At 31.6% G+C, this 66,230-nt stretch overlaps 6 protein-coding genes across 12 annotated transcripts; 5 read left to right on the forward strand and 1 right to left on the reverse strand.

Moving 5' to 3' along the window:
- The first annotated feature begins 5,121 nt into the window (after window positions 1–5,121).
- On the forward strand, window positions 5,122–10,222 carry LOC100794476 (uncharacterized). The gene is made up of 2 exons (XM_003542725.5): window positions 5,122–5,712; window positions 8,771–10,222. The coding sequence occupies exons 1-2, from the start codon at window positions 5,425–5,427 to the stop codon at window positions 8,948–8,950; spliced, it is 468 nt and encodes a 155-aa protein (XP_003542773.1). The 5' UTR covers window positions 5,122–5,424; the 3' UTR covers window positions 8,951–10,222.
- Window positions 10,223–13,860: 3,638 nt separating this feature from the next.
- Window positions 13,861–14,643, reverse strand: LOC102668711 (uncharacterized). The gene has a single exon (XM_006595315.1). The coding sequence runs from the start codon at window positions 14,641–14,643 to the stop codon at window positions 13,861–13,863; it is 783 nt and encodes a 260-aa protein (XP_006595378.1).
- A 4,628-nt stretch (window positions 14,644–19,271) lies between these two features.
- On the forward strand, window positions 19,272–30,441 carry LOC100802955 (protein STRUBBELIG-RECEPTOR FAMILY 3). 6 transcript variants are annotated; one of them, XM_006594269.4, is made up of 16 exons: window positions 19,272–19,745; window positions 19,853–19,982; window positions 20,160–20,228; window positions 20,587–20,652; window positions 20,792–20,863; window positions 20,961–21,032; window positions 21,123–21,194; window positions 21,280–21,345; window positions 21,482–21,547; window positions 21,857–22,227; window positions 22,384–22,664; window positions 23,069–23,340; window positions 29,047–29,185; window positions 29,441–29,577; window positions 29,680–29,836; window positions 30,226–30,441. In XM_006594269.4, the coding sequence occupies exons 1-16, from the start codon at window positions 19,646–19,648 to the stop codon at window positions 30,286–30,288; spliced, it is 2,133 nt and encodes a 710-aa protein (XP_006594332.1). In that variant the 5' UTR covers window positions 19,272–19,645; the 3' UTR covers window positions 30,289–30,441. The 6 variants fall into 6 exon arrangements, with proteins under 6 accessions (XP_006594332.1, XP_003541551.2, XP_006594333.1 ...); XM_003541503.5 differs by having other exon boundaries at window positions 19,273–19,745; window positions 22,417–22,664; XM_006594270.4 differs by lacking the exon at window positions 20,961–21,032 and having other exon boundaries at window positions 19,273–19,745.
- A 6,043-nt stretch (window positions 30,442–36,484) lies between these two features.
- Window positions 36,485–45,785, forward strand: LOC100803487 (katanin p80 WD40 repeat-containing subunit B1 homolog KTN80.2). The gene is made up of 19 exons (XM_006594271.4): window positions 36,485–36,712; window positions 37,269–37,399; window positions 38,272–38,389; window positions 38,683–38,909; window positions 39,019–39,121; window positions 39,658–39,728; window positions 40,243–40,317; window positions 40,403–40,546; window positions 40,862–41,039; window positions 41,541–41,729; window positions 41,838–42,026; window positions 42,721–42,777; window positions 42,863–43,131; window positions 43,266–43,391; window positions 43,768–43,842; window positions 43,979–44,091; window positions 44,409–44,525; window positions 44,615–44,683; window positions 45,117–45,785. Exons 1-19 carry the CDS (start codon window positions 36,688–36,690, stop codon window positions 45,175–45,177), a joined length of 2,337 nt encoding a protein of 778 aa, XP_006594334.1. The 5' UTR covers window positions 36,485–36,687; the 3' UTR covers window positions 45,178–45,785.
- A 2,821-nt stretch (window positions 45,786–48,606) lies between these two features.
- LOC102660929 (uncharacterized protein At2g29880) lies at window positions 48,607–50,477 on the forward strand. Its single transcript, XM_006594272.4, has 2 exons — window positions 48,607–49,293; window positions 49,388–50,477. Exons 1-2 carry the CDS (start codon window positions 48,937–48,939, stop codon window positions 50,036–50,038), a joined length of 1,008 nt encoding a protein of 335 aa, XP_006594335.1. The 5' UTR covers window positions 48,607–48,936; the 3' UTR covers window positions 50,039–50,477.
- A 9,533-nt stretch (window positions 50,478–60,010) lies between these two features.
- LOC100804023 (uncharacterized) lies at window positions 60,011–64,618 on the forward strand. Of its 2 annotated transcripts, none has more exons than XM_003541505.5 (5): window positions 60,011–60,620; window positions 61,530–61,582; window positions 61,747–61,824; window positions 62,057–62,654; window positions 63,622–64,618. In XM_003541505.5, the coding sequence occupies exons 1-5, from the start codon at window positions 60,474–60,476 to the stop codon at window positions 64,270–64,272; spliced, it is 1,527 nt and encodes a 508-aa protein (XP_003541553.1). In that variant the 5' UTR covers window positions 60,011–60,473; the 3' UTR covers window positions 64,273–64,618. The 2 variants fall into 2 exon arrangements, with proteins under 2 accessions (XP_003541553.1, XP_040864141.1); XM_041008207.1 differs by lacking the exon at window positions 60,011–60,620 and adding an exon at window positions 61,288–61,407.
- The last annotated feature ends 1,612 nt before the right edge of the window (window positions 64,619–66,230 follow it).

Here is a 66,230-nt window from a genome sequence, read left to right on the forward strand (position 1 = left end):
CTTGTATAATATACACACTAAAATCTAAAAAGATGAGAATTGAGAGAGAAAAACGAATTTTTAATATTAATTTTTAAGAATAATTAAAACTGTATATACCCGATGCATGTGATTCCTAAAAATATCACTCGACCTATTTAGCTCTTAAAAATAATGTCACCAAGTATTATATATTTTTTAATTATGCATTATACTATTAGTCTTATATTATATATTAAAATATTTTTAATTAAATTTAAAATAAAATGCTTTTAAGTAGACATCATAGTTTTGTTTTATGTTGATCAGTGTAATAAATAAAATAAATAATATGATAAAAGAATTTAAGAAATAAAATGAACCTGACATTTATCAATATAATTATCTTGAAGCATATAGTTGACATTATAAAATAAATAGTATGATATTTAAATATGTAATATAATATAAAAATAATAATAAAAAGAAAAAAATTATTATATATCATTATTAATATCTGATATAATAAAAAGATGGAAAAAAGAAAGTCCGCCTTATATGTAAAAGGGTAACAATGATAAAACCCTACTTTGTGAGTTGAAGAAGAGAAATAAAAATAATAATAAATTTTACTTTAAAAGGGAGAAAAAGAAAAAATAATAAATATTTTAAGAATAAAAACATAATAAATTTGAAAATTTAGAAGTTAAAAGATAGTTTTTTAAAAATGTTACTTGAAGTAATGTTTTAAAAAATGTTACAAACTAAAAAAAAATATCCATTTATTTAAGATGTAAAAAGTAAGGTGAGAATATTAGATTAACAACTTTTTTAATGTCCTAAAATTTTGCTAACTAAAAATCGATATTTAATTGTGAGATTTTAAGTTTTATTCAAACTATTTTGATGAAATTGTGATCACAAACTGGTTAACCATTAGATCATCTTTAAATTTGGACTATAGGTTTATAACCCACGTCTTTACACTTTGATCGTTGGAATTTACAAAATAATACTTTTGGGCATCTCGCTTAGCGAGACAAGCGCGTTAAGCGCAATTACTACTAGTAGAGAAATTGCAATCAACGTGAAATGTCGTACTCAACACCAATAGTTAAATTTCGCTTAGCGAGGTCTGCAAATTATAAATACGTTTTTCAGCGTGAAAAATACGAATTTTCACTCTTGTTCTCTCCAAAGTCTCTCTCAAACCTTAACACCTTCTTCTCCACCACCCACGACCACCGGTGGCCACCAGAAGCCTATGTTGTTTGCCGCCAAACCATCGCATGGAGAGGAACATTTTAATCGGAGTGGAATCCTCAGAATTCACCTTAAGGATTCGGTAGAGAAACAAGCTCTCAATCATTTCTTTCATAGTTTCTCTAAGGTAACCTTGACTTCTATGACTTTCTCCTAGTTAGTTTGAGTTTCTCTTAGTATCTCTTGTGTTTTGAGTATCATAATAGGATATTTTTACACTTCCTTTGAAAATGAGACGTTGTAAAAGTTACATTTTTATAAAATTGATGTTGTATTAGTGACTTTTGCTGAACCTTGGTTACATTGGTGTGATTGAAATTTCAAAATAACGTCTCTTTGAGGTAGGCCCTGAAACACCTCTTAGCCCCTTTTAATTTGACAGGGATATTTGATCTCGAATGTTGATATTAACTTTGTTTTTGAAACCTATACTAAATTGCCTTCAATTTGGTATATAGAACTATGCATTTGGAACGACGAACGTGAACGTGAGAGGCCAACGAACAACGTAGAGAAGAGCTGACAGAGGGATATTCATAAGTGAGGGGAGTTTATTATAATTTTTGGCTTTGATACCATAATTGGGGTCAGGGAAGTCAGTTATGAAAATGTATGTTTATCTTTGTGCATGCTGGTTTTCAACAAAGATAATGTTTTCGACTAATGAGATGTGATACATCTGTTATTAATAAATGACATTATCGTTTTATTAGACTTATGTTGTCTAAAGATTCGGGGAGTGTGAATCTCATACATGAAATTTACATGTATGTATGTGTGGAAAGTGATTATTGGTGATGTTGTTATTGATGATAATAATTGATATGAGAGGATGTTGGTGTTTATGATAATATTGATATAAGATGATGTTATTATTGTTGATAATGTCATTGAGATGAGATGATGCTGATGTTGAGAATGACATTGAGGTGGGATGTTGTTGATGTTGATAATGTCATTGTAATGATGTATGTTGTGTATGTACATGGGGAGTGCAATGACCAAGTTGGATATCTCTAGTGGGGGAAATAAAGTGGTTAAAGAGTTTTAAGCATATTTGGAGTGAAGGAATGACTTAGAATCTTTAATGATCCACAGTTAGTGCATTAATGATGTTCATGTGTCATACTTCATACTACATGGAAATATTATAAACTTTGTCAGTAAGTACTTGTAGTTTTTCATGGGGAAAAATATTTGTACTTGGGGCATGTCACTCGGTTAGGAACTCCTTTGTGATTCAGACTGATAATCACCATGGGGGGAGAGAGTTATCTATGTATGATAGGGTGACCTCGACATTTGTTGCTTAGTTTTCCTAAGTATAAGTGTCACGTGGACACGCTCAAGCTATTTTCTGACAAATGATACCACATTGCATTTGAGAGTTGAGATCAGGTGCATGTATCATACTGAACATGATTGGTTGGAATTATGGAAAAGTTGATTAATAGTTGTTAAGTGTATGCTGAATTGATGAATAATTGTGTATGATCATGGTACTTGTTATTATTTCTCTTGCTAATTATGGTCATTTGATAATTGTTGGTTTTCTTTATAATAAACTCAGCCTTGCAATGTTGTACTGTGTGGTTGATACCTGTGATGATTGCGAACCTTCGTTCGTGGGAGCAAATGAACAACAATAGATTACATGGAGGGAGATTCTTTTTGTTGGAGCCACCAAGCCAACGTGATGACGTTGAGATTATTTTGGGAAAAGAGTTATAATTTGTTAATCAACTCCTTCGTAGTTGGTTCCGTAATTCTTTTTGATTTGGAGATGTAAATCATATATTTAAATATATATATATATATATATATATATATATATATATATATATATATATATAAACTAATTTATTTTTTGTCATGTGAATGATGTATATTGGGTTAATACACACACACACACATATATATACACACACACACACATTCAATTAAGTATTTGTGTGTTGTTTGATGATAGTGTATTGCGAAAAATTTACTCTCATTTTTCATAAACAAATTAATGGAGTTTTCATTTAAAATTGAAATTTATGTGTTTTAGAATAGTGATATCGTAGCGATGAGTCAAGTCATTAAACTTGCAGAGATCTGAAAAGGTGGAAATACTCGATATAAACTTGCAGAAGTGACAATATTAAATATAGAGATTAATTAGGTCCTTGTGTGTAATTTTTTGTAATACTAGTTAGACAAAATGACCCAATTTGAAAACAAATGCAGGTTCAAAACCCAATTGAGAAAAATAGTTTAAGTATCTAGTTAAAAAACTAATGACATTCTATTTCTAACACTTTATTTATGATTTACTAAAATTCATTGGAAATCACCAACTTTGGTGGATGCCATTTCTCACTTAATAATACTTTCTATTGATTTTGTAAAGTGAGACCCACAAAAATTGATAATTTTTAATAAATTTCATTCAACCATATGAGGAGTGTTAGAAAAAATAGTGTTAAAAAAAGTGTCAATAACACTCCTCAAAATGATCAAATGGTTTAGAGGCCTACGAAGTAATTTAACCTAAATTTTAATATATAATTTGTTTATCTTATATAATACACAAATTAAAATACTAGTTATTTTTCTTTTTTGGTATGTCATAAAGTCTCACATCACTAAGGAGTCAAAATTAATAGTAGACTATAAGCACTCACTAAGGTGCATTTTAAGAAGAAAAAAAACTATGAGACTTGGACCAATGCCAAAGCAAACAATACCTTAGATGTAATGATCTTGACAATGTAGCTGACTTGAGATTGGAACATTGACACTAGAAGAAAGGTCTAAACCAAATATGAGGGTTGTCATGACTTATAGCCCCTAAGTCTCAACAAAGGGCTACTGTTCTGAAACACCAAAGTAGTCTCATATTGCTTAGGGATTGAGGCTAAGGACAATTTATAAGCATCTTTCTCCTTTAATCCACTGATGAACCTTTTAAGGATCAAAACATGAGGCTCAAATCAACATCAAAGAGAATAATTCCTTAGATGCAATGACCCTAATGATGTAGTGAACAATACACCAGATGAGGTTACCCTAATGATGTTTGAGGTCAAAACAAAATTAAATCTCTTTAAAGGTGCGCTTGGTAGAGAGGAAGGAAATAAAAAGAGATGAATCAAATGGATAAAAGAATTAGGTAAGGAATAGGGTGAAAATAAAGATTATTTGCTTCAAGAGACATGAAAGAGAAATAGAGTGAAAATATATTTATTAATGTTTTTTTAAATTTCTTTTTATCTATACGGGTTTGAAATGTTTCATCCCTCTTTTTTGTGTCTCAATGCTAACGAACAAAAATGACAATGCTAACGCCCTTGTTGTGCATCATTGTCCCCCATGTATAGATACTCCATTGGCGTCTAGTAGTATGTTGCAAACTGTGGCGGTGAAGGATGGTAGCTTGCGTGGTGTCTAGGGTGCACTTTGTCGATAAAGAAAAGAAAGAATGTGCATGCATGAGCGAACAATAACAATAACATGAGTGTGTTCGTGTGTCTTTTGTCACGATTCATTTATCCTCTTATCTTCACATATTCAAGGAGAAATCATGCATAACAGAATCACGTTTATAAAAAAAAAATCAATTTATTTCCCACTTTTCCAATCAAGTAGAAAACATTAGTTTTCACTCATTTATCTCTTCTTCCATTTCTTTTTCAACCTATTTCACTTTCATCAAAGCAAGATTTTTTTTATTTGTAAAAATAAAAATTAAATTCAAATATGAAAAAAATTATAAAAACTCTATCAATTAAACTAAACTCTGTTTAATAAAAGCTTAGTTAAAATAAACATTTTTTTATATAATTTAAAACACGAATTCATTAAAATTAAGTTTACATCTAGATAAATTTGTGAGGTGGAACACATCATTAATGATTGAACATCCTAATAAAAAAATAGAAAGGAAAATTATAGTACTATAACTGTGAAATAGGTGTTTCTGTTTTTATCGTTTCTCTCAAAATATATAGAAAAGGAGAGGTCCTATACTCCTATCCAAATTCCAAAGTTCACTTCCTCTCCTCTCTTCTTCTCCCTTCTCTCTCTTTCTCCATTGCCTAACACAGTAACACTCTAGTACTGTTACTTTACTCTCTCTCTCTCTCTCGCCACAAAAAATGTCAACAAAAACAACAACAACATAAGCATAGCGGTACAAGACAACCTTAGTTTGCAACAAAAATGGTGGTCGGAGAGCAGACCAATGGGTGGCCACCAATCGGTGCTCCTCTGAACGTCCACAGAGACGAGCATTGGACCAACTTTGACAGCTCCGTCAACGCCGTCTCCTTCGGCTTCGTCGCCACCGCCATTCTCATCTCCATGTTCCTTGTCATGGCCATCTTTGAGCGCTACCTCCGCCCCACCTCGCCGCCACTCTCCCCCTCCGCCACCACCCGCCGACGCAGCCCCTCCGACGTCGAGGCCCAGATCGGCTTTTCCGGCAAACTCGCTCACGCTTCCCCTAAAGTAAGTAAATAATGATAATATCATTAAAAAAAAGTGATTTTCCCTCGTTCCAAGGTTAAAGCCTCTACCTTTTCGTGCCAAAAGTTGTTTTTTTTCCTTGCTGTGGCGTGTTTGGAGCGTTTTATCATTTTTATTTTGATTTAATTTAATTTAATTGCTCTCGGAATGCTGGATCTTGGGCGTTTCTGTAAATTACTAGTCTTTTTGTTATGTTTTTTAATAAACTTCTTCTGGGGTGTTTTTATTTAATTTCATAGTGTTTTTGTGTTTGTGCTTATCATCCCAATCACCACCATCTTCTATATTTACTTGATCATTCTCAGAATTTGAATTTGGATATTCAATGTTGGAATTCCCAACAATTTTGACCTTCCATTAGAGGTTTTCACAGTGACTCTTCTCTTCTCTCTTTTTTCAATTGTCAAACGTTTATGCATTTTCTTTGGTATAGATATGTACTAATAGTTTGCTACTTTGCTGTGGTGGTTAATCTTAAATTCTTAATCCGTAACTTCCCTTCTGTAAAAAATCTGAATTTAGCACAGACAAACCCAACTTTTTTTTTTCTTAATGGAAAGTGAATTTAATAGCTTTAAGCTAACCCCACCATTTTTTTATTTTGATTTCATGCTGCATTTGCACGTTGTGTCAATTATCTTGGTTATGATTTGTGATTGAACTGTATTGTCTTGTAAGTTTTATGAGGAGATGGTCCTCCATGGAAGCTTTCTACTCAACACTTGGTCCCTTGCCACGAGTCCTTGTAAATAAATCTTTGTGATTAAAGTTGAGACTTGAGACCCACACATTATCCTTGTTGTTCATCCGCTCCGGCACCTTCAAAATCTTTGATGAAACCGTGTGTGGCTTGTGTTTGTGGTCTCAGACAGTTGGTCAAAGTTTAAATGCTAGTCTTGTATGCTACAATAGAGAAATTAAGTAACCACATGGTATATTGTATTTTATTCTACATATATATCTTCTTGGCTTATACCAACTTTAATAATATTTTAGTTCTTTTAATGTAGTGTAGTGTAGCATCCTATGATGAACCAGTACCATGTAACAATTGTGTTGTCTGCCTTGTGCCATTCCTTCGGTGGAACATGCCTGGCCCACCTACTTATCCAATCTCAGTTGGCTAGTAGGGCACAACTTTTTGATTAGGACACTGTCTCTACATTAATGGATTTGTTTCTTTCACCTTTTATCAAAACTATTTAATTTAATGATTCTCTAGTATTTGGCCAATGAGGTTTTGGAGAGAAAAGCTCCCTCATCAACAAATTCAAATTTTTTTATTTTGAAAGGAACTAATACAGAATTTAATACTAGCTTACTTTTTTGGCATTTTCATCAACTTAGGTGGATCTCAGTGTAATGTGTTAATGGAATATAGATTGCAGAATATGGACTTTGGTGAAAATGCTCCACGCACTTTGGCTTCTGACATGGAGTTTCTTTTTTATTGTTTATATTAATGACTAATGATATTAGTCAGAGACCGTGTTGGAATTTTCTTTATATAAAAGCTAGCTTAACATTTCTGTAACAAACCATACCTAGAAGGAAATTGGATTAGATATGAATCAATCTCCCAGAAAGGTAGAAATATAGCATGTGATTGTTGAATTGTTAATCTAGTAGTCTTAGTAGCAAGTGATCTGAAACACTCAAATGCCCGGTTAAAAAATCAAAATAGTTTATATATGTTTTGTTATGAACCCACTCCATCATAATTTCTAATATAATCTTATTGCGTGTGATTTTTCATAAAAAAAAATCTTTTGTCTATTGATTCTTTAACAATTGTCTTTTCTGTATTTATTACCAAGGTACTTTACCAAGTACCATGCTTTGTTTTCTGTGGATCCATATGTCTCGTCTGTGTGTTTATATTATTGTCAAATATATGATATGAATGTATTTATTTTTTGTCACTTTATTTCATTTAATCTTATACAGAAATGAGCCACTAGAAGTCTAGGAAAAGATTCTGTGTAACCTAGTGAATCTTATACAGTTGGATTTAATCACTTTGATGACTGATGTGATATATTTCACTAGCTAGATCTTAGTTTACAAGTTTAGCATAGGATGCAAATAACTTCACAGTAAAATTCTGTTCAACAATAGTCAATTTGGGTGGCTCTAGGGTGTTTTACCTACTTATCTTAGCGACTTTTTTCTATAAAAAATTTGTGAATGGCACCGACCAATTCACTGACCAATAGATCCATACCTGCCTTGCTTTGTCTGATATTGTGTGGAATGTTATCTTTAACTGAGCATTTTTTTTTACGTTGAAAAGCCGTCATAATCAACTAACCTGATCGAATCTTCAGCTAAAAATTGGTGATAATACAATTATTAATCAATTGCTTTCTCCTTTCTGATATGTTACTGTCTTCTATTTTTCTTGACCAGCTCCTCTTGGTGAATTTGCTTTTTGTGCTGAAAAGTCAAACTACAAAATAGTAATGCAGCTATTGCATTACTATGTCTAGATGCATAATGTGTATGAACACCACCTAGATGATTGCATACTCTAAATAGCCTACCCTGAATGATTCCACATGTTCATTTATAGTACATTTTATTCTATTATGATGCTAAAAGTTATGCTTTTAAAGGGGTGTTTGGAAGAGTTTATACATAATCTATTTGAACTTATAAAAATAACTTATGACTCATAAGTTCTTCTTAGCTTATTTTATTAAGCTTCTTGTTATACCGCGTTAAGAAAGCTCTTTTTAACTTATTCAATAAAGTTTATGGTTGAAATAATGACATAAGCTATCATGTAATAAGAGTTTATTGCATAAACCACATCCTTAGACATAGAGCAACCAAAGAAGCATTTGTTGCTTTCCTCTGAAAGTTTACAGTGGACAACGGTTTGATTTCTGGTCCACTTTTGGTATAACAAGTTTCTTCAATCATCTTACACATACTGAATCCCAGAATTTGACTAATCTATTGCAGGAGATAACTTCATTTTTGTAATAATTATATATGAATTTCATCCTCTCTTTATTTTTTCTTCTAACTTTTGCAGATGAGTGTATATGCCAGTGGTGTTTCAGTTCTAATGCCTGGAGATGAGATTCCTACATTTATTGCGCATCCTGCTCCATGTTATCCGGAACGAATTTCTTGGCCTTCTCATCAGCATAACAACACATTACCTTGTTCCTCTTCCAACACCCTCCCTACTACTACTATCAACCAAGTCTGAGAGGAGATTTGAACATAGACAAAAGTTCTGCATATTACATCAAGGGCTGGATTCATTTTCTGTGAAGAGTAGGCTGTTTCTTGGGGTTTGCCTTCCATTCATTTTTACCTCTGGAGCTCTCTTTACAGTTTATGACATGTAAAATAGGATTTAGTTTTAGGCAAACTGGGTTTGGCAATTAGATATCCATTGTCTTTGAAGTAAATGAATCATGAAAAGCTTTCAGGGGGTTTTCCTGTGTAAATCAAATTATCAATAGATTGAATCCCATCAACTGGGTAAATCCTCTCTAGCACATTAATTTCCAAAGATCTTCATATTATGTAGTATTCTTAGGAATATATCTCTTTATGATTAATAATAGAAAGTAAGACGTGAAGATAAAAAATCCAACTCTGGTTATATGTTACTAAAAGTGGATTTTAATGCCCATTGAGACTTTAGAAGTAGATCAACACACAATTCAACCGAGTCACGACACAATTTTTGGTTTAGTGGTTGATACGCAACACAAACTACTTTGTTTTATTTGGTGTTTGTTATGTTTAAGTATTAAATAGAACATTGCAAAATTCAAAAACTCTACTATTTCCATTGTGGTTTATTTAGTTTAGTATGAAAACAAGACGAAGGATAGGGTGCACAAGTTAAAAAACTTGGACACCATGCCAAAGTCTTTTATAACCGTTCATTTTGATCAAAGAGTTCAGATTTTTTTGTTATTTTTCATTTTCGATTTTTTCTTGTTTTTCCCAATTTGTCCCTGCCTCTCTTCTCTCTCACGGTCTCACCTACCATCTTTCCAATTGCGATCCAGATCCAGAAGTGGATCACGGCCACCGGAATACCCCTCACTTTCTTCATGACGACGACACAGAAGAGTAACGCGTCGCAGGCGGTGCGTGGAGGTGGTCAATTTGCGCCTTCATCATGATGCCTTTGTTGACGTCGTCGAAGGTGTTCGCGGAAGCACTGAGGTAGGGGATGAAGTGGAGTGTTATGTTGTCGGTTTGAGTTCGGAGGCGAGCCATTGGTGGTGGTGGCCGCGGCAGTGGCGGTGGCGGTGGGTGGAGTTTCGTTTTGTTGGCGTTTGGCTTTGCCGCTTTGGTGGGTGTCACAGGTTTTACGGTGCTTCAAGTTTTGTTTTTTTTGTGGTCTAATTCATATCCATTTCTGCAAGACTTGTATGGTAGTTTGAGTTTCATTTTTTTCTGTTTCAGATTTGTTTCTTGAAGTTTTTTTTATGTTTCATGTGTGTTGTTGTTGGTTTTATGAAAGCCATTGACATATATGGTAGAGAGACATGGTCGCCGGAGAAGAGTGTAGAGAAGTTGCCGGAGGAGGAGAGGATGAGGATGTGGTTGGGATTAAGGTTTGGAAAGATTTTGAGTGGTGAGAGAAAAGATAGAATCAAGGATAATTACAGGGTAAATCGGGAAAGAAAGTCATAAAAAGAGAAATAAAAAGATAAAAAAGAGAAAATATCACAACCATTAATTCAAAGTTATAAAAATCTAACCGTTCATAAGAAACTTTGGTATGGAGCCCAAGTTTTTAAACTTGTGCACCCTAGGTCCCTAGCCATCGTTTGAAAACAATGAAGAGAGTAATAATGGTGATGGGAATCATATGTGGGGTACAAAAAGTTGTCTCTTGGTTTATTATTAATAATGTTAATGTTTTTTTTTTATGTTTAATTTTATCTGCTTTGATTGTTTCATGGTGAGGGGGAGTCTTGGCACAATTATAAAGTTGTATCTTGGTGATGGGTTGGTTATGTGTTTGAATTCAGGCACAAGGATAATACTTCTTATAATGATCCTCTTTCATATATTTGCATAGTGAGAGTCTTCAGGTACTGGGATAGGTTAGTTTTAATTGTTTCATGGTCACTTTTAAAATTAATCAAATAATAGTAGTTTTGTGTTGTTTAGTTCATTATTTTTCAAATAATGAATCTTGAGGATGAGTTTTGATATAAAACAAAGTTTTAGAATGTGATTGTTTTTTTTGTTAATCTTTTTCCTTGCTTTATGTTGAGTTGGCTATTGAACTTTCTATTGTGTAAAAGAGTAGTTTGTTTTTCATTCATTTTAATTTTGGGTTCTATGAAAAAAAATGGTGAATCCATTTAGTTAAGGAGAGAATTCTCAAGTTTAGAGATTTATAGAGTTTTTAGGATCCCCATTCACAAAACAAAATATTTAAAATGGTCTCAACTATCAACTTGTTCATATCATGTTAAGGAGGGTATAGTTAAGTTGACAGGGTATTGCGCGAATTAATGTAGATTAACTGTTACTGTTTTTTATTTTCACATATAAGACAAAATCATGTTAAAGGGAAAAAATGTAAATTTAGACATTCAGTCCCTTGACAAGTAGTAGAACAGATGACATATATCCAACATATATTACACGAGATTATAAAGCTTCAATGTATGTTTCTTAGAATGATGAAGAAAATTTGAGATGCAATAAATGGAATCTATTCAAAGACCCAAGTATATAATGTAAAGGTGAAAATAATTACAACAAAAGCAAGGGTATAAACCTATCACAGAATATGCCAATATATTGAAATTCTATACAGAATAAATGTAATGTAGATTCAATGGTCCTTAAATATTTTATCGAACAAGATAAGGTCCATGACCTTTTGTGGGACTAAATTCTAAATTTGATTGAATACGAATTCAAATTTTGAGAAACCAGAGTCGTTGCTATTGTGCGAAGTGAGGAGAGAGTAAAAGGAACTTAATGCTGGATATTGTAAATGTTGTAAATGTTGAGGTTAATAAAAAGTGAAAAAGAAGGGTGGTATACCTATTTATAATAAGCCTCAATAAATCCGAGAAAATGACCGGAAGTTGCGTGGTAAAGCAGCTCATAATTATGAAGGGAGACTGTAAAACACAACGAAACATGAAAAGAGGAGTCGAATTATGTTTCAAATAATTTTCTGCAGAACTATGTATCATTTACTTGAAAGACGACGCAAAACAATTTTAAACTAACTTAGTTTTAAGTCTCTTATAAAAAAAATTATATTTAAATCTCTTTAATCCTCAAAAGCAATATATTTTAATTAATCTCTTACAATTTCCCAATGTAATTAAATTCTAAGGCAATGGTGGCGAATTTGACTTCCTATAAACTGTTGGAAAACTATGAAGCTTTTTTCTTTGTTTTTTTTTTATCTCTCAGAATGTTAAATAATTAACATTTTTTGGTTGATTTAATTAATTAATTTACATTCTCCAAAAACTATTCTACTCTTCAGGACAGGTACATTTCAGGAGTAATCAAAATCGTGACCCTTTTGAATTTCAGTGGAGGCAGATATTGACGAATCTGAAAATATTAAAGAATTCTTTTAGTTGTCCATCATCGAATCACTTTGCTACTCTTTTGGGTTGAGTTTTGAACTTTGAGCCTATGGACATTCCTTCTTTCTGCATAACCATATCATTCCACATGATTGATGTTAGATTATAACCTATTTGTCTCTTGTGCTTAAGAGGATGAAACCTAAGTGTCCAAAATGGTTGATATGGATTTGCACCATAAAATAATGTCCATAGTAGAATCCCACCAAGAGAAAACTCAGTAACTGTTTGATATAAAAAATAAATAAAAATGAGGACCACTATCACTAGCATCACTGTGTATAGTTTCCCTCCTTTCTCAAATCAAATTCTATATGGTTTTGCTAGCCATTCCATTAACAAAAGTAAATAGAGAAATGCAAGTATAATTTTTTTATTTTATTAAAAGATGAAACATTAGATATTATTAATACACTATTGCTGTTAGTTTTAATAATTTTTCAAGCATTGCACTTACACCTAGGTCAACGATTAACAAAATTGAATTGAATACTATTATCAAATTTGCTAAAAACAAAATAACTTAACATACAACATTCTTTTACTATATTATTTTATTTATTTATTTTTATCTTATCAATTTATCTCACCATTCACTTCTCTCTTTATTATAAATTTTGTTGCAATAAAATTTTAACCACTCAAAAATTCAAAAGCAATTATAATTAAAGTTTCCGAATTGTTGCTTTGTTGTGGAAATATTCTCCTGCATGGTCTATGGAATGTTCTAGCTAGTGTGCTATAAAATATGTTATCAAAGTGGACCATTGGGGCTTGCAAGCCTCGAGATGCAAAATCCATGTGCGTGATACTCAGTTCAGTTTTAGGAGGAAACCTTGAGCCCAAACAAAGATAAAGTTTAGCAGGAAAATGAACATGGACAAAAAAAAAATCCCTTTTAAATTATAAAGATTAAAAAAAATTATAAAAAATTATAAAAAAATTACTGTTAAATTATAAGAACTAAAAATAAATTAAAATATAAATTATAAAGACAAAAAATAACTTTTAAATTATAAAAATTAAAATATATAAATCGTGAAATTGTAGGAATAAAATAAATAATTTAATTATATATTAATTAGGTCTATTTACCAAATATGTACACAAAACACTGCATTTGCCATTATAAAATACTAACAGTGGGAAGAATTATGTCTGTTTCTAGTTTTTATTTTGGTTGTTATCAAACAAGTTTTTTCAATTTTTTCTATATTCTCAAAAATTATTTTTATAAAAAAATTTTGGTTGTACATTTTACCCTCTCAGTTTTCTGTTTTTACTAACCCCATTTACTGCACAAGTGATATGTCATATGTCTAGAATTGAACCCAAAAGTCGAGACAATGTCCTACACTCGCCCTTTGACTTACCATATTTACACCAAAACTGCATTAAACTCATTAACAAGATTGAACAAAGTACACAAATAATAATGAGGACTAGTTACTAATAACAACATGACGGTGCCTCACTTGTGGCGCCACCCACAACCACCGTCACCGGACACATTCACAAAACCCTATATAAAGATGAAGCATTCCAATGACACAAGTGGATTCTCCAGTGACTCACCCGCATAAGGCCATTTCTCCGTCGTCGCCGGTTTCTCCGTTTTCCGGCCACCGTTCTCCGCCGTTCCGATTCCTATACTCGCAGTGGACCGGTTAGGTTTTCTCACATATGGGCTCCGACCCATGACGGGCCTAGCTGCTCCGGCGCCGGCGACGGTGGCCTGCGACCTTGACCGCCGGAGAGAATTCTCGGCGGCATCTCTCCGGCGACCCGTTCCGCCGTTACCAATTTTCTGACTCGTTTGGTCTCTGCACTGAACCAACCTCACAGACCCAACATTATTATTGTTCCTTGCACCATGCACCACCGTTCTCTCTCTTCTTTCACCGGGAAAGGAACGATTTTTCTGCAATTTGGGATGAGATCTATATACCCTTTTGCGCATTTCTTCTCTCTGGTCGGTGATTGAAGTAGCTCTGGACACGGTTCTGCTCAAGCTGCAAACTTCTTCTGAGGTGGTGGTGTCTTCGGCTTTGTAAATGGACAATGTCAATGCCCTCTTCTCAACCTTGCTTTTTTCTTCCATAAACTTGTGAAAGTTTGTGTTTTGGTGTGGCTTTTGTGGTTTTGATTTGGCAAAGGTTGTCGGGGTTTCCAAGAGCACTTCCTTCACTGTCTCCTCTACAGTACTATTGCTTTCTGAAGGTTTAGTGAGAGGTTTTGGTGGATCATGGAATTTTGCTAGTGATGAGGTTGAGGTTTTGTGACTACTACTCACACAACAACCCATTACTGTGTTGGAATTCTAGCACAATTAGCAACCAAGTGTTGTTGGGTTTCCTTCAAAGGAAAAACATTGTTGATGGCAGAGGTTGTACAGCTAATGTTAGTTAAGGAAGAGAGTGAATTGTTGGGGTCAAAGGAAGGGTGCATTTATTGTGAGATCTCCATCGACTACACTAATAATTGTGAGAGAGTATCAAATGAATAGCGGTAGATCAATTAATATGAGTTGTTTCAGTATTATGAGAGGAATATGAAATATGTAAATCAATGAGTGGTTTCAATTTAATAAGTATATTCAAGTTTTTGAATGTGTAATTGTCTTAAATAATAAAAAATAAAGTTTTGTTATTGATAATGTTGTTATTTGATTCCAATAAAATTTCTTTTCGTGTGAAAAGATACATTTGATCTCTAACAAAACAATTCTAGGGGATAATAAGTAAAACATTTTAATACCAAAGACAAGACACAATGAGGAAAAGTTTAAATGCACACGAACTTGGATAGATTGAGCCAACAAATAATGGGACTCTTTTCTAAATGGATTTGGCATGGGGTGGCAACTGTGTCGTTTTGTGCGTGATATTCGTCCCTGCTCTCATGAAAGTGTACTTAAATATTGGAAAATAGTGAATAAAACCTCCTGCGGAGGATGATTACCATATGGTGCTTGTGACTGTGCCCCAATCTATGCCTTGCAAATTTCTATTAGGTGCGGCGAATGTTAAGGTATGAGATGTCCAATTTCAAGGTATAAGTTCAGTGATAATGGTTATTGATTAATCTCAGAAACGTCCCGTGTGAGTTATGATGAGATGTACAATGATAATGAGAGCCCATATACCTACAATGTTAATTAAACAAAGATTAGATTATAATAAATTAAAATAATAGACAATTATAAAACTAATTATTTTAATACTATCATGAATTCTTTTTTCTTTGAACATGAGGTGTCTCTCCTCATGGAACTAAAGACTAGTCCTTAGTATTGTCATCTATGCAACAAGTAGAAAAAGAACAATGAATTTTCTGATAATTCGAATTGAAAATGATAAAAAAGAGAGAATGAAGAAGATTGTGTTAGTTTAGATTATTTTATTTTATTTTGAAATAGTTTAATTATAATTAAACCCTTATGGGGGAAACTCCTAAATGTTCAATTACTTGTTTCAAGAAAATTATGGATCTCTTACGACAGATATTTATGAAAAAAAATATTAAAAAAGTGTTTTTTTTCTTATAGTTTCATTAACATCAATCTAAATGACTAATTTAAATAATTAAAAGACAAGATTTTATTGAAGAATATATTAAAAATAAAATAAAAAAGTGTAATAAATGTTTTTCCTAGTAAAATATTATCAATTTTAGTTGGTTAATTAAAGCCATCCTTTAATTTTGATGTTAATATTTTTCTTTTTCTTAATATAATTAACATTAAACATGGTCATGAGTTCCTGATGTGTGAAATTCTATATGCTATTAGAAGTATCACGATAAACACTTCTAAGTTCTAATCAGAAAACCTCGTCATTCGTCACTGATTCAATGCATTGGATTCTTGGAGGAACAAAAGAACAAGACACACTTTGCATGTGTTTTGCTTGTAGTAACAAGGAATTTCTTACCTGCCAACGAAGCATTGAAATCTAGGAGGCCAATGAAAGTGCACAAACACGCAATAAAAAGAAGAAAAATGAGTAATATTTTTTGTCAGAGTTTTCGATTGGTCATATGTATAACCATAAATCTAGATTAGATTTTGCAATTGGTAAGTGACTCAGCCTGCATCAGACGGATGATATTTAAGTAAAATAAATAAATTGTACGTGATTCTTTCTTTTTTATTTCACTATCCTAGTATCCTCTGTCTTAGACAAACATAAAATTTAAGAACCTGTGGAATCAACATAAATAAATCATATTTCAATCAACAGCAAACACACCGCAAAGGTGAGTGCTAAATCCTCTGTATTAGAATCGTTATTTTTTATCACCAAGTACATTAATCAATTGACATCAGATTATTCTATTTTAACTACAAGTTTTGACTTCAATTTCTCACTTATTTTCTTAGAAGTGACTGCTACTCATCAAGCTCAAGGAAACAATTAACTACCTCTTCAGATCTGAGGATGACATGGACCAGACTAATAATTCATCTTTTTCTTCTATACTCATTATGTTTATGAAAACAACAACGGCATCGGAGCTGGAAAGGACATAGCCTAAAAAAGGAAAAAAGGTTTTAAAAATAAACGAAAAAACAAATTTCATATTCTCATACGAAGTTATTACTTGGGATATTTTCTTTTTTATTGATTCGGTCTTTGAGTAATGAAGAATCAACTTTCAATCTGAAAATTATCATTCAAAAGAGAGTTTGGCTGATTTATAAACTTCATGTCCAAAATATTCATCAAAGCTGATTTGTTGGGCATAAATTTCTAAGGGCTCAAAGATTCAAATTAGAACGGATTAAGTAAAAAAGAAAAGAAAATTAACCTGATATGAATTCCGAAATTAATGAGAGTTTTCCAATACCACCATAAAAATAAACACGTAAGGGTTACACTTGATTTAAAAACTATCTCATGTCTTAAAAATGGGTGAAACTTATTGGGCTCAAAATTTAAAACCATGCAATGAATCTATGACTCTTTTCACTCATAAAGCCCTTGCTTAACCTATTTCTTACTACCCTGAGAGACTTGACCACCAGTGAATTTGAAACATTAGATTTCTGGGTGTTATTTAGAACCTCTGATTTTGTTAAGGTTTTTCCTTTGAAGTAAAAAAAAAAACTTTTTAAAACCCACATGCTCGTGCCTGTAACAACGATTAGATGACATACTTGTTGCAGATTGGAATAAAATTTAGCATGCTCTTCAATCAAAAACCAATTTGTGTTGCACCTCCTTTTCATAACAAAGAATAGAAATGGGCCAACTAAGAGACTAGTAGTATCACATCCGCAAGCAGATACCAAAGTCCAATTTCAATTTGACACAAGAGTGTTGCTAGTTGCTGGGTGCACCTAACATTTAATTAAAATACCATTTAAACAAAAAAAATTGATGGGATTTGAGGAAAAAAAACTACAAAAAATAAATATTTAAAAGATGAGTGATAACTCTCTAAAGTTATATATATATATACATGCTTCTTTATTAGTTTCGAAATTCAAAGGAGAATATATAAAGCTATTGAAATTCAGGGACCATTTAAGATGAATAATAAATCCAAAACGTTAAGTATACAATATTAATTTATTTTTTTCTTTTTGAAAAGTAATAATACAATTTTTTTAAATCTTCTTATTATAATCCCCTTATCAAATAAAAAAAAAATCAAAGGACAAGAACGTTTTTAAACGAAAACAATCATCTATAGAAAGCAATCCTTTACAACAAAGGTGAAAATTTCTAAACTAAAGGAACATAAAACAAAATTGAAAATATTAATACAAGATAAAAAAAATCTTTTGTATGAGTTGTAAACAGTGTTTGTTGTCCATTGTCCATGTAGTTTTTGAAGAGTAGGTTGCTAACCGCTAAGCAAAAAAGATTCAACAAGGCAGACATGAAAAGGAAAGAGAAAGATGAAAAGAGAAGAATACAACGATTGGATAAATATTAATCCAAATTTGAAAGAAAACATTAATTACAAATTTAAAATTTCAACAAAAGGGAAATTTTATAAATTAAGTAACTTATGCAGAAACAATAATTATAATTATTAAATAGTGCAAGATTTTTTTAAGGAATAGTGCAAGATTTTTTTAAGGAATAGTGCAATGCTATCAACGTAACTTTCTTATTTTCAATAGCATTTTTATATTGCAAAATCAATATCAAATTAAAAATAACCTTTTTAACTCTAATTTGTACGGAAAATCCTTAAAATAAACTCAACACTTCTATTTGTGAGTATATATTTTTATTTTTTACCATCACATTTATGTGAATTATTTGCCAAATTTTTTTAGGAGAAATTATCTACCAATTTTGTTATCACTAATTTTACAGCAAATCTAAATAATCATATTTAGTCGAGTCTTTCATTTTGACCATTTTTTTCTTCTATCTATCAAGATTTTCCTTAAAGAATCTTAGTCTAATTTTACTGTTGATTGTATAATTCATTTTAGAATTATGTGTGATTATTTTTATGATAAAATTTTCACAACAAAGATATAACAAAGTTTGATACAATTTTTGTCCTGATTATAAATAATATAATTGATTAGAACAATCAGTTTTTTTTGGGGGGTTCAACTACCGCTTTGGTTTACGGGTGGGAGCCTCAGTTATCTGCACAAATTAATTTATGATTTTTTTTTAAAGTGTATTATACAAGAATTAAATATAATTTTTTTCCCACAAATTTAGCGTATGTTGTCTAGCTATACTAAAAGGGTAATTATTATAAATTAATACTTACAAGAAATTAGTATAAAATTAAAACATTTTTTTATTTTTTAAAGAGAAAAATACATTTTTATTATAACTCCTTGCTTTTATGTTTTGAAGCACCGAGTATGCATAAAAGTAACCGTACTTGGTGGACCCTGAATCCGCATTTTTATTCTTTTAATTAAAAGAGAATTTGAACCAAACCAACGTTCAAACCAAAAAAAAAAACAGTGACGTTAGTGTTGTTGTTGTAGACTTGTAGTAGTTGTTGTTAGCTCTTGCTTTTGGAAAGAAAAGAAAGAAGTACAAAGCAGCAGAACAGAGTGTGTCTGTCTCCATCTGTATCCACTTTGGAACCATCTCTTCTTTTTTTCACTCACCACACCCATCTTCCGCTTTTCTCACACTTCAACTTTATTTGCCTCTGATCGCCAAAGGGCATGTTTCAATTCTCAGAATTACCCTCATTCTTATCAAAGTTCATGCCTTTGTCTTGCTCTATTGTTTCAATTTTCAGCTTTGGAGGCTTGTGTGTCTGAAGGCATTGGAAAAAGGTACTGAAAATTGAAAGCTGATTCTTTTGAAGAAATGGGTTGGTCTAATTCGGAGTTGAATTCGCAAATTTTAATCTTGTCTATGCTGATTTTCACTGCAAGTTTCTGTGTTGGGGACACTGACCCACTTGATGGTATGGTATAGTTCAGAGTTTTCATTTTTCAGTTTTGATTGTAATTTAACTTTATGATGCTCTGTTTGGATGTGTTAGCTAAACGTTTTCTTTTAATGTGTTTATAGTTGCGGCAATCAATAGTTTGTACGTGGCTCTTGGCTCACCACTCCTTGAGGGATGGAAAGCCACAGGAGGAGATCCTTGTTTGGAGCAATGGGAAGGTGTGAGTTGTGTCTTCTCCAACATTACTGCATTGTATGTCCCTCCTCACTTCCTTAAACTATTTATTTGTTGTTTAGTCTTGTCTTGTGTTCTATTTTCTCAAAAAGTGTAATGTTTTTATGTGGTGTTTTCTTGAGTTGTATAATTGATGAAGGTGAATGTGATCACTTGGTATATGGCTCTATAAAATTTGTGTATTTGGGTTGGCAGACGGCTGGGAGGCATGGATTTAAGTGGAAAGCTGGGAACTAATTTGGATTTCCCATCCATCATAGAAATGTAAGTGTGTTTTTTCAAGATAATTGTAAATGTCATTAGCATGTGTGAATTTTTAGAATGAGGTAGTCTACAGTATTACATTTTTCATTTTTCCCTTGGTTACCATTGAAATTCTGAACTGAGGTCCTATTTGTTTGAATTCCAATTCAATGGTGACTAAAGCAGTCAATTTTTTTGTTTTGGTTGTTGAGGAATTTTATAGCTCTAAACTAATAGTAGAAATAACAGTGGATGGTTTCACATATATGCATATTGAAAATGGTAGCATTTCTTTTATATGCTTTATTGTTTAGGTTCCATAATTGTGCTATCATTTGCATGAAAACCTCAAGGAGCTTTCTGTTCCCCAATTGGGCAGGGATCTTAGCAACAACCAGATTGGAGGGACCATTCCATTCACTTTGCCCCCTACTTTGAGGAACTTGTATGCTTTCTTTATCATCAGTTCATCACCAATTTCTTGACTTGTTTTATTGTACTTGCTATTGACTAAATAATTTGTATCTATATCCATAAATATGAGTTTTCTTATGCAAGTTTCTGTTTTCTTTTTATAAGTTCAGGTCACTATCATCAAATCAGTTAAATGGAAGCATTCCAGATGCCTTATCCTTGTTAACTCAATTGTCAGACTTGTGAGTTTATAGCATTGCCTCATCTCAATACTAAGTTGTTATATTTTTCCATAATCTGTTTCTTCATTTTGAATGAGAATATACTGCCACCTTTTAGGTCATTAAAAGATAACCATCTGAATGGACAAATCCCAAATGCATTTCTAGAACTCACTGGTTTGATGAATTTGTAAGAAAATGTTGTTAAATGATAAATCACATTGATATTTCAGTGTCTTTACTTTGTCCACTATGACACAAATCCTGTGTTTTGCTGCAGGGATCTGTCTGGCAACAACTTGAGTGGTAAGCTGCCGCCCTCAATGGGAAATTTGTCTTCTCTTATCACACTGTAAGTACAATTTTTAGCAACTAAGATTATATTTGCCTACTTGTTAAATGAACACATGTTTTTAAAATTTTATTTATTTTTGCAGAAACTTGCAGAACAATCAACTTTCTGGGACCCTTTTTGTTTTGCAGGACCTCCCTCTTCAGGATCTGTATATTTCTCGGAAATCATATTCTCTTTACAAACATAGAAATTAGTCAAATGACTGTTGTCTATACCTAGCAACAATTTATGCTTAGGAAGTTTAAAGTGTTTTAAATTTAATTTGTGAGTCTATAATAATGTAGGAACATAGAGAACAATATATTCTCTGGGCCAATTCCCCCAGAGTTGTTGAGTATCCCTAATTTCAGGTGAGTCATGGCTTACACTTTCTCTAGCATAGTTTTGTTAGCTAATCTCTTTCTCTCTCTCTCTCTCTCTCTATAAATTGAAACCTTTGTTCAAGTATTATTATTTTGACCTTCAAGGAGATGTTACATTTGAAATTTGTACTTTAGTTTATTTCATGATGAGAATTGATGATAAAATGTAATGCAATATGCTAGCATTATCCTTTTCCAGATGATCTAAGCATTTTAGTTCTGGCTTAGTTTCTTTGCATAACGCCTTAGGATAAAATAAATTCATCCAAGTTAATTATAGTAGCATTTACTTTGCAGAAAAGATGGAAATCCATTTAATACTACTATCATTCCATCACCTCCAGCTGCTTTCCCAGCACCTGCTGCTATGGCTCCTTCCCCAGAAAAATCACCTTGGAAAATGGCACATAATCCCTCTGATACCATAAAAGCACCAATACCTGCAATTGCTGGGAGATCTTTCAAAACTACAAAATTAGTTTGGATTGTTGGTGCAGGCTTTTTGATATTTATTGCATTAGGAGTCTGTCTTCTAATGCTGTGGTGCTTTAAGAGAAGACAGGAAAACAAGAAATATAAGAAACACAACACGAATATGTATACAAGATCTTTGCATAAACGTACATGCAGTAACTCCCCTTTTGAAGCAACTAATGATGAGGAGAAAGGTAAATTTGATGATGAAGCTCCTATTCTTTTAGTTTGAGCTGTTGTAACATAACTTCTTAAACTCTATTTGCAATTCAAAATAGAAGAACCAAATTGATTCCAAAGTTGCAGGATGAACAAGAAGTACTTGTGAAAAGAATTTCTTTCAATTTCAGAATGCAATAACATTTATGAATTAAACAATACAGAATGGAGTTCCAAACTTCCACCCCTGCAGCCAGCACCACCACATCATATCCCAATCATTCCTGGAGAGAATTTAATAATCAATCCAGCTATATCTACCCAAGCAGCTGAAAGACAAATTGTCACAAATTCCATTAAAGTTTATACTGTTGCATCACTTCAGCAGTACACAAATAGTTTTTCCCAAGAAAATTATATTGGGGAAGGCATGCTTGGCCCTGTTTACAGGGCTGAACTCCCTGATGGAAAGGTAATATTCTTCTAGTTTAATGTATTTGGGCATTTTTTAATGTTCATTTCTTTGCTAACTTGGCCTTGATTCCTATGGAGGGAAAGGGAAGGTAGGGTTAAATTTTCAATTTGAACATTTTTTTAAATGAAAGGAATAAAACCAGATATTTGTTCATCTTCTGTTGCCCCCTCTCAATAGTTTGAACAGTAATTCTTTTCCTCTACTACCCTTAATAAATTAAGAAGATTATTTTGAAGTTTAAACATTGCTTGTTATTAGGAATCTAATACTTTGTGATGTTTGCTGATTTTTCCTGTTGTGCTTGCTTGCCAATGTTGCCATGACCTGTTATTATTCTCCTAGTTTCACTTATTTAACTGGAGCTTCATATGCTTATATATTTCAAATAATCTTCTTTGTAGTTACTGGCAGTTAGGAAGATGAATACTACTGCTTCTATGGGGCAAAATCATGAACAGTTTCTTCAATTAGTTTTCAGTATCTCCAAAATTCAACATGCTAATATTGTTAAGCTTATGGGCTACTGTGCTGAGTATAGTCAACGACTACTTGTACATGAGTATTGCAATAATGGTACCCTACATGAAGCATTGCATACAGATGATAAACTTCAGATTAAACTTTCATGGGATGATCGCATTCAGGTGTCACTTGGAGCTGCAAGAGCTTTGGAGTAAGTTTAGCAATTAGTCACAAATTCAATAACTCTTTCATGTAACTAGATAAACTCAATATTGGTTAGTGAACTATGCTTGTCTTGTTCTGGAGGTTCGAAACATAACTTTTATATGTTAAAAGTATTATTAAGAATATCTTAGGTCTTGCAATTTGTACAAGTTTTGCAAGGTGGTTTTTACACATATGATGTGAAATTGGATCTCCATCTGATAAGCAACAGATAGTATACACGAGGAAACATGGTAAGGGAAGTGTAGGGGATCATCCCACTAGAGGAGTAACTAACTTAGTGGGGAAGGTGTGATGGGACAGGTGGCAGAGAGAGAAAGGAGGGCTGTAACGTTATATGCTGAGGGAATAATCAGTAGTGGGGCATAAGGAGGGCTGTAACGTTATATGCTGAGGGAATAATCAGTAGTGAGGCATGTATGGATTCAGTTAGAAACTGCATGGGAGTTTTCTAAGCAGCTCGAAATGCTTAGCCTGTTTTCTGCATTTTTTCATTTCCATTGTTCATCCATTGTAATTCACAAGTTAGATCCCATTTGAACTCTAACTTGATTTACATCAATAATATCTCCCATTTTCATCTTAAAATTGTTATTTTACTGTTTTATTACTTCTGGATATCAGATTGAGACCTATCAATTTGGTATCAAGAGCCAGGTTTCGATCTAAACGGTGGATGGTGGTTACGAGACACATCATGGAGAACAGAATCGATACGATGGAAGAGCGATTGGGGAACGTGGAAGCGACGGTGGTAGAAATCCGTCAACTGCTGCGGGAACAGAACGAGAGACCTTGACGGAGACAGGGAAGACCTCTAGGTCGGGGAGATCCACGTAACAATGACGACGACGGGAGTGATAGTAGCACGTTATCACATGGATCACGTTTCCGACCACGACGGCACGGTGGTGGTAACGAACGGAGGTATTTTGGCGGGAGAAGGAAGTTGGAGATCCCTGTTTTTAAGGGTGATGATGCTTACGGGTGGTTAGTTCGTGTTGAACGGTACTTCAGGCTGAATGAAGTACGTGAACATGATAAGGTGGATGCAGTGATGATTGCGATGGAGGACAGAGCGTTGAATTGGTTCCAATGGTGGGAGGATCAAACACCATTGAGGAGTTGGGAAGAGTTTAAGGAGGCAGTGATTCGAAGGTTTCAACCGGGAATACTCCACAATCCCTTAGGACCTTTATTGAGTCTGAAACAAGATAGCACCGTCATGGAGTATAGAGAAAAATTTGAGATGTTGGTAGCCCCATTGAGAAGGGAGGAGAGGGGAATGCTTGATAGCATTTTCCTCAATGGATTGAAGGAGGAGTTGCAGGCAGAGATGAAGTTGTATGACTATCATGATCTTGCTGACATGATGGATCGTGCATTGTTACTAGAAGAAAAAAATGAAGCTCTGAGGAGGAGGGGAATTACTGGGAGAGATAGAACAGAATGGAAGGATAAAGGTGGAGGGTCCAAGTTTCGAAATCCTGGTGATTTTGGTAAGGACAGAAGGGAAATACCTAAAGTAAGTGGAGTAAGTGAGAAGGAGGAAGGAAAAGGGGTGGAAGGTGTGAGAGGTAGGAGACTGAATCCTGCAGAGTTAGAGGAGAGAAGTAAGAAGGGACTGTGTTTTAAATGTGGGGACAAGTGGAATAGAGAGCACATCTGCAAGTTCAAACATATGAGCTTGAGGCTGTGTGAAGGAGGTAGTGAGGAAGAAGAGATGGAAGAGGAGATAGAGAAGGTAGACAGTGAAACAGATGCTGTTGGGGAGTTGAAAACCTTGCAATTGTCATTACAAAGCAAGGAAGGTTTCACTTCTAATAAATCATTTAAAGTCTGGGTGACCATTAAGGAGAGGCAGGTACTTACCTTGATTGACTCTGGAGCTACCAGTAATTTTATAGCTTCAAAGTTAGTGGAGGAATTGGGATTAGAACTGACAGAGACACCTAGTTATGTCATTGAAGTAGGCAATGGTGAAAAGGTAAGAAATCAGGGGGTATGTGAAGACCTGCAGTTCCAAATTCAAGGTGTGGAATTCAAACAACATTTCTTCTTGATGGAGTTAGGAGGGTCAGAGATGGTGCTAGGAATGGATTGGTTGGCTAGCTTAGGCAATATTGAAGCTAATTTTGGAAATTTGTGCCTAAGGTGGGAGGCTGAAGGGAAGAAGTATAGCATTCAAGGTGACCCAACTATGTGTAATAGGCAATCATCTTGGAAGGCTATGATGAAGGCTCTAGCTGATGCAGGGGTAGGCTTTTACATACAGTCTATGGAGGCAGAGTTGGAAGAAGTAAGGGAAGCAGAAGGGTTCAATCAGTGGCAGCAGATACTGGGAGAATTTGCAGCAGTTTTTGACATGCCAACAGGTTTACCACCCATCAGAGAGCATGATCATCCTATAATGCTCAAACCTGGGGCTGTCATTCCTAATATCAGGCCTTATAGATATCCCTATTATCAGAAAAATGAGATTGAGAAGATTGTGAAGGAAATGATGCAAGCTGGAATAATAAGGCACAGTACCAGTCCTTATTCAAGTCCAGTTTTATTGGTTAAAAAGAAGGATGGAGGATGGAGATTCTGCACTGACTACAGAGCTCTCAACAAGGTGACAATTCCCAACAAATTCCCTATACCAGTAATTGATGAATTATTAGATGAATTAGGGGGCTCAGTTATTTTTTCCAAACTTGATTTGAAATCTGGCTATCATCAAATTAGAATGAAGGAGGAAGATATTGCTAAAACTGCCTTCAGGACCCATGAGGGCCATTATGAGTACTTAGTTATGCCATTTGGCTTAACTAATGCTCCTTCAACATTCCAGGCTCTAATGAATGAAGTGTTGAGACCATATCTGAGGAGGTTTGTGTTGGTATTTTTTGATGACATCCTTATTTACAGCAAGAGTGAAGAAGAACACAAGCTGCATTTGAGGGAAATACTGCAAGTGTTGAGAAGGAATCAGTTATATGCTAACAAGAAGAAGTGTTCCTTTGCCCAGAAGGAAGTGGAATATCTTGGCCATCTGATATCTGATAAGGGGGTGTCAGCTGACCCCAAGAAGATAGAAGACATGCTCAAATGGCCACATCCTAAGGAACTCAAGGGCTTGAGAGGATTCTTAGGATTGACTGGGTACTACAGGAAATTTGTAAAGAATTACAGTAAAATAGCGTGGCCACTCACCCAGTTACTGAAGAAGGATAGTTTCTTGTGGAATGATGAAGCTCAACAAGCATTTGACCAATTGAAACAAGCAATGACTACTGTTCCTGTGCTAGCTATGCCAGATTTTGACAAGGAGTTTGTGATAGAAACTGATGCTTCAGGGAAGGGTATAGGTGCAGTACTTATGCAAGAAGGAAGACCAGTGGCATACATGAGCCAAACCTTATCTGACAGGGCTCAAGGTAAATCTGTTTATGAGAGAGAATTAATGGCAATTGTCATAGCCATTCAGAAATGGAGGCCATATTTGTTAGGGAGACATTTTCAAGTGCATACAGACCAGAAAAGCTTGAAATTTCTCACTGAGCAAAGAGTCATGGGGGAAGATCAACAAAAGTGGATTGCTAAATTAATAGGGTATGATTTTGAAGTTAAGTACAAACCCGGAAAGGAGAACAGTGCAGCTGATGCATTGTCAAGACAAATGACTTATGCCACTATCACCACTGTGCAATGTGAAGTATGGGAGGGTCTGGAAGATGAAGTGCAGAATGATGAGAAGCTGAAGGTTCTGGTGCAAGCCTTAGTTGGTGACCCTCTTAGTCACCCAGGGTACCAGTTGAAGGGAGGGAGGTTGTATCATGAAGGAAGAGTAGTGATTCCCAAGAATTCACCCAGAATTGCTTGGTTGTTACATGAATTCCATGCTACTGCTGTGGGAGGTCATTCTGGGTACCTCAGAACTTATAAAAAAATTTCTGGATTAGTCTATTGGGAAGGCATGAGAAAGCAGATCAAGGAGTATGTACAGGCCTGTGAGGTGTGTCAGCAGAATAAGTACCAGACATTGAAACCTGGAGGGTTACTCCAACCCCTGCCAATCCCTAAACAAATATGGGCTGACATCTCAATGGATTTCATAGGTGGGCTACCTAAGGTGCAAGGTACTGATACCATTATGGTGGTGGTGGACAGGCTAACTAAATATGCTCATTTTTTACCTGTTAGTCACCCTTACACAGCTAAGGATATAGCTAGTTTATTCATTAAAGAAATAGTCAGATTACATGGATTTCCTACTTCCATAGTTTCTGACAGGGACAAGGTCTTTCTTAGTAATTTCTGGTCAGAATTGTTTAAGCAGGCAGGCACTAAATTGAAGTATAGTAGTGCATATCACCCTCAGTCTGATGGACAAACGGAGGTGGTGAATAGGTGCGTGGAAACTTACTTGCGGTGTTTAACTGGAAGGCAACCAAAGCAGTGGCCTAAGTGGTTAGCCTGGGCAGAATATTGGTACAATACCAACTACCATGCTTCACTCAAAACTACTCCATTTGAGGCACTATACGGGAGAGAGCCACCTATGCTAGTCAAGGGTGATGTCAGTCTATCTGCAGTGGAAGAGGTTAACAAACTCATAGCTGAGAGGAATGCGATGTTAAAGGAAATGCAGGAACAACTATTGAGGGCACAAGATGTTATGAGAACTCAAGCTAATAAGCACAGAAGGGAGGTTGTTTATCAGATTGGTGACATGGTATATCTGAAAATTCAACCTTACAAGTTGAAGAAACTAGCAAACAGGTTCAATCAAAAAATTGAGCCCAAGATACTATGGCCCTTATGAAGTAGAGCAAAAGATAGGTGAAGTAGCATATAAATTGAAGTTGCCAGCTGACAGCAGAGTCCATCCAGTGTTTCATGCTTCATTGTTGAAGAAAGCTCTAGCACCTAATGTTGAGCCTCAGCCCTTACCAGCTTGCATGAATGAAAACTGGCAATTAGAGCCTGAGCCAGAGGAAGCTTTAGACACAAGGAAGAATGAACAGGGAGTAGTGGAAGTCTTGGTGAAATGGAAAGACCTTCCAGACTTTGAAAATTCCTGGGAGCCAGTGGAAAAGCTCAGATCAGAATTTCCTGGATTTCTTCTTGAGGGCAAGAAGAGTTTTGAAGGCGGGGGAATTGATAAGCAACAGATAGTATACACGAGGAAACATGGTAAGGGAAGTGTAGGGGATCATCCCACTAGAGGAGTAACTAACTTAGTGGGGAAGGTGTGATGGGACAGGTGGCAGAGAGAGAAAGGAGGGCTGTAACGTTATATGCTGAGGGAATAATCAGTAGTGGGGCATAAGGAGGGCTGTAACGTTATATGCTGAGGGAATAATCAGTAGTGGGGCATGTATGGATTCAGTTAGAAACTGCATGGGAGTTTTCTAAGCAGCTCGAAATGCTTAGCCTGTTTTCTGCATTTTTTCATTTCCATTGTTCATCCATTGTAATTCACAAGTTAGATCCCATTTGAACTCTAACTTGATTTACATCAATAATATCTCCCATTTTCATCTTAAAATTGTTATTTTACTGTTTTATTACTTCTGGATATCAGATTGAGACCTATCACCATCTACCTATAAAGATATTATGTCCTAGACTATTAACACTAGGTTAAGGCATTGGTGATTTTCTTGATAACCTTAATTGATCATCTCCTTTTTTCATGTGCTAGGTACTTGCATGAGCACTGTCAACCACCTATTGTGCACCGAAACTTTAGGTCTGCTAATATACTCCTCAATGACAAATTGGAAGTGCTTGTCTCTGATTGTGGATTAGGTTCTTTACTATCTTCAGGCTCTGCTAGTCAGGTAACACTTCAGCTTTAATTTCTTCACATAATCTTCAGCTGATATATAGTTTGGGGATTTGGATTCCTGGTTCTTTTTGTGCTTTTAAAATATGCTTTTGACATTCTAGAATTGCTATTGAACAAGATGAAATAACTGGCCTAAATATGAATGTATAGAAAACATGTGGTTGAATTTTACTTTATTTTATTTTTAAAATTAACTTTTCTCTATCTTTGTTGCATTTCTGGCTAACACTAGTACATCTTCTTTTAGTTGTTGGGACGCCACCTCACAGCTAATGGTTACAGTGCTCCAGAATTTGAGTATGGAAGTTATACATTGCAAAGTGATGTCTTTAGCTTTGGAGTTGTAATGCTAGAACTCCTCACTGGACGAAAATCCTTTGACAGGTTAGCAATCCCATTAGCAAGTTCGATTAGATACTTGTTTTATAATGTCATATTTAAAGTTTTGAATTTGGCTAAGGCACCATTGATTATGTATTGGTATAGCTCACGGCCTCGTGTAGAGCAATTTTTGATGAGATGGGCAATCCCTCAACTCCATGACATAGATGCATTGTCAAAAATGGTTGACCCCTCCTTGAATGGAGAATATCCTAAGAAATCCTTGTCGCGTTTTGCAGACATTATTTCTTCATGTATTCAGGTAATTTTCTTCATGTATCATGGTACATTGCACAAATGTAATCTTTAATGATTAAATATTGAGGCATGCTTTTCACCAAAAACAAAAAAACAAAGATTTCACCAAAAAATTACTGAGGTGTGCTTTACATTTTAACCCTGCCTTTTGTAGTCTCCAAATTCTTGTCTAGTTTAATTTGAAATGTGCAAACCATAACATGAATTGTCTATATTGAATATACAAGGACCATTCAAGGAATATGGTGAGGTCTGGAATTAGAACTATACTTCAATATTGTCATTATTTCACATGTTCTAATATATATTGGTCGATGCAGTTTATCTACTCTCTTATCACTTTCTTATGGCCCATAATTTTTATTTTTATTTTTTCAATTGTTTTTCTTGCAGAATGAACCTGAATTTCGACCAGCAATGTCAGAAATTGTTCAGGATCTCTTGCGAATGATGTAGAGGGCCGTGTAGCTGTTAATGGGGTGATGAACAGCCTCAGCCAGTAAAAGAAGCTATGGTTACCAAATTTTCTGGATGTTACATTTTCATTCTTTTATTTTTTCAGTGACATCAATCTTCCATTATGTGTGATTATGCTTATTAATGTGATTTTATTGAGTTTGTATAGTGTTATGTACACAGACACAAACACAACGCAGATGATTCAGCGGGATGCTGACATATGAATAATGGCGATCCAGAAAATTTATTTAGTGGAGAGAAAAAATAATTCATGATATTTTCATTGAAAATAATATATTTAATTAAGTTTTTCATTCCTAGAATATAGGTCATTTTTAAATTAGTATCTAACATTCATTTTTTTCATCCAAATACCTAAAAAAAAAAATCAATTTCATTTTACTACCTATCCTTAATTATCATCAGTTAAAGCGATGACGTGACAGACGGAGAGTCACCCACGTCATCCCTTGCCGTGTTAATTACCGAATGTCACGTCTTGATAAAAGACGACTAATAACAGGTAGTAAAATAAAATTGAATTTTTTTTCAAGTAATTATTTGACAAAAAATGAATTTTTAGGTAAAAATCGGAAAATGGTCTATTTTACATGTATGAAAAACTTATTAAGTCAATTTGAAAAATAATTTTTTAGTTAACAAATGATAAGGAGGGGTTTTATCAAAATAAATAATTTAATTTTAGATAAAATGACAAATGATAATATTATTATTTTATTGAAAATAAAAATAAAAGTGATTATAGTACATTTAAGTTATGTATAAAAGCAAATCTTATAAGTCATTAAGAAAAAATTGTTTCTCAAACACTTTTGTTTGATTAAATATTTGTAAACTTGTCAAAAAACTAAAAATGAATTAAAATAACTTTATGAACATATATGTAATTTATTTTATCTTATTTATTTTTTTAAGATAATTCCACATTTAAAATAAGAATATGCATTAAATTAATAAGATAATTCCACCTTACTATCAATTTATAATGTTTAATCAACTAAATTAGATTAATAAGATAGTATTAAAGGTGAAATTAAAGACTTAAAATGCGTACATTTAATAATATGTGGACAAAGCTGAAAGAAATCTAAAAAATACTGAAGGAAAAGTGAGAGAAGACAAAACATGTTACATGTGTACATTGATCATAAACCCTAAAATACCAATTATATATGATTTAAATAAGTTTTTCATACTTGAAAAATATATAGTTTTTTAATTGCTATCTATTTTTTTTTTCAATCAAATATCTGAAAAAAAATTGTTTCATTTTAATAGTTTTCGTTAGTTACCTTCCATTAAGTGATGATGTGACAGACTGAATGTTATATCATGTCACTAACATGTCATTGAAAGGATGATATGATAATAAGGTGTTTGTAACAAAGCGTAATGACGTGACATTTGATCTACTTATCACGGAAGACAATTAAGAGTAAGTAGTAATGAAATTTTTTTCAGATACTTGAGTGAAAAATAAATGAATGTTAAGTAAAAATCTAAAAATGATTTATATTTCAGGTATAGAAAACTTAATTAAGTAAAAAAAGTATGGTAAATTTTTACAAAATATGTAATTTTATGTAAAAGAAAAAATCTAACATGCTTAAGTTTATATAAAACTAAAACATGTGAGACAAACTTTTTAAAATACTCTAAAAAGCACATCAGCAGGCCCTGAACTCGAAATATTTAGAGCACTTGGGGTTGGAGATACCTACTTGAATTAAGAATTGAAAAGGAAATAATTAATTAAGGTTTGGTTGCTCGTTAATAAAAATTGTATCCACGTGAAGCAATTATATGGACCCAAATAGATGGAGAAGAACAGGAATCCTTGAATGAGGTTGAGGACTTGACTACCCACAACTACTTTAATTGGTCCTTATTTTTGCAGGTAAATATTGGTTTAATTTTTTGCTTGCTCCCATTTGCATTAACCATGTGCACATGCTATGTCGTAAAACACTAAACAGTGTTGTCACTTTCCAACTACAGATGCTTCTTATTTCTTATTTAAAAGGTTAAAGAAGGATCAGATGCTTGGTTCATATGGTAATTGTCAAGTCCTGTTTTATAGTTAACTAAAATTATAGTATACATTGCAGAAGTTAAAGAAGGAAAATAAAGGGAATTGAAGAAGACGTTGAAAATGACCATAAAAAATATCATAAAACCGCAAATCCTGTTTCATGCATATTGTTTTTTTATCGAAAAATATTTAGTTTGTTATGTTTGTTAGTCCTATACGTACTACGGTGTGATAATGGTTAATAGTAGTAATATTCTCTTCACTTTTATGTAATGAGAAAAAATATAAGTAATTCTATTGGTTGTTAATTTGCTTCGGTTCCTATATAACATTTACATTCAAAAATGTTTGCTTCGGTTCCTATATAAGATTTACATACAAAAATGTTTGTAATTTATAAGATTTACGTGAACCCAAATTACTATAAATCATGTAAACTACTAAAATTCTTATAGCGAGGGTACATTGTCTGATGGGGAAAATGAGTGACTACAGATTAATTAACTATCCGCAGTAGACAGTAGGACTGCCCTGTTAGTACTTTGTCACTGATTTTGTGGCTTTGGTGTTGTAATTTTCATGGTAAAGGTACATCAATAGCAAATCTGGAATTGCCAAAACATTCTCTTTGCCCTTAAAAAAAATCACCAAGAGTACCCACCAGCATCATATGAGTAATAGTATGTCATTGGCAAATGAGAACCTATATATTTTTATTATTTTCAATAAAAAAAATTGTATGCCACTTTTGATTCCCCCCACCCCCGGCATAATTTAATAGAACTTTTTCTCCTTTTTAACGAGTGTGTTGTGTTTTTTGGTAATTTATAATTATGTTATTGATGCGAAGTATATTTTTTATTATTTATCTATCTGTGTTATTAATAATTAATTTTTATTGAATGATTTATTTGATTACTTTTAGTAAAAAAAAATTATTCATGTTTCATTTTTCTATTAATAATGTTTGAACTTAAGATCATGATGAAGAGAATCCAATTATTCAATTCTACTTAGATTAACAATGTATTATTTTAGGATTATTGTGTTTTATAGATAACTAAAATTATAGTATACATTGCAGATGATAAATATGTATTTTTCTATAGTTAAAATTTATCATAAATAAGTTCTTTTTATAAATTATATTATAGATCAAATTCATAATAAATAAATATCTTTGAATATAAAATATATTTTAAATTTACAGTGAACAATTTGAATAATGATATAAGATTATTTTTAATTACGTTGATAATATTTTTTTAAAAATATTGAATTTTAATTTAGAAATAGAAATAAAAATGATTACTAAATTAAAATAGACAGATTGTTAAGAAAATCAGATTTGCAAATAAAGATTAAAGAAAAGAAGTTTGGGGTGTTGAGAAAGAATTTTTATTTTTTGGGTTTTTGCAAGAATAATACTAGAAAAGTGCATCTAAAAGAGAAAATAAATATTAAAAATATCAAACTTAGTGAAGAAACTTCAAATTGTGTATTCTAATTTGCAATATATTAAAATATTTCAAAGTTCAAATAATTCAAAGGTTCTCTTGGGGAGAAATTGGTTGAAACAAAAATCACATGCTACTCATTACGTGTTCATAAGCAATTTATGAGCATTTGAGCACCTACGGTTGGTGCGAACTGGAAGTTGATGTGCAATTGTGCATCTTGAAACTATTTAACTGATATATGATTAGTGCACGACATACATACAATAGAACAATAATGAAATTTAGGTTACATTTATTTGCTAAAAAATGCGGTTTAACCTAATAACGAATTGAACTTAGTTTTAAAGTTGGTATAATTCCTATCTAATTTTTAGTTTTTACCAGTACTCCTATCTTCATGTTTTTCATTTTTGTAATTATTTAAAAAGTAAATATTAAAAAAAATAGAACCTAATTCTTAATTAGTTTGTATGTTTCTGACTTGAATTTGTGTTTCTGTGGTAACTTTGGACAAGGGTTACGTTTTCTAGGTTGAATTTGAGTTTAAGAGGTAAAGAAAAGTAATGAGATTTTGAGGTTTAGTTATTATTTTTTGTATCCTAATTCTGATTCATTTTGATGTATTGTTAGTAGTTAATTAGCTATGCAAGAGTTTTCTTTTGCAATGATAAAAAAAAAAGTTCATTGTTAATTAGCAAAATTCATTGTTTTGTAATTTGCAATTATTTAAAAAAAATGGGCTGAGTGAAGTCATAATGTTTATGTTTTGTTAGGATTCTTGGCGCCAAAGAATTTAAATTAGATACTTAAAAAGAGAGTTATTTATTGAATCCAATTTTTAGTTGATTATCACTCAACTTAATCACGCGTGAATCTCTCTCTCATAAGTAGGAGGCAGAAACATGTATGCCACGTGAGAGTTTAGTTTGAGTGCATGGCATTTATGGCTCACATTATTATTTGTTGTTAAGAGCGATGAAAAATTAATATTACATGGAGATATAATTAATATTAATCTTTAAAAAAAATATTTACACAAAAACTTTTTAGGATTAGAAATAAGAATTAACTAATAAATATATAATTATTAATTTGAATTTAAATTCTGGCAAATTTTATTCTATTTATTTTATATATAAACATTATTATTATTCCAAAAAATACATAGCTCTATATCCATGTCCTTTTAACTAACTGTTTTGAATGAGGTTGATGTATGCCCATCAAATCAACTTATTCGATGACAACGTAACGTAGAGTGTGTACATAGCTATCCAATTTCTGCCCAAATAATGAAAAATTAATGCTGAAGAAATGGAGCTATATATGCTATACTACTAAGCATTAAGGAATGTCCAGTCCCAATTGTCTTTTTTATTTTTTACAGAAAAAAAATGTGTAAGTTTCATACTTTATATTCCATCAAATGTTCCCTTGAAAATTCTTTTTATTCGCTGCAATATTCCTGATCAGTGTATATTAAATTGTGACTTAAGTTAGATTAGATTTTCAACAGTACCCCTCAGTAAAAAAAAATCATCAGTACCCCAACTCAATTCAAACTATCTTAATTTTATTATAATTTTTTATTTTATTTTATTTTACTTAATATTTTAAAATTTCAATAAGAATATATAAATCTATGTGCAATAAGAAAATTTCTCTTTTTTTTTATATTTTATAAAAATTTATTTTGAAAATGTAATTATATGTATACTACGAAATTTAATCTTTTTATTTAACATTATTATGATTTTTATTAATATTTTCTTTTAAAAAATTAAATCGTAAAATATGTATTAACCCGATGACTCAATTCTATCCAAACTAAATTCAATTCAAATCACTTAGTTTAAGTCAAATTAATTAAAATAATTTTGAAAAACCCAAATAAATCCAACCTATAAATTTCATCCATTTATATTTTCTTTATCAAACCTACCGCATTCTAACCTATAAACACCCTTATTAATTACACTAAATAATGTGATATCATTCCATAATTTGGTACAACTTCAAAAGGTTTTACATTGCAAAGTATTTTGCAAACATTGTTTGGTGTAAATTTGCATCTCATAATTTTAAGATTACAACATTGGATACATAAGGAAATTTTAATAACTATTTAGCGGCATTCATTACTCTTTATCATGTCATTATTATTTTATTTCTTAAAATTAATATGATACATCTATTCGTTAAAAGAAGTCATATATACTCATTAAATATATTTAACCAATAATATTAATTCAAAACGATATAAGTATTCCTAACAAAAAAATTAATTTCAAATTATAAAGTAAAAAAATAATATTACACACACAATATTCAACGCTTAATTCAAACAAAATCTCTTTAAAAAAAATCAGACTTCATAGCTCAGTAAAATAATATGAAATCCACACTTTCATATTCTATCTTAATTTAATACTTTCAATTCAATTCACTTTATTTTTATTCTTTCCTCTCCACCAAACCTACCTTAGATAAATTGGCAACGACAATTGCTTACTGAAGGGCCTTAAGAAAAAATTTGCGTACTAAAGGGTATTTTGGTCTGAGGAGTAAACATGGGTATGAGTCTACGTGTTCCCCACAGAAAATAAAGAAGTTGACAACAATATTGGATAATATTAAATATTAAATATTAAATAATAATAAAGAAGATTATTTCTGACTGTTGAATGATTGTTCATTTGTTCTTCTTCTTTCTTGGTTGGTTTGTTAAGAGCAGTTCAGTTTCCACTTCCAAAACTGAAACACAAATTCTCAGTTTGGTTCTGAAGTGAAGAAGCTGACCCAATTCCTCATTTGCTTCATTTGTGTGGAAAGGAACTTCATTTCTGCTCCACAAGCTGCCTTTGCTGTTTCCCAACAACACTAATGGCAAAGACAGGATACAAACTACGTATCCTTTTTTATATATATAAGTTTTGTGCCTCAGAAAATGCTTTCTGTTGCAATGTGGGTGAGTTGTGTCCTTGAAACTCTTGTTTTTTTTTTTCTTTCTTATTTTATGGTTCGTTGGTTGTGGCAAGGTCTGGTGTAGGATTTGTGCTTTGTTTACTTCCTTTTTTTTTGGTGGGGGGTGAGCAAATGTTGGAAGCTCATTAATAAATTGGAAGTTATGATGAAAAGTTCAGGTTTTTTAGGCCTTTTCTCTATGTTTAGTGGCTGAGGAATTGTTAGAGGTTGGTGTAAACTTTCAAGTTGCTGTTTTTTATATTTGTGTTACTTCATTGTCTTTGTCTTGCTTTTGATAAGCTGAAGTACTCTGCTAGGGTAAAAAGAGAGGATATTTTAAGAAATGAAAATTTCCGGTTTAGCTTCAAACGCTGATTTTGTAATTTATTTGGGTCTTTGATTTATGGTTTTTTTTTTTTCAATATTAGTCTGTTATTGACTCTGGTGTGTAGATGTTTGATTGTTTTGATAATGTGCATTCCTGAGCCAATCAACTGTAGAGGAATTTGCAGCTCATTCAGGGAATGTAAATTGTTTAAAACTTGGAAGGAAGGCGAACCGCCTTTTCATTACAGGAGGGGATGATCACAGTGTCAATCTATGGATGATTGGGAAACCAACCTCTTTAATGGTCAGTTGATTATTGCCTTTGTGTTTTAACATTTTGGTTGCAATATGACTAAGGCAGGATTGTTAGGCAGTAATGAAGGTCCATTTCTTGTGTGCCCTGTGTTGCAGCTTGCAAGTAATGTTATTGTAATGGTAGTGACTGAAGGATTTATGCTATTGCTCGTGACTGAAGGACTTATTTTCAATTCATATTAAATGATAAGCTTAAATTTGGACTGAAATAGGCATGGTATAACGATGATGGAGTATGATAGGAAGCAAGATTTTTACTCAAGTATTACAACTAAAGAAATTATTTACCAAAATCAGGATCCTTTAAATCTATTAACCAATATGCATCACTTTTTGCCACATCATCTTGCACATATTTTGTAGTATTCAAAGATCGTGTGGGCACTTGGGATTGTACTAACTACATCGACACAATCCAGTGAGATGGTGTCAGCATGGTTAACACAACCAACACACCTAGGAAGCAAAGTAGCAGCAACCTACCAAGATGCCAAAATTGCTTTTTTACCAAAACAATTTTCCTTAATGACCAATTCAATGATCATTAATCAAACAAGTCTGATGCCAACATTGTTTTTTTGCCACATAACTAGCTTGGAAGTTGCAAATGAAAATTTTGAATCAAACCAAGATGAATGAACATTGAACTGTGTATGATCTCAAACATGCTAGCAATGAAAAGTGAAAAAATTCTTGAAACTTCCTACCATACATGGATCATAATAATCTATTATCTGTACCCTTTTTGCTGATTGGGTTCCCTTTGTGACATGGGTTTGACTTTCTTATGATAGCAGCAGAGCCATGTTGAGCTTTAAACCTAACAGTGCTATCTTACTAAAAATGTTATGCATTATGCAGAGTTTGTGTGGTCACACTAGTTCAGTAGAATCAGTGACTTTTGACTCAGCAGAAGTGTTGATTCTTTCTGGAGCATCGTCAGGGGTAATAAAGCTTTGGGATTTGGAAGAAGCAAAGAGTAAGTTAATTAGTATATTCTGAAGTCATGGACTCTATAATATATAATGATGTTATTTATATGGCTTAAGACTTTTATGCTAGAGAAGAAGTGCAAACTTGCTGATCATAAACTGACAATTAGTTGATTTAAGAATTGAGTTAAGCTATCTACTTTGCATGCATGAGATTATAAGGGCATCTTGGAGAACTATTATAAATCCAAGTTAATCTTTTTGAATTGCCGGTGAAATGTAAGGTTCATGCATTTTCCAATACACCACTAATATGTGTGTAATTGTTCTTGAAGTATAGTGGTTCGCACTCTTACCGGACACAGATTGAATTGCACTGCTGTTGAGTTTCATCCATTTGGTGAGTTTTTTGCATCCGGCTCCTTGGATACTAATCTAAATATTTGGGATATCCGAAAAAAAGGATGCATTCAAACATACAAGGGTCATAGCCAGGGCATCAGTACTATCAAATTCAGTCCTGATGGCCGTTGGGTTGTTTCTGGTGGATTTGATAATGTTGTGAAGGTAAATAGCATGGAGTTTGTTGTGGAATAGCTGAATAGCTATTAATTGTATATAACTTTTACAATTCTTCTGTGAATAAATTATATGGATCTAACTTACCAATGTACAGGTCTGGGATCTAACAGGTGGAAAGCTCCTGCATGACTTCAAGTTCCATGAAGGACACATTAGATCCCTAGATTTTCATCCTCTTGAGTTTCTTATGGCTACAGGTGAGCTAGTGTACCTTAGAGGAGCTTGGAATGGTAGATGCTCATGCATGTGCAATAAATTTGTAAAGATCCTTGTTTCATAATTATAATGTCATTTCAAGTGCATCAAATGAGAATTTACTTAGGTTACATAGTTGGACAAGCTTAATGGAAATTTATGCAACAATGTTCTATATAATATGCTACATCTTTCATCTGTGGAGGGACTAAGGAAATCTTTGAGCATCTTCAAAAACTCAATTAGAGATTATCTAGAATGTATTCTGGTCTAGCCCCCATAATGCTTTGTGGGTCGTATCAAATCATGTTTTGCTAACAATCCAAATTGCATGCATGCTCGGGTATAGACTCTAGAGTGCATTTTTGGAGAGAAAAAAAGTTCTAAATATTTTACTGAAAATGCCATCTTAGAAAAATTCATTTTTGGTGTAATTAACTAATATGTCTCTGTTGAAGTTTGTATATTTACTGATTTACACCAAACATAAAACATTGTTATTCAGCAAAACAATAACAGTTCACAATTTGATATGCAGGTTCAGCAGATAGAACAGTGAAATTTTGGGATTTAGAAACCTTTGAACTGATTGGATCTACCAGACATGAGGTATCTAAACTTGCTGAAGCTTTCTTTTTCTGTTTGAAAGGAATCAATTATACCCATTAATATACCATAAATTCTGCTTCCAAATCTGCCTCTTATCAATTGAATTTTAGTTTTAATACATTTAGATCAGTTTTATTTACCACTACTATCTTTCTTGGAATCTCTTTGGTAACCTTTTCAATGGATAACCCTGCTTGACAGTTGACACTTTTTATTTTACCAGTTTCCCTTTGCCATCACATTGTTGTGGATAGTTTCCAAATGCAAAATGATTAGTTTAGTTGTGACCTAGAACATTTCTGTAACTTTAAATTGCTAGTGTATCCTGCCCTGTTTTGTATCTTACAGATGCATAAAATGTTGATGTGTTTTTGTGTTTTAAGTCATATACTATGATGTAGCTTAGTCGTCATTGTAGCATGGTAGGTATAGCATGTTGCTTTTTCTTCTAATGTAAGCCTGTAAATTTACATGAAATAGTAAACTCTAATAAGTATAAATTACTTTGTATTAGGTTTCGGGGGTACGCTCAATTGCTTTTCATCCTGATGGACAGATCCTATTTGCTGGATTTGAGGATAGTTTGAAGGTACAGATTGTTTGTTTCAATAATTAGATATGATGAACAACTTAAACAGGATAAAGATATCATATCTAATGCTCATGTATTGCAGGTTTATTCGTGGGAACCTGTTATATGTCATGATGCTGTTGACATGGGATGGACAACACTTGGTGACCTATGTATTCATGACGGGATGCTTTTGGGTTGCTCGTTCTACAGTAATTCTGTGGGAGTATGGGTGTCAGATATTTCAGTAGGACTCACTATCACTATATTAGTTAATATATTTATTTCTCAATTTATAACCTGATATCTGTGTTAATTATATTTAGCTCAAAAGGTATGATTGTAGAATTACTACTTATGTGGTTGCTATTATCTTAATTGCTAGTTTTAAATTCAAAGCCACCATTTCTGTGGTCCTCCTACATGTCAACAATGAATGTCATGACTACATGGCTTCCATATTAGTCTGTGAACAACAATAACTAATTTTGAGATGCTTTTCCTGTAAATAAGTTCTTTGTTAGCTAGCTTATCATTCTGATTGTTATTTTTAATGCATCAGCTTATAGAGCCATATAATGGTGGCTTGGAAACTGAGAAAAAGGAAAGCACAAAGCAGAAACTTAGTCTCCAGGGAAGACAAATGGAGAAAGTAGAAGCTGGTGTGGGACCGGCTTTTGGGTTGTGCAGTATGTCTGCTGACAATGAGTCAAAAGAGATAAAGAATATATATATAGACTGTAAGCTACGGACCTTTTTGTCTACTATTGATATTAGACACGGCTTTATTAAAATTCTGAACAAATTCAGCTTTCAAAATAAAAAAAATTCCATAAAGTACATCTGAGCTCATTAATAGGTAGGATGCTACAATTGCATCAGTGGATTGTTTGGTGGAGAATCTTCAGACAATTTAATTTAACTGAATCAATCTGGAAATTTAATTATACTAGCATATATGTACTGAAGTTCTTGACACGATGAATGTAAATTAAGATTATGGATAAGGCCTCTCTAAAGTGAATAAGTAGGGCTATAATGCTATATCCACCATGGAATTTATTGATGTGCATCATAATCTTAACCCACAAAAATCTAAAGACGGGGCATCCTTACCTACTCACTTTAGAGGAGCTTTTTGTAAGATTATATACGTTTTCCATCGTCAATTTTTGTGTAATTCTTTAATACTGTCCCAATGATGTATTGAAGAACTTTTTTTTTTATTTTTGCATATAAAGCTTCTGGAGGGAATCCTGATACCTTAATAAGATCCAGGTCTTATAATTCTCCAAAAGTAGATCTTCCTGAAGAATCCAAAGAAATGCTAAACTGGAGTCCTGCAACAAGAGCTCATGCAAAACAAAATGAACAAACACTTAGAAAGTCTTACATTATGCCAAACTTTGTACCTCGGGATATTGTCAATGGTAAGAACTCAGCAACCTTTTCAAAGACTAAACCTGGAATGTTGCTTAAGCCAGTTCATGTTCAGGGAGCATCCACTGACATACTTGATGTTGATGGGTTTTCATCAGATTTGGATTCCAGAACATTTTGTGATACTGGAAGCAAATCTGATAGTCCAAAAGATCCTAACTTCCAAATGAAGCTTGGATCTCAGAATGAAGTCAGAGAATCTATTGAGGATAAGCATCCTATCAAAAGTGTCACAGAGAAGTTTGAAAAAACTTTAACACCAGACAGATTTTCTGACCAAGATAAATGTAAGTTTTTTTCTGCCAAATCCCTTTATAGGTCAAATGCAAGTCATTGCTGATTTCTGGAATTGGCTCCTCTAAAATGATTAGTTCACTTTCGAGCAAAGTGTCACATCTCAAGTTCTCAACAATACTTGCAATTTCCTTTCTTAGTATACTTTTCCACTCGTACAAAAAATGAGCTAGCTGCCCCACCATTCTCTTCTCTATTCTTAGTTATAGTGTGGGCTAAATTAGTGGCTAACATCATTTCCCTGAACTATATTTGGCTTCTTATTAGTTGAATAACTGCTTTTCACTTTGATCCCATACCTATAGACTTGAATAAGCCAAGTTCTAATCACATTGTGTTTCTCTTCCATTCATTATATCTAAAATATCATACATTTGGGTCTTGCTTGACAAATCTGTGGAGATTTATACTGAACTTCTATGTATGCTTCTTATTCTATAAGAAAAAAATATGCTTGTTATTTCTGACTTCAATCTCCTGAAAAATATTGAATAAACTGTTGGCCAACACTCTTGAGTCTTGACAGATAAACTCTTACAAAGATGTTAATAAACTGTGATTCTGACTTGTAGTTTATGGATATTTTAGTTCTACTTGTGTAAAAAGTTGGCATGCCATGTGCTTTAGGTCATTAATATGGGAAAATAAAATATTATCATCCATGGTTAATATGTGATCATCTTTCAGGTAATCAATCCTCTCCATACAGCAAGGAGATGAGTCCAGTTAAATATGTCAATGGAGGTTTGCCATAGCTCATCAATGTTGTTTTATTATGCACTAAGAAAGCCCCTGGAAACTGAATAGTTTTAAATCCTGCTTTTGGCAGTTGCTGTTTTACAAGGAAGGACCCGTTCTTTGGTTGAGAGGTTTGAAAGAAGGGAAAGAACTCCCACCGATGAGAATCAAGCTAATGCAACCCCCACCACAATATTCGAAAATAAGGAAAAAATTCTCAAAGAAGATCAAACTAATGCATCCCCCATCACCAGCATAACATCTGAGAAGGGTGAAAGATTTCCTTTCGGCGATGATCAAAACAATATGCCCAATGTTCCCAACACAACCAGTGAAACTGACAAGTCTGCTAACTTCCTGGTAAAAATCTAGCTTGTAACAAGATATAGTTTAGTCAAGCTGGATTTTTTTGGGTCATCTTGCTATCACTTTTTACGATTTGTTGCATTGGTTTAGTTGAACTTACTCAACTATATCTTGTTATATAATGTCAGAAAGTTGAGCCTCAAGTTCTTGGAAGCGATTCAAACTCTGCAAATGATGGAGAGATAATTGAAGGGCTGATGCAAACTCATGATGTAACATTAAGTAATCTCCGTTCACGTTTGACAAAATTACAGGTATTTTAGCTAGTCAGATATCAATATCATTTGCTTTTAGATGAAGCCCGTGTTTAGACTTGTAATCCCAGTATCACTAAGTATTAATTTTAGACATAAAACTTATAACAGTGTTTGGCTATAACTTATATGCTGAGATGTAAGGGTGCATTTTTGTTTAAGTTTTCTTAACAGGGTTATAGAAAGAAAGGATCCGGCTCCCCTAAAGTGAGCAATTCACTTTAGAGGGTAAAGTAATATCAGTCATTGACAAGAAAATTAACAGACGATGTTACTTTATCTATACTCACATTAAAGAAGCCAAATCCAGAAAGAAAATGACAAAAGCTGGAACAATTTCGTTCCCCAATTGGTTCTAAGTAAGGTGCATTTGCAGGTAGTGCAGCATTTTTGGGAGCGGAATGATACTAAAGGTGCCATCAGTGCTTTGAGAAAGTTGCCTGATCAATCTGTGCGTATTTTTTTATATTAAGTGGTCATGTGTCACTTGTTCGGTCTTTGTTTGTTCTGTATTAAATGCTTTAACTAGTTATTTATGGTTTTGTTCTTTAATATATAGTCCTGAAGATAACTTCCTCTGAATGTAGGTTCAAGCTGATGTTATCAGTGTCCTTGTTGATAAGATGGAGATTATCACCTTAGATTTATTTTCTTGTTTACTTCCTGTGCTCACAGGTTTGTTGGATAGCAACATAGAAAGGTAATCCTTTATTAACATGGTGTTAGGAAAATTCATGCTGGAAGTTAAAGTATGTGAGGCCTCATATTTGCTTTCATCTAGTGTGCAACTTATAGTTTGTAGGCCGTGACCTCACAGAAGCAGTTTAAATTGTCATGCATGTTCCTACTGATGGTCTTGCATATCACTGGGGATTTGGTCTTTAATTGAACTCAATGACGAGTGTGATCCACATAATCAACCTCACCTTGTAGGATTTGTTGTTCCTACTGATGGTGGCCTTTGCAGAAAATCACAATGTGGTTTCGGTAGACATTAACTCTGTTCTTACTGTGCAGACATGTGAAGGTGTCACTGGATATGCTGCTGAAGCTTGTGGCAGTTTTTGGTCCAACAATACGTTCAACCATTTCAGCACCTCCCTCTGTTGGGATTGATCTACATGCAGAGCAAAGGTATCCTCCATCTTCACCTAATGTGGCTTTCGCTATCTCATAAAGTTTATATGTTAATGATCCTAATTTATACAAAATCTTGAGAACAGGCGAGAATGCTCCAATCAGTGCTTTATGCAACTGCAAAAGATCCGAATGATTCTTCCAATATTAATAAGGTAAACATTTCATCTTTAGTGTTGCCAACTCATGCATACTGAAGTCAATCTTGCAGACTGATGATTTTAAAATAGAAAACAAAAATAGTCCTTGCCAGTTTCTATTTCTTTATTTTGAACTTGTCCTTGTATGACAAGATTTGCATGCCTTTGAAAAATTAGAGAAGTAGCATTTGCAACTATATATTCCTATGATAAAAAAAGGTATGTTAAACAATTTGCATTGCGTTTTGGGCTTTTGGCAGATAATGCATGTTTCTGTTGAATTGCTTCTCATTTTAATAAAGCAGTAATTCCTCTCTCAGATTTACTAAACAACTTAATGCTGTCAATTCTTAACCTGTTTCTTTAAATATCACTCTGACATTCATTTACATCTACATACAATCAAGAGTCGCTCGCTGTTTCACTTCTCCCCTGCTTTTTGTTGCAGGAGGGGTGGTATATTGGCCAAGTCTGCCCAAGAGCTGAATTTAGTTCTTCAACAACCCTAACTAAAGGTGTTGTTTTATGAACTTCATCCAACTCACGAATGAGTGACTTGGCTTAACATGCTGCTTAGCAGGATTGTGTACAAAACATGAAGCCTTCATGTTGGTCTTTTTCATCCACAGCCAACAATTTCCTTTCGAAGATTTGCACTAGCGACGGTTGTCATCAGCTTTGTTTAATGGCAGAAAATTTTAGCCAAGTAAGATATGTGTGAGATATCTGAATGAATTATTAGACCTTGTGCTTAATTGCTTGAAAAGTATCTCAGTCTTCAACTGAGTGAATGTATCAGTCTGCTGTATTTAGTAGTTGTGCAAAATTCCTTGTATGTGCAAATATCCAATGAAATGTATCTTTTTTCTGGGGTCAAAGTACTCATGCTTCTTTTGTTAAAATAATTGGAGTGGTCAGAACTTACAAATATGATGTTCACTGTACATTTAGATCATAGAATGCTCAATTTGAATACTGGGCAGATTAAGATTGTCATTACCAATTACCAAAGCTGCTCTTGGATTCTATCAAAGTAAATTTGTATTAAGGAGTAAGGACGATGATACTTGTGTTGACTTTATCATTATATAAGAGTTCGGCGAATAGGTTTTTTTCTTTCTTTGGTGAACATAATTTTGTGAGTCGGTAAACATCTTCCCTTTTACATTACAACTACTTGAATAAGACAATCAAGCCGTTATTTAGGTAAAATAGTTACGTGGGTGTGACTAAAGTTGTTTATTATTATTATTATTATTATTATTATTATTATTATTATTATTATTTCAGTTCTATTTTAATAGTTAACTACAGAAAGAGTATTACATATCAATCTTTAAGCTTTTTGCAACCTGGGAAAGCATATAACTATTATGTGTTAAAGTTAAAGTTAATGTAATTCTTGTTGTGAAATTTCTCATAAAGGCATAATTTTTCACCGGAAATAATTCTACCAAGTTAGATAAGATTACTATGATCAGTAAATTTTTTTAATTTAAATTCAATTGTATACTCATGTCTTGGATTTGATACCATTAATTAATATGGAACATGTGCTCGGTATGGTCATAATTTTAAACTGCATAATGATAAATTGTTGATTTTATTTACTAGTTCATTATATGATATACCATGGATTTTTCACACCCTGGTTTAAATAATTAGTTGTGGGGTTCAAATAATTAGTTGTGATCACTTCCATTAATCATCATCAAATGGGAGATGTATTAGGAGAGAAAATAGCTACAAAACTATGTTTTCTAAATTAGTACATAAATTGAATGATTCACTTCAGTACGTTTACTTTTGTGGGGGAGGGGGTATTGTGCTTCCTTTGAATGGGTGGAAAATGGAAAGAGACAATTGATCAGGAGAAAATATAAGACGATTATACTATTTTTCTTATTTTGTGAATAAAGTTTTCTCCGTTGAAGGTGTCACAAAATATCTACTTTTTTTAGATAAAAATGTATTTATTTTAAAGTTAGGTAAAAGTAATTCAATAGATATTTATTTAAATAAATGGGTTAATTAATTTTTTAGCCTCTAATTTTATATGAATTTTCACTTTTAACGCTTCAAAAATATTTTGATCTATTTTGGTATTCTATAAATTTGTTAATTTCATTTTTATTGTTTATTGTTAATTTGAACAATTAAACGATGATATGACATTCAAGTAGACATGTGATGTAGTATATTAGACCATTGTTGTTAATGTGATAATCTCGTGATAATTTTTTAAAAATGTCATTTTTTTTTCTCAATTTCTATTTTTAATTCCTAAAAAATATTGATATTTTTTAGTCTCTAAATAAAAAAGTTTTATTGTTTTCAGTAACTAAAATTTTTTTCATTCTTAGTCTCTCAAAAGCTTGATAATTTTGGTGAAAACATTTTCTTAGAGACTAAAAAAATCATTCTTTAGAGATTAAAAATAAAAATCGAGAAAAAAAAATTGACAGTTTTAAAAATTAATTATTTAACAAAATATCATGTGACGGATGTGGCATCATTTATTTACTGTATAAGTTAACGGTAAGAATTAAAAATAAAATAAATAAATATTTGGAAGATCAAAACCGATCAAAATAATTTTTGAGAGACTAAAAGCAAAAATTCATATACGAGGGGAAAACTTAATTAACCTTGAATAAATTTCTATCGTCTATTTTTCTTTATTAAAAGGTAATTATGATAAAAACAAGCATAGGGTTAGGTTTTATATCATTGGCTATGATTATATGGTCTTTCTATTTAGTTAGTACTATGTTGATTGCATTGTCAATTAAATTAGACGGAGTATACTCAAATTAAGTTATTTTCTTTTGATCTAAACAGTAAAGTTTATCCGCACGAAATCTGTAGGTCAATCCCCAGCGAGACCCAATAATTTCTTTAGCGGGTGTGTTTGATTTGAGTTTCAATATCTACTTAGTTGATGGATCATTTTTTTCAGTTGAATTAAATCGTAACTTTTATCCAAATTGAGATTTATAGTAAAGTTATCTCTCTTGATTTCCCATTAAATGTGAAAAACTCCAAACATAAATCAAGTTTAAAAAAAACTTATTTTTAACTAAGTGTATTGGATTAAGATTTCAAAGGATTTTAAAAGATTTTTTTATGATTAAAAAGTCTTGTGGTATTCAATCAAGACTTTTATAAAATATAAACAAATCTTGTGATATTCAATTAAGACAATAAAGATTTTTTTTTCAGGGCAACAAAATCTGTTGGTATTCAATTGAGATTTCTTACCACTTTTAAAATGTCTTTTGGTATTCAAAAGTAAATAGATTTTGATGGATTCTTTTGTGGAATGGATTTTGAGAGACTTTTTAGTTAGAAATATACATAAAATACTCTTCCAACAATCTCACCCAAACCCTTGAGACTTTTCATAATCTTCCAAAGACTTTTTCTTCTCCTGCCGAACAAGACACAAACCACTACCAGGTTCATTCTCTTACAACTTTTCAATCAATTTTACCTATTTTTTTAATGGCAATCGATAGTCAATATTGTTCATACTATATGTATATTACGCAAATCAAAAGAAAAGGGTGCTGTATATGCTTCAAGATTTCGTATTCATATTGTTTTCAACGTCCAGGCAATGAATATGCATCAAAAGAATGGCAATTGATATGCATCAAGATTTCATATTGCTTTTTTTTTAGTACTGTATATGCAAATCAAAATAAAAAACTCTTTTTTTTTTGTTTCTTCAACTTGTTTTTTTACAACGTCCATTATTATTATTATTATTTTCTTGTGTTATTATTAAAATGTTAATTATTAATGTGTTATTATTATTTTTTTGACAGCGTGTTATTATTATTATTATTGTGTTAATAATTTTTTAATTGTTATTGTGTTATTATTATTGTTATTTTGTTAATAATTTTTTTTTAAATAATTTTATGATATATGAGTATTATTTTTATGGAAAATGCTAACATGTGCCCTTAAGACACTTGTTAGTGTATTATGTATAGAAATTTTGTATTGAAAGTTGTGCAATTTACTTTTTTAAAAGTCAAAAATTGTTGTTTTTAAGACATAGTTACTATTGGAAGTATCCTTAACATGTGCCCTAAGTACGCATGTTAGCATGACCCTTATTTTATTATTAGGTAGTTTTTTATTGGTTTTTCTATTGAATTGTATATTATTCGGGATATAGTCACTATACTTTTGACAATTAGGAAACAATAACTATTTTTGTCAAATAACTAGTTTCTTATATATATATTAGCGATCAAATGGGGGATTCACAAGAAAATAACAAAGGAAAGAGTAGAGACAAAGATAATTATGTATCTTGGACTATGGAGGATACCAATGAGTTGTTGCACCTCTTGGTGGATGCTATGAATAGGGGATTGCGTGATGCCAATGGGTCACTTAGCAAACAAAATGTAGAACGAATAATACTTCCTCAACTCAATGCAAAAACTAAATTCCCTAAAACTTATAGTCATTATTTGAGTCGGATGAAGTGGTTTCGAAACCAGTATAACATGATGTCAACCCTTATGCGCAACAACTCTGGCTTTGGATGGGACCCAATTGGAAAAACTTTCACTGCTCATGAGGATGTATGGAAAGATTACTTAAAGGTGAGCTAAGTTCATAATCTTTTAAATATATTAATAGTTATAAATTTAGTAAATTATAATATTTGTAGTATATTAACAATGATTTTTTTTTTAGTCCCACCCAAGTCACAGCAAACTTCGAGGAAAAAGTATGGTTGATTATGAGTATTTGAAGATCGTTGTTGGGGGTGGAGTTTCTAGCGGGAATAATTCTATATCAGTCGATCCAGATGATACTGATGCAACAACTTTTGAGCCAAAAAATAGAACTGTTGGGATAGAAGAATTTTCATATGATCCTAATAGTGATACATTCATAACACCAAATAACTATGAACCAGCATATCAGCCTCCATCACCAAACCAACCAAGTCCACCATCCCATCCCCCTTTAGATTCAGAGGTTCCCATAGAAAAACAAAACTGTCACAAGCGAAGGAGATCCGAGTATGGAGGGAGTTCAAGCGCTGTTGGGATCAACAATCAAGGCAACGTTCTGGAAAATCTTTCTGTTGGCATTGGGACTATTGCTGTGAATTTTGAAAAAATATCCAACATGATGGAGAAAAGAGAAAAAGATAGAGATAGAGATAGAGAGCTCGAGGGTATTATTTGGGATGTTATAAAAGAAATTTCAAATTTGGATGACATAACGCGTTTCAAGACAGCTGAATTGTTAAATACTAAAGCAAAAAAGGATTTTTTCTTGAAGATGTCACCGGAAGAACGCTCATCTTGGATAAACTTTAAGTTAGGGAATAATTAATATTTTGATCATCTATTATTAACATATTATTTTAAACATCGTGAGTTTGTTGAACTATATCTTTTGGGTCTCTATTTTGGTTGAAGTATTTGGTTTGTTTTTTGGTCGAACTATTATGGTTGTATTTTGGTTGAAATATTTGGTTTGTTTTTTGGTCGAACTATTATGGTTGAAGTATTTAGGTTATATATTTTGTGAAATTGTTGTGGTTAAACTTTAGTTATATTTATTTTATATATGAATTTGTATTAACTTTGATATTGACTTATAACCATGACCATGACATAAAGAACGAAGAAATGGATGGAGATATATATAATGAAGATACAAATGATGAAGATATAGATGACGAGGAAACAAATGAAGAATTTTATGAAGCCACATACACATATGTGATGGCAATTTATGCTTTAATAGATATATTAAATCAGTTTTTGAATATGATGCGTGGTGAACATATTGAACGTCCATTAACTCGACGACAAATTACTAGTCGGGGATATGACTATATACACAAAGCATTAAACGATGATCCTGCAATCTTTCGACAAGTATATAGGATGTATCCTGATGTATTTCGAAAGTTGTGCACGATTATAAGAGAAAAAACACCTTTGGAGGATACAAGATTTATTTGTGTTGAAGAAATGCTTGCATCATTCCTACATATTGTCGGCCAGAACACTCGATATTGTGTAATCCGCAATACATTTGGCCGATCACAATTTGCTACAAGTGAAAATTTTCACAAGATTTTGAAAGCTCTGAACTCATTAGCACCTGATTTAATGGTTAGACCAGGCTCAACTGTGCCTGCAAAAATAAGGGAAAGCACAAGGTTTTATCCTTATTTTAAGGTATGTGATCATTATCTAATTATAACAAAATTATAATTATAATTGTGATTATTATAATAATATTTATGATTATTGATACACACACTTTAGGATTGCATTGGAGCTATTGATGGTACACATATTCCCGCATCAGTAAAAGGACGAGATGTAAGCAGTTATCGTGATCGTCATGGAAATATATCACAAAATGTATTAGCTGCTTGTAACTTTGATTTGGAATTCATGTACGTTCTTAGCGGGTAGGAGGGTTCAGCACATGATTCCAAGGTGTTAAGTGATGCTTTGGCAAGGAAGAATGGACTTAAAGTGCCCCAAGGTAAGTATTATCTGGTGGATTGTGGATTTCCTAATCGACGTAAATTTTTAGCCCCATATCGAGGTGTACGATATCATTTACAAGATTTTGCAGGTCACGGTAATGACCCTGAAAATGAAAAGGAATTATTTAATCTTCGGCATGCATCCTTAAGGAATGTGATTGAGAGGATATTTGGTATTTTTAAATCGCGGTTCACAATTTTTAAGTCAGCACCTCCATTTATATTTAAAACACAAGCAGAGCTTGTGTTGGCATGTGCAGCACTTTATAATTTTCTTCGCAAAGAATGTCGTTCTGATGAATTTCCAGTGGAACCTACTGACGAGTCTTTATCTTCATCTTCAGTGTTACCAAATTACGAAGACAATGATCATGAACCCATTGTTCAAACACAAGAGCAGGAACGAGAAGATGCTAATATATGGAGGACTAATATAGGTTCAGATATGTGGAGAAATGCTAATAATTAGGTGAACATGAAGTGAGAATCACTTTGTTATTATTTTTTTAGGCAATAATGACTTTGTTATTAAAAGGTTTAAAATTTCTATCGTTTTTATTTTCTTTATTCAAACATTATAATTTATTTATCATCTTTTTCATTCACTTTTGTAACTTCCGTTATTTTTTTGTTTAAAATGCATTAATCTTTCAAAATCTTAAAAATCCATAAAGTACTTTGAAATCTTAAAAATCTGTGTTAGAAATCCATTAAAATCTTGGGTTAAGAATCCTGATTGTAAAAAGTCTTTTAAAAAAAATCTTTTAAAATCCCACAAAATCAATACAATCCCACATAATCTTTTAAAATCTTCAAGATTGTTTTTGTCAAAATATTCTCTCAAAATCCCAATCCAATACACCCCCCTAAATTTAAATTTATAAAGTCGAGTTCAATCAAAACTCCATTTTTTCAATTATAATTCAAACAGTTATTGTTTAAGCTTATTTCAAGTGCAAGTCAAGGATATATAATAATCTTGTATGACTCAAATACAATTAGTGTTTATAATAAATACATGCTATCTAAAAAAAAAATAAGTGTAGACTCAATGTTGGCAAGGATGCATATAAATATAGAATTATATTATTAATATAATATTTTTATAATAGTATTTTATTTTAATTTTTATGAACCATTGATATCATTTACACGACTAATTACTTGTAATTGTTTTAAAAATTAACAATTTTATTATATTCATTAATTTATAATCAAATGAAAATATAAAAATAATTTCTTTATTATTTGAATTAATTTTATATTATCTTTTTACTAGTTCACTATATTACTCATATTTTTTACAGACTCTATATTAATTATTTAATACCATGTTTTTTTATCTCTATTATAAACCATATATATATATATATATATATATATATATATATATATATATATATATATATATATATATATATATATTATGCAACATAAATCATATCTCATTCACAAATTAAAGAATTGATTTTTAAGCATTGAATTTTAAACAAATATAAATTGATTATGCATTGAATTTATTATTATTTTTTAATGGATAGATTGTGTGGAAGAATTGGTTCTATAAGTTTGTCTTTCATATTCGATCTTCAACTAAGACAACTATTAGAGTATGTTTGTTTCATGGATTAAAAATACATTCTCAGAATTATTAACATGGAAATGTTATATTTTTATGTTTGTTATAAGTTTTCAAAAATTATTCCTATACATAACTCATTCTTAGAAAACTATATTACACACCTTCTTCATCTTCCTATTCTCATTTAAAAGGGGATGAAAATCTTGTGTTTCTATGGAAATCTCCTCTTTCCTCTTATTTAATCTTATTTATTTATTTATTTATTTATTTAATATTTTTAAACTAAAAATTCCAAGAAATAATAAGTATTTACCAAACATCTTTAATGAAAATAATATTGATTTTCAAGAATATAATCAAATTCCTAAAATAAGCATCTTTTAATATTTTATTCGATATTAGTCCAACGTTGAATCTAACACTAACAAAAAGAATTTTTTACAACCAAACTTTTATAGTTACACAACTATACGACTTAAATACTTTTGACTATCAAATAAAGATTATCTTATTTTTCTTAGCATTAAAATTTTCAATTTCTTCCCTGATGTTAGAATAAAACACTTACAATCAAGCGTATGAAAATATGAAATGTTGAGTTTTCTTTTCTTCTATATCACACTTTTTTCAGCACACCTTCAATTATTGACCAAAAATTATTGAAAATCACCTGATGAGTCTCATATCATATTTAATGAGTTTATCTTTTGATTTTGTAGTTTTAAAATAATTTGAATCAACAGTAAATTCCCATAAAAGTATGTTAGAAAATGTATTACTAGTCCTCCTCTTGTTCAATATTACAAGACCTATCAATATTATGTTGGACATAACATGTTATGTTTAAGACAAATAGAATTTTGGTCTCTTATTTATATTTATTATTTCAATTTGGTCCCTTAAATTTCAAAAAAATTATTTTGGTTCCTTAAAATGCATTTGTTAGCATAAAACAAGAAAAACTGTAAAAAATACTAAAACAAAAAATACAAATGTAGTATTTATTTGAGAGAGAGAAAAATTATACACCCACAATGTAAGAAGTTTTTACATTTTTATTTAATTATAACTTATCATTGTATAATAAATTTTTTATTTTTATAATGATTATTTTAAAAATTATATTAATAGCAAATTATAATTCGACAATTATACACTATCAATGTTTTTTCATCTGATAAAAACATATCATGATAATATTTTTTACTTTTATAATAAATATTATAAATTCATATTAACGACGAATTATAATTAGATAATTTACACTATCAATACATCAACATTAAATTTTTGTAAGATTTTATTATTCTTTACAACAATTTAATTTTGCCGAGATATTCTGAAAAATGATAAATTTCAACTTTTTTTCGCAATAAGACTTTGAAATAATTATTTCCAAATTATTCACCATGATCAGTTGTGCTAGTTAAAGTACAAATTGTGAAGAAAAAAAAAGATAGTTAAAATACAAATACTTTTTCAAATTTAATTCATTTGCATAATATCTAAAGACATTGAATGATACCAATTCTTACAGCAAAAGAAATATACCCACATACTCGTGCATGTAAAGAAAAGTTATCAATGATGACTAGTCCATATTTTTGACCAATTAAACTTAAAATTCTAGTAAGACCAACTAAATTCATTTGCAATAGGTTAATGTGTTTAGAAATGAAAACAATAAAAAAAAAAACAAATCAAAGAGATTTCAACTTGTTTCCCTTCAAACAAACTTAAAAAAAAAAGATAAATTTTACTAGGAACCTCAGCTCATACAATCTTTTTACAATATACTTCTTTCAATAAAAAGCATGTTACACACTCATCATTTAGCCCTTGCATATCAATCTTATAAATATTATTATATCTTTTGATAATAATAATAATAACTGAATGATTAAATTGATCTTTTGTTTATTCATGAGTCTTTATGAAAAGAAACACAATATTCATTGTAATAGTTTAATGAGTGTAGCTCGATTTACAATATATATAGAGTTTGTGAAAAAAAATATTATTTGATAAGATATTTCAGTTTTTAACTTTTTTTATTAGTTGAGAAATTCATTTGATTGTTTAATAAATAAGTTTTTTTTAATAGTTTTTAGTATTTTTTTAAACGCTACTTGAATTAGTTTTTTAAAATACTAGTTTCTACCTTTTTGTATTCTTTTTCCACTTTTATCCTCTATATTTATTCATTTCTCTTATTACTTTTTTTAAGTAAATTATAATTTTTTATTTTTTTATCATTTTACAACTTTTAGTTATTTCAACTATTAGTTTTATCAAATACTTTTAATATAATATTTCCTGTTAATAACTTTCAACTTTTAACTTTTAACTGTTAACTAACTTTTGAACTTTTAGTTAATTTTTCCGCTAATTTTATCCCAAACGAAATGAAGAGGATGATTTTTAATAATAAAAAAATATTCACTGTCACAAGATTAACTAATTTCAGTAAATCATGCTTTAACCTTTTTACATGTAAAACCTTCTCAATAGTAGATTTCAGATGTTTATAGCCTCCATGCTTAATTATTTAATTACACTCCAAAGATGGTAATGAACAAATTATTGCCATATCTTGTGTGTATTGTACAGATACTTCTTGGAAATTTCACGATATTTTTAACCAACACGCTTCAATGATTTTTTTTGTAAAAAATATATTCAAATTAAAGGGATATCTCTAATGATGATATTTTATTTTTATTATATCAACAATTACTAAATCTGACTTATAAAAACATAGAAGTTTTTGTTTTATTTTTGATCTTATTTTTTATATTTTGTGATAATAATATATTGTGTTTATATTTTTAACAACTTGTATCCATATATTGTATTTTTAATTTCTTGGCATTGGTATAAAGTATTTATCAATTTTATTGATGATTAATTTTTACTAGAAAATTTGATTGATCATTTTGGTGTGTTTTCTTCTTTTAATAATATTTTTTTTATCCATGAGACTAGAATGGGATATCTTACTTGAGAGAATCAAATCCAAATTACATGTAGTTCATTTATAAATATTTTATCTATGTCCTCTAAGTGTTTTTTTTCCCCTTCAAATTTTAGGATAGCATCGCATCTGGAACATTGCCATAGGAAATACTGAGAGGGCATTATCATTTGCAATTCAATGTTAAATGTTTAAGTTAATTAAATGAATAATGTCCATTGCATAGACTTTTAATAAGCACCTCCTTCTTCTTCACCAAACCAACACTTTTTTTAACCAATTATTTCATACAACCCACGACATCTCCATAAGCCACAATCCCATGACAAGAATTAATTTTCTCCCTTTGTTAGCACACACACACGTGCCTTCCACCCTTAAGCCACAAACCCAAACTTTTTTCTTTCATTAGCTCAAAAAACCCACACGACACCCTCACCATACATTAACCAACACCGATAAGCATCATTCTTGCTTTCTCCTCCAAGAAAACACCATCGCTAACTCTATAACAAAACTCAAAACAACCACCATTCATCCCATGCTCCAACAATTTAAGTAGATATCAAAAATTAAAAAACCCACATCCAAACAGAAAAAAGGGTAAATTAGTTGCAGCAGAGGAGTGGAAAAGGGGAACATTCAAGTTAAAAAAATCATTTTTGTTGGTACATGCTTGTTTGAAAAGGGTAAAAGACTCCATCCTCGGCAACCTCTGCAACATTGCCCATGTCCCCGGCAACAACCGTGACCCTAACCCATATTCGCCGCATAACCCTCGAGCCCCCTAAACCTAGCTCAAATTCCACCGGTTTCTAAGAAGATCCTTCGAATGATAGAGGGAGAGAATGGAATATCAAAAATACATAAATATATTTCAAAGTTTTATTAGTTTTATTATATTCTGTTAAGTAATGGTTGTTAATAAAATTATTAAAGTAACTGTCAAACTAGAAGGGAGGTCTTCAAATCACAGAACATGTTTATGTAATTTAGTCTATGAGTTAATATTTGTGCATTGTTATTGCAGGAATTTTATATGATCAACTAATAAGAGTTAATAACTTTAAAAATAATTATTATAAAATTAATATAATACTTCATTCCTTTCAAATAATATTTGAAATTTTGACACATTTATTAAGAAATATAATTAATATTTTAAATTTCCTAAAAATTTTCATGTAACTTATTAATATATCATTGATTTTTTTAATTAATTGCTTAGTAACAATTACTTCCATTAAAGATATACCATAGAAAATAATAATTAATACTTCATTTGTTTTGTAAAGTGATAATTAACTTTGAATATTGTAGAAAAAAATAATTAGCTTTGAATAATATTTTTGGCTAAAACTTGAAAAGAGGAAATATATGATAATTTGTGATGAATAATAGGGTGAAAGATCTTTATATCATTAATGCATATATTATTTGCTCATTTAATAAAAATGTCTTATGTTTGTAATGACCTTTCACGAAACTAATTATTTGAGTTTTTCTGTTTTCTTTCATAAAACTAGTAATAAAAACGAGAATTTATTTTTTAAAATTAAATTGAATTAAATCAAATACACATTATTTAAAGCTTATTGGATATGAAATCTTAATTATGTAGATGTCAAACAAAATAAAATCTTCAAGCAACTTTCAATGTTTTTAAACTATTATTTGTAACAAACACTTTAAAATAGATTTTAAGCCTACAAAATTGAGAAATCATTACTTGTTTCTATTAAATTATATTTTTTTAAAGTAAGCCAATATTTTCTCAAAAATAATTCCACTAAAGTGTTATTAATTATTTACACACATAAAAATTTTATGAACATAAAAGTGTGTAAATCTCATTTACTCGTGTGCTCCAACACGTGAAATGAAAAAAAAAAAAAAAAACAGCCCAGACGTGATGATGCAAATAAAAAGAGAAACACAGGAACCACACGACCCTGGCCTAAATTGAGAAAAAATAAATGTACAAAAATGAAAATAGTATTTTTTTTGTATGAAAAAAATATAGTATTATTGTTCTTTCTTACAAATTTTCTTAGTATTTTATGAAGAAATTATTCAAAACAAGTAAATATAATTTAATGTATTTAATTAAAAGATTAAATGCATATATATATTCTTAAAGGGGTATTAAATGCATTTAATATTGATGAGATAAGGGCAATAGATCAAAAGAGGGTATTTTTTAAAAAATTTATCAAATAGGAGTAAAATTTAAATTAATATCCTAAAAGAAAATAATTTATAATTTTCGAATTAAAAGTCATAAACTAACCTTTTTTATTGAAGTAGTAAAAATGATCACTGACTTCATTTTTTTTTAAATATGACTTTAACGTCATAATTTTTTTTCACACAACTTTAAAGTTGTGATTGATTTTTTTCTTTTCTTTTTTTATTGAAGTCGTAAATTATTTTACGACTTCAACTTTTTTTGCAAGTAAGGTATTTTTTAAAAATCATAAATAGTTAATTATTTAATGAATTAATATACGTTTTCTTTTTTATTATTTAATATTTTTTATTAATGTTAAGGATTATTATTTGTTTTGTAAATTAAAAAAAATAATGCAAAAAAATAAATTTAAATAAAAATATTGAAATGTGCTTTGTTTAACAAAAATATTAAAATGTTTTATTACTAATATTAAAAAATAATATTAACTTATAGTTTATAAAATAATATTAATTTTTATTTTTTTAAATATTTGAGGTTTAGGAAATTACAAATATATGATACTTGGGTGATGAGCAATGATATAATATCAAATTTTCCGTCACTTCAAATTTTTTTCTCGCATGTAGTTGCAACATGTGCTTCGAAGCGATGAAATACTTGAAAAAGATCAGTCACTAGTCGCATAAATAATGAGATGAACAAATTAATTCTAGACCGGCTTAAGAAATATTCATTGTATAAAACTGAGAGACATAATTATAGTTACTATCCATATAACAACTAATTTTTTTCTACTTTTTAATTTTATGATTTTGTTTAATTTGTATTGTTCAATTTATATTAATATATTATGTTATTTTTATTTTAACAACTACTTTTTTACTAAATTATTTTCTGTTGTTAATATTAAAATAATTTATAAAATAAAATAAATTAATACTATTATACGAAATTATTAATTTACTTAATGATAATTGTAAAAATTAATTGTATTTTTAAAAATTAATATTATTTGATGAATTATAGGTTAATATGATTTGTTAATATTAGTATCAATTTTTTTTAAAAGGTAAATTTTAATTTTTTTATTTAAATTTAATTTTTTTTATTTACATAACAAATAATAATCCTTAACATTACTAAAACATAAAAAATATTAAATATAAAAAATTTTAAATAAAATAATATAAAACATATATAAAATATTAAATAAAACTAAAAAAAGAATCATATATTAATTCATTAAATAATTTGAATAAAAAATATTTATGATTTCTAAAAAAATACCTAACGTGTAAAAAAAAAATTCAAATCATAAAATAATTTACGACTTTAATGAAAAAAAAACAAAAAAATTCATTATGAATTTAAAGTCGTGTGAAAAAAGAAACTTTACAATTTTAAAATCTTGTTAAAAAAATTGTAGTCCTACAATTTTTTACCACTTTAATGAAAAAAAAGTCATAAATTTATTTATAATTTTTAATTCAGAAGTCATAAATGATCTTATCATTTATTATTTCTTCTGAGATGTTAATTTAAATTTTATCCGCGTTTGATAAATTTTAAAAAAATACCCTTTTAAACGGTTGCCGGATGAAACAACTATAAATGCTTCTATATCTCTTTACTCGATTTGCATACTAAAGTATTGAATGTATTTAAAATTTTAAAGACATTCAACGTTATTTATTTAATATTTTAATTTATAAAGAAGTAAAAACATATAAAAATAATATAATACTATTAGTAATAATTATCATATAAAGAAAGGAAGAGAATTTATAGAAAAACAATAAAAGTAGATTTTATGATATGAAAACTACCATAATTACACAAAAGACCATAAATTTGTCCTTATTCAACCACGGAAATTCAAATTTGGGACATCCCAAAGTATCCCAGTGGGCAAAAGCGCGCAATGGCGAAAGACAAAACCAATAAAGAATAATATGAGGAAAAACTAAAAAGTAAGAAAGGGGCAAAGAGGTAATTTTAAAAAAATCCCCAAATATATAATACTGAGAGAGACGCATTAGTTTAGAGAAATTGAAAATTGAAAATACAAAAGCCTACACGACATTCCCCATTGTCATCGTCCATTGTTGTTGTTGTATCATCATGTGTCCTTTCATTTTTATTTTTCTCACACTTCCTACTCTCAAATTTCCATCATCTCCTAACGTTTAATTTTTTTTTTCTTCTTCACACAACCAAAAATAAAAAACTGCCACTCTCCTGAATTCTCCGCCGGAAACAACCTCGTACCCACTACATCGCAAAAAGCTGGTTCCTCGTTCCATTTCCGTTGTGTCTGTTATTTTGTTATTATTATTATTATTATCATTCTCCGTCGCCGTGGGACTAGTCGGGGGAGTAGCGTTTTTTTGACGAGGGTGGTGTTTGCTAACGTGAGCCGGGAGCGTAGGATTAGGGGAACTTAAATTATTAAAAAAAAAAGAAACTGGTCGTTTTATTTTTTAATCTGGAACGTACACGTGTACGGCGATGGAAGAGGAGACGATGGTGACGTGGAGCACCTGGGAGGAGCTTCTCCTTGGTGGAGCGATTTCCCGGCACGGAACCCGAGATTGGACCGTCATTGCCGCCGAACTCAAGACCCGAACCGTTTCACCATGCATTTTCACACCCGAGGTAATTATATTATATTAATTACTATTAAATTTTATTTATTTATTTATTATTTTCTCTTTAAGATTTAATTTTTGGTTCAACCTCTAAACCGTTACGGATGACGGGTCATTATTGACTGACTCATTGACCTATAGTTTTTTTTTTTATTATAGTTACTGTTAAAATCCTGTTATAAATGTATATAAAATAAAATGAATTTATTTAGTCAATGAGGTTTTTAGACTAGACTTTTTTTGGGTCCCACGTCATGCTTAATAAATATAATAAATATTTCTAATGATAAAAAAATATATTTTTTTTGAAAAAAAAAACTGTGTTTGTTGTGTGTTGGATTTTGCAAACGTGTTTTGCGGGGAATGGGTGGTTTTCAAGTGCAATTTGTTTTGTTAACTTTAATGAATTAGTAGTATTTTACTATGCTTACATCATCACTTGCATTTGATTGATTGAGTTGGCGCAAACCTATTGCTCAATCTGATGTGTGATAATAATAACTGACATTTCATAATGGCTAAACCTCTCTGAAATGTTTTTTTTTTTAATTTATTTATTAGGAGACCCCTTCTCTTCTTCTTTCATCACAAGGCACATATATATAAATCATTAAATCCAATAATAATGAAATGGGTCATTTAGGTGGCACAACTAGAAGTTGTGCTATTAAGGCATGTGATTATAGCTTTTTCATTTTGCATTAGTTAAATCAATTTTGCATGCTCTTTGGTTATTTGATGAAACATAAGCCAATGTTTTTCCATAGGATTTATTTAGTTTTCAACTTTTCATAGTTAAGGCCTTGGGGACTGCTATGCCCTTTCAACTACTCTCTCTTCATGCTTTGCTGCAAAACGTGAAGGAAAATCATTTTTGATGAACTTTCATTCTGATTGAGGTATTTCTTTTTTGCAGGTTTGTAAAGCCAAATATGAAGAGTTGAATTTCCAGTATCCTGGGGGGTGCACGTAAATATAATTGTTTCTTTTTCTTTCTTTCTCTTTCTCAATTTAAATTTTCCCAATCTGGTAATACATTCATATCTAGTTTTAGACTTAATGAAATACACTCTGAAGACGGCATATAAGTTGTGTTATATCTCACTGTATTTATGGTAACGCGATATTTCCAGGTCTTGGTTCGAGGAGCTTAAGAAGAAAAGAGTGGCAGAGCTTAAGAGAGATTTGAAGCAATCTGAGGAAGTAATTGGGTTAGTTGTATGACCGTATTTATTTGCATGCTGAGATTTAGTAAGACAGCAAAGTAATGTTTTTGAAACACAACGAATCTCAAATTTTTTTCAAGCTTTTTTCTAACTGAAATGTTAAAAAATCTCACTGTTTAGCAATTTTGACCACAAGAGCTAATGTAGAGATCACTTTTCACAGTTCTGATTGCCAGCATTTAGGGCATGTTATACTCAACAATATCTTTGTTTTCAGGTCCCTTGAGATGAAGATTGAAACCCTTAAGGCTGGAAGGGATGAGAAAAGAGATGATTGCCATGTTGACAATGGCTCGGCTGAACCAGAGTTAAATGTTCCTTCTCATAAGTTGGATAGAGTTAACGATTCTCCAAAAGAGATGTCAAAGGATGGGTTATCTGCAGGGAGTTTCACTCATGAAACTAAGACAAACTGGACTCATGAATGCCAGATTCCGGCAACATCTTGTGAAGATGTGGCGACCAAGCCTGAAGCATCAGGGTCCACTGAGCAGGAGAAAGTTTTGAATGTAGATAAGTTGGCTAACATTGTATATCAAGAACATGGAGGGTGTTTGAAAAAACCGAGAGGGAAGAGAAAGAGGAAGGATTGTAGCAGAAGTATTAACGAAGTAAGTGTAAGAGAAAGTGATTTTTCAGCTGATGTGTGTAAAGAAAGTTCTCTCAGCTACTGTGGCGAGATTGTTAAATCTTCTGGTGTGAATGAGGAGAATGCAAACTTGAAAACGGCTGGAATAAAAGATTTGATGGAGCTCTTAGATTCTTTTTTGGTAGTTCAAGGTGCTTCTGTCTTCACTTATAAGCATGATAACCAGGTATGTGTAACTTATATCCCATTCTATTCTTCTATAGTTGGCTTTTAACTTTTCTCACCATGTAATGCTTTTGATTATAGACTAATGGATTTGTGGTGTTCGTTATTCTTTAGGGTGCACTTGTTATGAAAAGAATAGGAGTGGGAGAGAGAGAGAGAGAGAAACATAAAATAATCATGTACTTAACATCCCCAATTGTGCACCTAGAGTTAAGGTTCTTGACTCATTTTAATGGGTCCTATCTTGCCACATTTGATTTAAAAACATTAAAATCCTTTTACTCCAATGGTGCAATCATGTAAGAACTTAAAATGAGTCTCACATTGTCTCACAAAATGTTTATTTTTTAATCATAAGAACCGATTCTTATAGCTGAAAGTCATGTCAATTTCCTCCAACGGTGATCCTAAGTAAGAACTGATTCTCAAACTTAAGAGCCTCACAAGAACTGCCATTGGAGATGATCTTAGAGAATAAAGTGGAAAGAATGTAGATGAAGTGCTTAACAACTTAGCATTTGTATTTCCCCTTTAATAAATACTTTCCTTCTTATGAGGGGACCAAATATAGGTAAAATTCAGTACAATAGTTCGCACTAAACATTTTCTACTGTGCATTTTTTAAATATTCCATTTCTATATTTGGGTAAACGCAGCTATTAAATACAATCACCAATTAAGATAGTATAATAATTAGAGAGTAATACATTTTATTCTATAGTTGCACAGATACTAGGCAATACAGGCAAATATAAATTTCAACAATCCTTTATGTTTCTTTTTAAACGTTTTTCTACAAGTAAAAAATTATAGTTTCCATTCATTACTCCATTTTCACCTCTGAAACCAAGCATTTGGCTCTTTTCATGTTATTCCTTTTGAAATTGTTTAGCTATAACAAATAGGATTTAATTTAAGCCTTGAGTTGAGACAAGGAATATGCCCTGATACATGATTCATTATAACAGAAGCAAGGAAGATACGAGAAATTGATCCGGCAGCATGTGGATTTTGACACCATAAAGTCAAGAATCCACAACGGAACAATCAAGTCCGTGGTAGAACTTTTAAGAGACTTGCTACTCCTGAGCAACAATGCTCTAGTGTTCTACTCCAAGAACACTCGTGAACACAAAACTGGTCTACAACTTAGAGACCTTGTCATCAAAACATTGACGGAGAAACTCGAGAGTTCTAGCACATCACCTGTGGGTGATCCTTCAGTGAATGTCATAAGCACACGTTCTAGCACATCGTATCTGCGTGATTCTTCAGCTAGAGTCAGAAGCATGCCTTCTACATCGCCTGTACGTGATTCGTCAGTGAAAGTCAGAAGCATGCGCCCTGGTAACCGCAAGATTGTTGCAAAGGTAGCTGGTGGCAGCAGCTCGGCTGAAAGGGTCTTAGTTGGAGCTAAGAAAGCTAACAAAGTAGATACTATACCAGCTGAAAGGGTCTCAGCTGCAGTTAAGAAAGCTAACAAAGTGGATTCTCCACCTTCAGTGGAATCCTTAAGCTTCAAGAAAGCTTGTGGTGGTAGAACAAGAACGGTTGGACATGAAAGTGCAGTCAAGAGAAATGCAACACCAAGGAATGATAGGAAAAGGATAGCAAAGTGAGGGTTTGGCCCTCTTGAAGGGTCTCTGTACAAAGAAAACCCTTTCTTTTTGGTTTGCATTCAGAAGGATGAAGTTTCATGCAATCAGAAGGAACTGCACCAGGGAAAGTACTGGCTACTTCAAATATATGATATTTAAGTAGTTCTACAATTATGAACTAAAAAAAGTTCTAAATTATAGTAACCAATCTAGACAAAATTTCAAACTATAGTAGGTACTTCTGGTAAATCTTTGGCAAGTTGTAAATGCAAATTTTGTTTTTACCAAAAGAGAAGTATACTAATTTAAATCCACAGGAAGTTATGAATTAGCGTATTACAACACACCAGGTCATTATTTTACTCCATGTTCGTGATTACTTGTCTGCTTTTGTTTATTCTTCCTTTGATTAATTTGGTATAAGGATTCAGTTTATTGAATATCAGAATTTAATCAAGTGATTGAGCATAAATGGTTAATGTGTTGAAGTTAAAGACAAAAAATATTGGAATTGGATTACCAAATTAATTATCCAATGCTCGTGGCCAAGAACAAATGAATCAGCAGGAGAGAAAAGCAGGAAACTGGTATTTTTAGGGTTAAAGAGTAATTATATCTTAAATTATTTAGTCTAGTTGTACTTTTCATTATATATTAAGATTAAGCAAAATATATTTTAATTTATTGAAAAATTTCTTTTAGATCTAATTTAAAATTTAGTTTTAATGGAATATATTAATGTGCACATGACTAGTGTTACAAAAATGTATTCGAAGATAAAATTACTATGACCTAGATGCTCCAAGTTGATTTCTTCAGCTAATAGATGTTGCTTTATATGATTTCTCAATGCTTCAACCTTTTATGTCCTTAAAAATTGTGGCAAGAAAAAGAAAGGAACTTGCATGAGTTGGGTGGAGGCCCCATTTCAAATTCTTTGCGAGTGCAAATTGAAGACTCTGTGTACACTAGCGGGTTCTTTCTTGTTTGTATTGGTCTGTAAAGACTCTTTGTGATGCAAATTGAAGAGTCAACACGAGCCAATTCCAATAGACCACTTGATTGTCACTTGTCTTCGTGCCTGTCACTAACAACTATCAAGTTAACTCTTCCCTTTTGGGATTTGTTTTTTCTTCACTATTGGTTAGATATGTCCAAGTTGTTCATAAGTTTTGATATGTGAACTTTTTTTGTCTTCTAAGTATATTTTATGTAGTCAAAAGTCAAATGCATAGTACATTCCATGATAATTAACTTTTAAGTTAGATGTAAAGGAAAAATTACAATAAATTATTATAAATTAGGGGGTCTTGTGCTGAATTTTAATATGAAAGTGAAAAGTACAAGTAGACTAATCACTTAAAAGGGAATAAAGTGTTTTTTTACCTTAATTTTAAAAAATTTAGTATATAATTTGTAGATTTATAGATCATGCATCCATTACGAAAGAGTTCCACTTGATGTGAACATGCCACTTTCTCCTAAAAAACTTATATACTAACAACCACCTTTTTAATTTAATTTTATTTTATTTTATTTTCTATCTCAAGTCCAACAGAAGTATCACTGTGTTCCTGAAGAATCTTTCTTCCATCTAGACACTTATTTAGTATATATTCCCTTAAGGATTAGTCCAACCAAACCATTTTATGGACTATGGTACATATGGTGCGCAGCTTTTTTTATATTATTCTCTTTGTTGTCCTTTCTCAAGAAATGCTAGAAACCAAACCATATTTCTCTCTTTGTACTCTGTTAATGGTTTTCACAATTAAACTGGTGGAGAAAAGAATTCGATATAGTGATAAAGGAAGCATAGATGAAACTAATTCACATGAACAAATTTAGAAACTCAACCACATTCATAATTCATTGGCCCTGTAACATACATTATATCACAAATATTACTTATATATATTCAATGTATACGTTGTACCACTGTCGACTGTGCATGTGGAGGATACAGTCTTAATTTTTAT

Source organism: Glycine max, chromosome 13 (genome assembly GCF_000004515.6).
Source record: "Glycine max cultivar Williams 82 chromosome 13, Glycine_max_v4.0, whole genome shotgun sequence".
NCBI classification, from domain to species: Eukaryota; Viridiplantae; Streptophyta; class Magnoliopsida; order Fabales; family Fabaceae; genus Glycine; species Glycine max.

Excerpts from the sequence above, each read along its gene's own strand:
- LOC100794476 (XM_003542725.5), top strand. The coding sequence starts at position 5,425 with ATGGTGGTCGGAGAGCAGACCAATGGGTGGCCACCAATCGGTGCTCCT. Across the intron at positions 5,713-8,770 it reads TCGCTCACGCTTCCCCTAAA|ATGAGTGTATATGCCAGTGG; the intron begins GTAAGTAAATAA and ends TAACTTTTGCAG.
- LOC102668711 (XM_006595315.1), bottom strand. The coding sequence starts at position 14,643 with ATGGGTTGTTGTGTGAGTAGTAGTCACAAAACCTCAACCTCATCACTA.
- LOC100802955 (XM_006594269.4), top strand. The coding sequence starts at position 19,646 with ATGGGTTGGTCTAATTCGGAGTTGAATTCGCAAATTTTAATCTTGTCT. Across the intron at positions 21,033-21,122 it reads CTCACTGGTTTGATGAATTT|GGATCTGTCTGGCAACAACT; the intron begins GTAAGAAAATGT and ends GTTTTGCTGCAG. Across the intron at positions 22,665-23,068 it reads CTGAACTCCCTGATGGAAAG|TTACTGGCAGTTAGGAAGAT; the intron begins GTAATATTCTTC and ends TCTTCTTTGTAG.
- LOC100803487 (XM_006594271.4), top strand. The coding sequence starts at position 36,688 with ATGGCAAAGACAGGATACAAACTAC. Across the intron at positions 39,122-39,657 it reads TGAGTTTCTTATGGCTACAG|GTTCAGCAGATAGAACAGTG; the intron begins GTGAGCTAGTGT and ends TTTGATATGCAG. Across the intron at positions 44,684-45,116 it reads ATTCTTCCAATATTAATAAG|GAGGGGTGGTATATTGGCCA; the intron begins GTAAACATTTCA and ends TTTTTGTTGCAG.
- LOC102660929 (XM_006594272.4), top strand. The coding sequence starts at position 48,937 with ATGGGGGATTCACAAGAAAATAACAAAGGAAAGAGTAGAGACAAAGAT. Across the intron at positions 49,294-49,387 it reads TATGGAAAGATTACTTAAAG|TCCCACCCAAGTCACAGCAA; the intron begins GTGAGCTAAGTT and ends TTTTTTTTTTAG.
- LOC100804023 (XM_003541505.5), top strand. The coding sequence starts at position 60,474 with ATGGAAGAGGAGACGATGGTGACGTGGAGCACCTGGGAGGAGCTTCTC. Across the intron at positions 60,621-61,529 it reads CATGCATTTTCACACCCGAG|GTTTGTAAAGCCAAATATGA; the intron begins GTAATTATATTA and ends TCTTTTTTGCAG. Across the intron at positions 62,655-63,621 it reads CTTATAAGCATGATAACCAG|AAGCAAGGAAGATACGAGAA; the intron begins GTATGTGTAACT and ends TCATTATAACAG.